A 72,089-nucleotide genomic window follows, 5' to 3' on the forward strand; every position below is an offset into this window, starting at 1 on the left:
TTCTGAGTCATGATTGTGAAAGAGAGATGATTTCGGCAGGTACTGTGGTTGATTCCAAGATCTGCCATCCTGCTGAGTTTGACTTCTACCTATGCAGTCATGCTGGAATACAGGTCAGGCACCTTGAAAGCTTCTACTTCTTCATGCATTTGCATAAAATTGGTGGCACTACAAAAGGATAGCTTTGTTGTTTTTAAACCTGTATTACAATCGAAGGATACGCGAAGCTAGAGTCCCTTATAGTTTTCTTTGCAGAGATAAATTATAGGAGTCAACAAGATGTGGATTTGCTGTGTGCCTTCTTGGTTTTGCATAATCCCTATAACAAGAACTTGTAGTCTATCCATCGATAAGTTTTCAAGTCACATGGTTTGCGAATGCTTATGGAGGAATGATTGATTGACAAGTTTGATGCTGTATTTGGCAGGGTACTAGTCGACCAGCCCATTACCACGTTCTATGGGACGAGAACAATTTCTCAGCAGATGAAATGCAGACTCTTACAAACAATCTCTGCTACACGTATAGTTCTTATAGTGGAAACTCATCTCTCATAATGTGTGATTGATATGCTTAGCTGACAAAAAACTTGTCATTGTAGGTATGCTCGGTGCACCCGGTCTGTATCTATCGGTAAGGATCTTTTATAAGGATAAACAGCTTGGAAAACCTGTTTTTACCAATATCGAGTAATTCTTTAGCAAAGTAGCACTTGTCTGATATTGAGTTCTCCTATTAATAATCCAACAGTGCCGCCTGCCTATTACGCCCACCTAGCTGCTTTTCGAGCTCGGTTTTACATGGATCCAGAGGTAGCTGAAAGTCCACCGCAAAGTATGCACCAGACGAACGGATCCTCTGTGAAACCCCTACCTGCCTTGAAAGACAAGGTGAAGAGGGTAATGTTCTACTGTTAAGAAAACAGCCAAGAATCTATATAAATCAGTGTAGGAGTGTAGAGAGGCAGCTTTCGACAGTTTTCAAGTATTCCGGGTTCTAACTATGCCATGAAGCCGTGGAAGGAGTTGGGGTGGGATGTATATTAATCGACTAGCTCAGGAATGTAACACAAGTATCTTTCTGCTTGCAACAGAAAGTTGTGATCGTGTACCATTCGATAGTGTTGACATAACTGCAAATGCCTGTAGAAAAGATTGCTTTCCTTGCTGCAAAACCGAAGAAGACGATGAGCAAACCGAAAACACAAGACAGTTGCTGTAAGGCAGGCAATGCACAATGATCCCGTCCGGAGACTGAGTCGGACGGAGGCTGGTCCAGGTGTCCCGATGGTTGATGGAAGGTCGTAGAAGATGATTCGGCTCTCACGGGTGGCTGACGCTGCTGCAGGACCCTGCACACACTCAGACAATCTCCCCCTTCACGTTAGAGATCGAAATCCAGGAAAAAAGTCTCCGGATCAGGCCCTCCGACGCTCAAGTCAGGTCTTTTTTCTCCAGAAAGAATAGAGAGAAGAAGAAGGAAAACAGTTGTCGAAAAAAGTGACCAGAGAGTATATGCGCATATCTGCATACGAGGGATTCTTCGCCTTTTATGCCTCCCTTTTTTGGAGTCTGCCATCATGTCAGAAAAAACGTTAGACGCTGGGCTTTGTCGCCTAATTCCGGACACCTGTCGTGCTGCTATTTGTTGTGCGAGCATCTTTACGTTTTGGAACCTCCGCCTTCGTACATGGATTTTGTCTTGTAGTGGGGGACAGCTGGCAGGCTACTACTGGTTATGAGGGCATCTTTTCGTTTTAGGAATCTCCACTTTCGCCCGCAGTGTCGATATGCAATGACTCTCCTCGGCGGACCGTTGAGATTCTCCGCACTCGTATTACTCAGTTCTTCCGATCCATTGTGTCCCTGCACCGGCCTGCACCCGTGGTCCGCATTTCCGGGCCTGCACCCGTGATTCGCATTTCCGGGCCTCACCTCCAGTTCTTTGAATCGCAGGCCTGCAGATCGGATTTCCCCTAAACAGCCTTGCCGATGCCGACCTGTATCCTGCACTTTGTACTTCCCAGCCCCCAATCGCAGGTCTGTAGCTCGGGCTGCTTCTGATCAGCTCTGCCGCTTCCGACCCATTGGCCTATATTTCCAGTTCCTAGAATCACAGGCCTGTAGCTCGGACTTCCCCTAAACAGCCTTGCCGATGGCGACCTGTATCCTGCGCTTTGTACTTCCCGGCCCCTAACCGTAGGTCTGTAGCTCGGCCTGCGCGTCCTGCCCGCCCGCGCGGCGGCCTATGCCCAGCACCTGATCGAGAAGGTCCCGCCCGACCTGTCGAAATTCCTGATCGCGCCGATGCCGGGCCTGCTCGTCCGCCTCGACGTCGCCGAGGGCGACAAGGTAGAGGCAGGCCAGCCGCTGCTTGCCTTTAACCGCCCCGTCAGTCTGTCCATTGACTGCCGCATCACCTTGACTATCGACCACCACGTCCTCTTGACTTTTGACCGCCATATGACTTTGACTCTTCTAACCCTTTCCTCATGGGCCCCTCCATTACCAACCGTATCAAAAGCCTCCCTCACAAGTCTAGTCGAAGGAGGACGACAGTCTGACTGACTAGACCTTCGCACCTCTCTACGACGTCAGCATATCTCTGAGACCTCAGTATATCTCCGTGCTTCTACCTCAGCGCATCTCTGTGACCTCAGCATATCTCTGCGCGCTCTGCTTCCTGCGTCACGCACCAACTTTTGTATCGCATCGCCTGTGCTTTCACATCAACCTTTGTGTCGTGTCGCCTGGGATACCATGCCTCCTTAATTGCATCGGCAGTCGCCTGGGGCACCGTCCCCACTCACTTGCTTTGACTCGGGCACCCACCTTCTTTATAAAGAGCCTCACGGTCACTCTTTTACCCTATCCATCTCCTTTCTGGCTCTCCTACTTGCTTTCTTTCTCCCTTTAATATGCATTCTCCTTCCTCTGACGAAGTTGATCAACCGCACTCCCAAATGCAGATAAATCAGCTCACCTCACTACTTGTCGCGAGAGAACGCGAATTGGAGCGCGTGTCTCAGGATCGGGATCGCCAGAAGGCTGCCCTGCGTTCCATGGAAGATCAGTACCGTCTGGCGAAGCACTGTGTGCATGCGGAAAAAGGGAGGAAAGAGGAATGTCAGGCTAGCCTGCAGCGCCAACTTAGCCTCCAAGAACGCTTGACTCAAGAGCATGAGGCGGAGTCATCCCTTCTTCGTACGTGCCTTGACGTCAAGCAAGACACGATCGCCCAGCAACAGGCGGTCATCGACTCCTTACGTGCAGAGCTGGCACGGGCTCAGAATGCCCCTGAGTCTCCCGACAGGTCTTCACGTGGAAGTGCTCATTCTCCATGGCCAGTCCCTTCCACGAGTTAAGGCTGGTCTTGGGGATAGTTGTCTCAGTGGCTCCTTTGTCATACGGCGTTCCTGCTTGTGGCCTTGGCTATATCATCTTCTTGCTGAACTATGCTGCTACCCTTGTATTTTGTCTTTTTCCAGCCTGATCTCTTCTGCTCAATTTTAATCCAGGCAGCATTCATAAAGAAAAACTGGCTTGTATGTAAGAAACCAAAGTCGCGTCATGCCTCGTTTTTATGTATGGAAACTGATACAAAGCTTTAAGAATTAAAACTGTGATGAACGCGCAGAACCTGATTTCGTAGGTAATACTGACGCTCTAGGAGTAGGGTAGATGACGTTCCGCATCCTTTGCCCTGCGTATTTGCTGCATATTTGAAATTTGCGTAAAGTAAAGCTGACCTGATTATGGAAAACGCTCCGCTCAAGGTGAGGCATATCCCTCAGAAAGGTAGTCAGGCATAGGCACCGAGCTCGCTTATGATTTTCGCAGAGGAGTTGATTTTTGATCCCCGCGTGGGGGCCGACCTGAAAGGTCGTTGGGCGTGAGGACAGAGCTCACTTTCGATTCTCGCATAGGAGCCGACCTGAAAGGTCGTTGGGCGTGAGCACAGGGCTCACTTACGATTCTCGCATGGGAGCCGACCTGAAAGGTCGTTGGGCGTGAGAGCGGAGCTCACTTATAACTCGTGACCGAGGCGAGAGTGGGATTACCGACCGAAGGTCGTTGGGCGTGAGCACTGGCTCACTTATAATTCTCGCATGGGAGCCACCCGAAGGTCGTTGGGCGTGAGCAGAGCTCACTTATAACTCAGACCGAGGCGAGAGTCTGGAATCGACCTGAAAGGTCGTTGGGCGTGAGCACATGGCTCACTTTTAATTCTCGCATGGGAGCCGACCTGAAAGGTTGGGCGTGAGAGCAGAGCTCACTTATAACTCTGACCGAGGCGAGAGTTTGGGATTACCGACCGAAGGTCGTTGGGCGTGAGCACGTGGCTCACTTTTAATTCTCGCATGGGAGCCGAGAAAGGTCGTTGGGCAAGAGGCAGAGCTCACTTATAACTCTCGGAGCGAGAGTCTGGGATTACCGACCTGAAAGGTCGTTGGGCGTGAGCACAGAGCTCACTTATAATTCTCGCATGGGAGCCGACCGAAGGTCATTGGGCGTGAGAGCAGAGCTCACTTATAACCTGACCGAGGCGAGAGTTCTGGGATTACCGACCGAAGAAGTCATGGGCGTGAGCACGGGGCTCACTTTAATTCTCGATGGGAGACGACACGAAGGTCGTTGGGCGGAGAGCGAGCTCACTTATAACCTCGTGACCGAGGCGAGTCCGGGATTACCGACCGAAGACTGGGCGTGAGCACAGGCTCACTTTAATTCTCAGATAGGAGCCGACCGAAGGTCGTTGGGCGTGAGGCAGAGCTCACTTATAACTTCCACTGAGGATTACCGACCTGAAAGGTCGTTGGGCGTGAGCACAGGGCTCACTTTTAATTCTCGCATGGGAGCCGACCTGAAAGGTCGTTGGGCGTGAGAGCAGAGCTCACTTATAACTCGCACTGAGGCAAGAGTCTGGGGTTACCGACCTGAAAGGTCGTTGGGCGTGAGCATAGGGCTCACTTATAATTCTCGCATGGGAGCCGACCTGAAAGGTCGTTGGGCGTGAGAGCAGAGCTTACTTATAACTCGCACTGAGGCGAGAGTCTGGGGCTACCGACCTGAAAGGTCGTTAGGCGTGAGCACAGAGCTCACTTATAATTCTCGCATGGGAACCGACCTGAAAGGTCGTTGGGCGTGAGAGTAGAGCTCACTTATAACTCGCACTGAGGCGAGAGTCTGGGGTTACTCCGGTCCGAGACCGGTGGCGATGGCGCTGGTCCGAGACCAGTAATAATACTCCGGTCCGAGACTGGTGGCGATGGCGCTGGTCCGAGACCGGTGGCGATACTCCGGTCCGAGACCGGTGGCGATGGCGCTGGTCCGAGACCAGTAAGAACTCCAAACAACACAGGCCTAGATGTACTTCCTTCATCCGTCCTGCCTGCGACGCTCCTCTTGCTTTAGTTAATCTGGTAGCTATTGCTAGCTTTGGGCGTACTTATTTGTGTCGCGTTTCCTCCTGCAAGTGCATCACGCACAGTATAGAATTAAGAATGGAAGAGGGAGCGTAAAAATCTTACCCCACCCTTGGGCCACAACGCCCTTGCATTTTATGATGACTCCGCAGTTCTCGTGACGCGCCTGGTCAGTTGATCGGATCAGGGCTACCTATGCAGAGCTGCTTGCTCGGTCGAGGAACATCCCCACAGACCTGCTTGCTATTTTTCTGGTCTGGCAATCGCTTCCAATGCCCTGTCTTACCTGCGACCCTTTTGAATTGCTTGGCTTCTGCAGCTTCATGAGACTTCCCGCCTAGCCTCGAGCTTTTCACGAAGAATACTTCTTTTTTGAGGCCACGCCCCTTCATGATTACCTTGCCTTGTCGATCTTTAATGCGTTTCTTCTTGCGATGACACCTGTCCGGCGCCTTTACTGCGCACGCCTCCTGACGCCAGCATCTGACCCCCTTTTGCACCCTTCGACGCTTGTTTCTCATCCGACGGCGTTGAGGCACGTTACCCCAAAAAGATATTCGGCTCAACTCTCGATGTTTCCTAGGAATGAATGGGATTTATAAACCCTAAAGGCAGTCCGCTTTCCTTACCCCCAATGCTTCGCCTTCCTCCTCCCTTCGTTTGCGGCCGTTTCTAGCAGTGCAGCTCCTCGTCTTCCTGCTTGCGCCTGACCTGTGACCCTTTTTATCTTCATCCCCCTCGCCTGCTTGCTCTCCACAGCCATGGATGATAAGGACCCCCTCTGGTATTCACATTACATCTCTGATTTAGACCATCACGACCTGTTTTCACTGCAATCCAACTTGGGGCTAGACGCCACATATGAGCTTCGCCTTCCCACGACAGACGAACATCCTTCTTCTCCCCCCGAAGGGTTTATCACAATCTTTAAGGATCAGGTCATAGGCGGTCTTCGTTTCTCGTTACATCCTTTTCTCTCTGAGTTGAGTCAGTATTGCAGGATTGGTATCTCTTAATTTGCCCCCAATGTGTTCCGAGCGGTTTGCGGAACCATCATCTTGTGCCGCATTTACCAAATCCCCTTGACCGCAAGACTATTCCATCACTTTTATTCCTTCAAGCGAACCGAAGCGGGGGTATTCAATGTTTAGGCTAAGCCGGGCCATAAGTTTTTTGATAACCTACCTTCTTCCAATAAAGGCTGGAGGTCTCGCTTCTTCTTCCTCAAGCCCCCCGTCCCCTTAGCCGGGCCTTTCCAATGGCGCCCCCTCCTCGCTTCGGACTTCCCTTCGCATGTCCATGAACCTGCCTGCTCCGCTGCTATGGGTAAGCTGAAAGGTGTCGTTGTTCGCCTGTCTGCGCTGATGCTGGAAGGCATCCTGCATGTTTTTGGCCTTAGTCCTGTCCCTACCGAAATTGGAGCTCCTTTCGGTAAGTCATTATCTTTTTGCATACTGCTCTTCGCTAACTAAGGTGCTTTTTCTTCTTATTTTTGCAGCGGCCGCAATCCTCCGTTCCTTCGCCAGTCAAGAGACACCCGCGGTGGTCGTTCTACAAGCTCTGAATGAGGAGCTAACACAGGGTCTACCTTCTGCTCCCGCCGTCGTCGCCGGTCCGCAACTTTCGGAACCCCGACCTTCTGATGCGGAAGAGGCTCCGATGCTTGTTGAGCCACCTGCACTTAATCCAGCGGACTCAGCCCTGCCTTGCACCTCTGGCCAACCTACGGCCGAGCCATCACCTGCATAACAAGTGTCTTCTCTTCCTCCGACTATGAAGCTGCGCCTGACACGCAAAGGCAAACGGACGGCCCCAGTCACCGCAACTTCTCCTCCACCTCCTCGCCGTCAACGCGTATTGAGCATCTCCGCTCCCACCAGGTCATCGGACATGAGCTTGCCCCAGGAGACAAGCTTGGCCCGGGAGAAGGCCTCCGATCCGGAGGTTTCTGACCCGCCTTCGGACCTGCCCGCTCCATTGCCCATTCAAAGTACATTGCCTGCTTCGCCCTTGTCCCCTGACGATCAGCTCCTGGGCTCACCGATGCCCTCCGCGTCTCCTCTCATCGCGCCTCCGAGCTCAGCCGTGCCGCTTGCGAACCTGCCCTCTACAGACCCAACCTTTGAAGCGTCATGGCGGCTCCCCTCGGAGACCGATCCAGCCTACACGCCCGGTGCCGATTCATCGTCCATCTTCGGTCAGGTTGATTTCTATGGGGACCTGGCCATCTCCTGGCAATCAACCAGTGACCAATTCTGGGAGAGTCGTTCCCCCATGGGGGAGTTTGATCAAATTGCTCGTTCTCTGGTGGCGGTAAGCTTCTTCTCTTCTTTTTCTTGGTGTCCGTGTATCTTTGTAACCCCTTTTCTCTTCTTCCGGTTATTTACAGACCTGCTCCGCGAGTCTGAGCGCCGTGCAACGTGCGGCCGAGCTTCAGCGAGAGAACGCGGCACTCGAGGCACGCCTTCAGGAACTGGAGCACCCTGCGGCCTCCTCCACTCCTCCCGAGCCTTCTCTTGGAGGCTTGGATGCTTACCTTCGTGCCGCCGGGGAGTCGGCGGCCTCTGCTCGGGCCATTTCTCATGCTGCCCTCGATAAACTTCAGCAGCTGAAGGCGGCTTTGGAGACAAGTGAGTCTTCCTTAGCTTCTGAAAGGGATTGTCATCAGGCGACAGTTTCTGAGCTGTAGGCCAAAGATGCAGAGCTGCTCTCCCAATCAGAGGAGTTGACGCTTCTACGGCAAGGTCAGGAGCTCTTGCAAATGAGGCTGGCCGACGCCCAGGCCCTGGCTAGCGCTGCCGTTGCCCGAGAAACAACCATGCGGACTCAGTGGGAAGCGTGTCAAGCCACTCTCCAATCCTTGCAAGCGGATCTCTTGAAGGCCCAGGAAACAGCTACTCAGGGCCAGAGCGATTTATCCGTGGCCCGCGCCGAGGCTGTGGCGAATCGGAACAATTTGGAGGTGTACCGGGCTGGCGAATCAGAGCGGCTAAAGGCGTACAGACTGGCCTACGTCCGCTCTTCCTTTTTCCTTCATAAGCTGGGGCGATGGATGGTCCTGTTGCTCTGTCATGGGGCCACTGGTGGGGTCAGACAAGCCTTTGAGCAGGGTTTCCTACGCTCGGCACCTCCCGCCACGTTCTTGGACACAGCTCGCCTGACCAGAGAATTGTCGCAGGACACCTTCCCTTCTTTTGAAGCGGATGAGGGACTTTTCCTCTTGGAGGCTCCTCCACCTGCGGCCGATCCAGCTCTCGGGGATATCTCTGCCCAGGCCCCTCCTGCTGCTGCATCTGATGCGCCCGTTGATCCTGCGTCTTCCGATATAGCGCCAGCCGACCTCGGGCTCCTTCCTCCGGCTTCCGTTGATTCTGCGCATTCTCCCCCGGATGTTGTATGACGAGCGATGTGTTGTAATGTTCACCTCTTGGGTGTTAATGCTGAACCTCCCATGATTGTACTTGATCGTATGGTCGTGTTGAATTTCGGATGATTGTCTCGCTTCCCCTTCATGCATCCTTAACTTGTTTCTTTCCTTAGCAGGTCGTCCGTGGTTTTAGTAGATCTATGCTAATCTGTTTGCCCTTGCTCATTTTGCTCGCTTTGTTCGGCCACGTAGCTCTTCCTCCGATAGCTGCCTTTGTACCTAGCCCGGCCCGGGCCAACTCTTGCCTCGCATGTCCCTGAAGCCTGCTGACCTGCACTACCTGTCTCCCTGCTGGCTCTTCCGTATACTTTTGTCTTGGTTGGAGCGCCTCCTTTAGGGGACGCTTCGTGCTTCGAGCCCTCGCCTTTCCCTTAATGCCCTCTGGTTATATTTCCGAGGCTCATCACAGAGCGCTCCTTGCCTGCCTCCGCCCCCGCGTCCACCGTCCGTTGTTGACTTACGAAAATATCCTTCCTCCACCATACCTATAAGTATCTTCTTCCTCTCTCCCTTTTGTTATGGTTCGCCATCGCCACGAAGTACTCAAACGTCGCCGCCGCGACTGATCGTTTTTGAGACTGCGCCGCGCTTCTTTTTTCTCTAAGCTTCCTCCTTTCGTCTGTTCTTTCTGCCTCCTGAGATAATCTCCCCTGCAATGACCTCTCCTTCTTGGATTTCCTTGCTGGCGGAACACTTCCCAGGCGCTTCAACTTTCGCTGAGTTGGATTGGGATGACCTAAGGTATACTTACGAAATCCCTACCAGCTTTCGCCCCATCATTCCTACTGGTGTGAACTTGTACTTCGACCCTCCGCCCGGTTCATGTACTTTCTTTACGGAACAATTTGTCTGGCCTTCGTTTGCCTCCTCATCCTTTTTTGTCCGGGGTGTGTCGCTATTTTAGGATTCCCTTAGGTCAGCTAACTCCCAATTCCATAAAGGTTCTGTGTGGCTTCGTGATACTCTGCGAAGTTTGTGAAGTGTCCTGGTCAGCCCCCCTTCTTCATTGCTTCTTCACTCTTGCTCGACGCGCCGATGGTCTTTTTGATTTCCAAGCCCGCAGCCAAACCGCTTTCTTTTCTCCTCTTCCTCCTCCCAGTGCTAATTGGAAGAAAAAGTTCTTTTTTCTCCGTTTTCCAGAGGAAACAGATTGGCCCATGCATTGGCAACCTGAGCTGCCTCTGACTCCGACACTGGACGAATTCCACATGGATCTCTCCTATGCCACGGCTGCTACTCGAATGGAGGATTGGCGTTTGAATCTGACGAGATTGCTGTCTGAAGACCTACTTTCTTTTTTCAGGCTGAGCCACTCTACCTCCGACACACCGCTCTCCTTAGGTAAGTTCGTGTTGAGTGCCTTCTTTCCGATTACTTTTCCCTATAAGAATGAACTCTCGTGGCGGCGCTTTCAGCTGAGGTCTTGCGGCGTGCGTCAGAGGTTCTGCCTCTGCCTCTTGACGACCTGGAAATACTGCGGCGCGGTCGGGCAATTTTGGCTAGGAGGCTACTCCCCCATAGCGGATCCGCTTCACTCGGGGCCGCGGCTCAGCCTGCTCCCAGTCCTGCCCCACACGCCGCTTCTCCTTCGCCTGCCGCTCCGAGCCGAGGCCGGGGTAGTACTCCAATCGGCCGTCCGGCCAGGCGCGTCTTCCGAGGAGCCCCCCGGGCCTCCGGACGTGGTCGTGCAGCTCTTCCTCGCGCAGGTCTAAGTTCTTCTGGCCGGGGCGCCACAGACAGGGCTGCGGCAACCTCTTCACAGGGTCGGCCTCACTCTGATGATTCTGACTCTGACAACCAACCCCTGCTTTACAGACGGCGCCGAAGACCAGGTTCGACCTCATCAACGCTTGCTTCCGTTCCTTATACTACCACATTACCCCCTTGCTGCCGTCGTAACTGGCTATGACATCCCTCCCTCTTCATTTTTGCGTCCTTCATCTGGCAGCCTCTCCCAACCCCTACAGGGGACGACCTGCTGCGTTCCGCTCTGCCCCTAGCACTGCAGAGGAATACATCCCAAGCGATCCTCCGAACCTCGCGCCAACAGAGCCCGTTCCCGAACCTCCTTCTGCTCCGCCTGGTGCTGACGCCGGCCCTTCTCAACCTTCCTCTTCTGCTCGCCATCGTTACAGGACCACCATCCCCTCCGAAGCTGCTCTAGCTCGGCGGCCTGACGCCCCCACGAGCCTTTTGATGATGAAAGGCTGCCTCGGCAATTTGTGGGCAGAGAGCATGGAGCAAATGGGTAGTGCACCTATATTAGTCCAGATGGACAGGTTTTCGAAGTCCTGGGCCAAGGTACGTACCCCTCACCCTACTCTTGCTATTGCATTGCCTTAACTGAAGGTTGTATTTTCCGCCCAGACCCACGCAGAATCTTTGGTGCTGAATCAGTCCTTTCACACCCTCCATCATGAGAGTAAAGAACTCCGGGAAAGAGTCTCCGAACTAGAGCTGCAACTGAACGACCCTGCCCAAGCCAGTCATGCTTTGCGAGCGGAGATTCAAGCCCTAACCAATCAAACTGCTCGTCAGAAACGGTCCTTGATACAGGTGAGAGACGAGCTCCGAGTGGTAAAAGAGGAAAGAGCTGCCTCTGAGGCGGGGTTTCAGCAGCAACTAGCCCATCAGGCTCAGGAAATACAGTCCAAGAATACTCTTCTGCAGGACAAGAACAATAAACTGGAGGTCCAGGCGGCACAGTTGGAGACTCAAGCAGCTGAATTGAGGGCGCTGAAAGCAGAGCTAACCCAGTCTCGAGCAGCATTGACGGGAGTATCCACCGCCTTGACCGTCTATCAAGAAGGAGAGGAGGACCGTTGCCTATGAAGTCGAATGTCCTACCTGACCTCCCCCGAATTTTTATCCCAAGCTGGGGCACGCTTCTCTGCGACCATACCATACACGGCAACCGGGGTTATCCGTCAGTTGCACGCGCAGGGCTTCTTGAGCTCCATCCCCCCCGCAGACTTTTTGGATCGCCATCAAATCATTCAAGGCTTTCCAGATGATATTTTTGCTCCTTTCAAATGATCTGTATCAACTTCTTAATCCGATGAAATTTTTACATGTATCTTCGAGTTTTGGCTTGACTACCATGCTCGAGTTTTGGCTTGACTACCATGCTATCTCTAACCCCCTCGGCTGCCCTGGCTTACAGCAACGGGGTCGATATCCCTCACACCCGATAGGGCCGTAGGTAGTTAGCACTCCAAGGTCGCTCTAGCTTTTTCCCCTGAGCGTCTTGCAAATAATAGGCCCCTGATGCCAGCTTCTTGATGACTTTGTATGGTCCGTCCCATTGTGGTGCTAGCTTCGTTACTTCCCCTAAGGGTTTCACCTGCTTCCAGACTAGGTCTCCTTCTCCGAAGAAACGAGGGATCACCCTTCTATTATAGTTTTGCCTCATTCTCAGTCTATAGGCCTCCAACCTGGCCGCCGTTTGTTCACGAATTTTGCTGATGAAATCTAGCTCCGCCAGCCGTCGCTCTGCGTTCCCTTCATCATACATCATTCTTCTCACAGACGGTATCCCGACCTCCAGAGGTACCACTGCTTCATTGTCATATACTAAATGGAAAGATGTCAGACTTGTACTTTCTCGGGGTGTTGTACGATAGGCCCACAAAATGCTTGGCAGCTCGTCCACCCAACTGCCTCCCGTGTGGTCCAGCTTGACTTTGAGCCCCCGCACTATTTTTCGATTGACTACCTCCGTCTGACCATTGCTTTGCGGATGAGCCACCGAAGTGAAGGCCTGAGTTATTCCAAACCCCTTGCACCACTCTTGTATCTTGCGCCCTTGAAATTGTCTGCCATTATCTGACACCAATTTGTGAGGCAAGCCGAACCTGCAAAAGATATTTTTCCATAAGAACTAGATCACCGCATCTTCGGTGATTCTGGCCAGAGCTTCCGCTTCCACCCACTTAGAGAAGTAATCTACTGCCACCAGCAAGAAACGTCTTTGCCCCGTAGCCATTGGGAACGGTCCTACGATGTCCATACCCCACTGGTCAAACGGGCAAGATACTGTAGAAGTTCTCAGCAGCTCGGTAGGTCGGTGTGTCAGGTTCTGGTACCTTTGGCATGACAGACAAGTATTCACTAACTTCTGTGAATCCCTCTGCAAGGTAGGCCAGAAATACCCAGCCAATAGTACTTTCCGAGCTAGCGTTCTCCTACCTGCATGACTGCCACAGCACCCCAAGTGTATCTCCCGCAAGGCCTGGTCGGCGTCTTCCATGTTCAGGCACTTGAGCAGAGGTCTGGAGAAGGATCTTTTGTACAGTTGGTCTCCAATCATAACATAAGAATGAGCCTGTCTCCTGAGCATACGTGCCTCTTCTAGGTCGGCGAGTACAATTCCATGCTGGAGGAAACTTATTATGGGTGCCCTCCAATCAATTACTTCTCCTAGATTATTTTGCAGATCGATTTGAGCTATAAGGAAGGTCTGCGCTATAGGTCGGCCAAGTACCCAAGTAGTCAAAGAGCTGGCCATTTTAGCTAGTTCATCTGCCCTTTCATTTTCAGCCCTGGGAATCTTGGTAACTATGACTTCTTTAAAATCTTTCCTCATCTTCTCATAGGCTTCCTTGTAAACTTGCATCTTTTCGTTGTTTGCTTCGAAGTGTCCGGCCATCTGCTGAGTTACTAGTTGTGAATCTGAGTATATTATGACCTTGCTTGCCCCCACATGCCGAGCTGCTTGCAGACCTGCCAATAGGGCTTCATACTCTACCTCATTGTTAGTAGCTCTAAAATTTAGTCGTACAGCCAGCTGCATAATATCTCCCTGCGGAGATATCAGAAGCGCGCCTACACCACTTCCCCGATGGGTAGCTGATCCATCTACATAAATCTTCCAGACCTCCTCCGAGTCCGCTTGATAAACTTCTGTCAAGAAATCCGCCAGGGCCTGTGCCTTGATAGCGGTTCGGGGCTAATACTGTATGTCATATTCCCCTAGCTCGGTTGCCCATTTGATAAGCCGACCCGCTACTTCCACCTTGGTGAGAGCTCGGCCCATAGTACTGTTTGTCAGGATGATGATGGGATGCGCCAGAAAATACGGTCGGAGGCGCCGAGCCATTAGAACAAGTCCGTAAACCAACTTTTCTAGGGCCGTATACCGAGACTCAGCCCCCTTCAATAGATGACTGAAAAAATACACTGGCCGTTGTACATTGTCCTGCTCCTTAACCAGCACAGCCCCCACGGCCTCAGGGGTAGCTGACAAGTAGACCCAAAGAGGCTCTCCCGCTTCAAGCTTAAACAGCGACGGTAAGGACTCCAAATATTGCTTTAGCTCCTCCAAGGCCTGTGTGCACTCCTCCGTCCACTGAAACTTGGCTGCCTTCCTGAGCACTTTGAAGAAGGGCGCCGCTCGATCTGCAGATCTGGAGATAAATCGGGATAGTGCTGTTATCCGGCCGACCAGCTTCTGCGTTTCCTTCAGATTCTGCGGGACCTGCATGTCACGAAGTGCTTGAACCTTCTCAGGATTAGCCTCTATCCCTCGTTCAGTCACTAAGTAGCCCAGAAACTTCCCTCCTTTGGCCCCGAACAGACATTTCAAGGGATTCAGCTTTACCCCATATTGCCTCAGAGTCCCACAGGTTTCTTCTACATCTTTTATCAGACTGGACGCCAGGGGGGACTTGATCAGGATGTCATCAACATAGACTTCTACGTTCCGCCCGATCTGACTCCGAAAAACCTTATCCATCATCCTTTGGTAGGTAGCTCCAGCGTTCCTGAGCCCAAATGGCATGACAGTATAGCAGAAAGTACCATCAGCTGTTATGAAACTAACCTTCTCCTGATCCTCCTTAGCTAGGGGTATCTGATGGTATCCCTGATAAGCGTCCATCATGCATATCCTTTCACAGCCAGCAGTTGAATCCACCACCTGATCGATCCGCGACAGTGGGTAACAATCTTTGGGGGTGACTTTGTTGAGGTCGCGAAAGTCTATGCACACCCTCCACTTGTTGTTGGGCTTCTTCACCAATACGACGTTGGAAAGCCAGGACGGGAATTGCACCTCTCGAATATGTCCTGCCTTCCTGAGCTGATCCACCTCAGCCTGGATAATCTTATTTTGGTCGGCGGAGAAGTTTCTCTTCTTCTGCTTGACTGGCTTGGCCTCGGGTATAGTATACAGCTTGTGCTCGGCTACTTCTGGTTTGACCCCGGGCAATTCTTCTGGGGACCAAGCAAAGACGTCTCTGTTGCGGATCAGGCATTGTATCAGCTCCGACTTCAGCTCCGGCGACAGGTCACTAGCAATGCGAGTGATGCTCTCAGCTCTGTCAGGATGCAACTGGATATCTTCGCAGGAGATAGGCTCCTCAGCAACAGGTAGAGGCTCCTCCTGGATGGCATGTACACCGCCATCCTGAATCCGCCGGCTCTTGCGCGCCTCCACCCAGACCATATTGATGTAGCAGCTTCGAGACACCTTCTGCTCCCCCTTTACCTCTCCGACCTGCTCGCCAACCGGGAACTTGATCTTTTGATGATAGGTGGAGACAGCAGCTCGGAACTCATGCAGGGCTGGCCTTCCCAGGATGACATTATAGGAGGAAGGTGAACCAACCACGATGAAGGTGCTCCTCCGGGTGCGCACCAATGGCTCCGTGCCCATGGAGATGGTCAACTTGATCTGGCCCATGGGTTTAACTTCGTTACCTGTGAACCCATACAAGGAAGTGATTACAGGTTGGAGCTCAGCGGCGTCGATCTGCATCTCCTTAAACGCAGCTTTGAATAAAATGTTGACCGAGCTCCCGGTATCCACAAAGACCCGAGCCACTCGGCTATTAGCAATAACGGCCTTGATTATGAGGGCATCGTCGTGGGGCAGTTCCAGACCCTCCAGGTCTTGGGGCCCAAAGCTAATAACAGGGCCAGAGGTCTGCTCGTATCTGCATCCCACGACCCCCACATACAGCCGCCGAACGTGTGATTTACGGGCTCGGCCTGAGTCTCCGCCAGTGGGTCCTCCTGAGATCATACCGATCTCTCGCACGGCAGCGTTGCCCCGGTTCTCCAGTTCTCCGGCATCTCCTCGGTCTTCCCCGAGGCCAGCTTGGTTAGATGGGTCGGCTAGGTCGGGCCGGGTCTGCCGAGCGCGCCTAGCTGCAGCCCGTTCTTCATCCATCCTCTGTATCTGGGGCGCCAACGCCGGGGGAGGCAAACCCTGCTCTGCAGCTCGCCTGGCGTCACGGGCGAATTGGAAGCAGTTACTGAGATCATGCGTCCTGGATCGATGATATGTGCAATATGGCGCTCCCCTTGGTCCAGGCCTGGGCACGTGTACGGCGGCAACTCGCGGCGCTGGTCTAATTCCCTGAGCAGGCTGAGGGGCAGGCGTGGGTTGACCTCGCTGGAAGGGCTGAGCTGGCTGTGGTGCTCTCCTTTCAGGTCGGTTGCCTGGGGCCATCGTCTTTTCAGCTTTCCTCCTAGCGGCCTGCGCTTCTTCCACCTTGATGTAGCAAGAAGCTTTTTCCACCATGTCATCAAAACTCCGGGCGGGGTTTTTGATAAGGTCTCTGAAGAATTCCCCTTCTCGCAATCCGTGGGAGAAGACACTCATCAATATTTCTGAGGTGGCGGAGGGAACGTCATTGGCCACCTGACTAAACCGATTGATGTAGCTCCGCAAGGGTTCGGTCGAATCCTGCTTGAGAGCAAACAGGCAGTGGTCGGTTTTTTGATACTTACGACTACTGGCGAAACGGCGTAGGAAGGCCGTTTTGAAATCCATGAAGCAATTGATGGACTCTGGGGGCAATCCGTCGAACCACTTCTGCGCCGACCCAGACAGGGTGTGTAGGAATACTCGGCATTTGACAGCATCACTGTAATGGTACAAGATGGCCGCGTTTTTGAACTTCCTCAGGTGCTCTTCCGGGTCCTTGCTCCTATCGTATTCTCCAATGTTCGGGGCTCAATATCCCTTGGGCAGGCTTTCCCTCAGGATCTGATCCGAGAAGGGTACTTTGTCATCCGGATCTTCAGGCAGATCTCTGGCAGGGATTATAGCTTTTCCCTTTCCTGAATCCCGCGGTGGATGTAGAGACCTCTCCGCTACCGACGCCGGCGGCTCCTCTTTCTTTGGACTGTGCTCACGGGCTTCGGCTCGACGATAATTGCGGCGAGGTTCCTGAAATGAAGCACGAGGGAGCTCTTCCTGCTGCTTCCTCTTTGAGCCCCTGTCGGAGGCAGGAGTTGGCTCTCTAGATGCTTCGGGTGCCAAGCGAGGTCGTGAAACCGTTCCTTGTTTTTCAGAGGCGGCCTGCTTCCTTACCTCCTTAAAGAGCTCGTACTCCCCGGCAGTCATGGTGACGTTAATCCTCCTGCTGGAACTTCGACCAGAGTCCTCCATCTTCACGCTCCGGATCAGGCTGTTGTGCTTCCCACAGACGGCGCCAAATTTGATCCCGTCCGGAGGCTGAGTCTGACGGATGCTGGTCCAGGTGTCCCGATGGTTGACGGAAGGTCGTAGAAGATGATTCGGCTCCCACGGGTGGCTGACGCTGCTGCAGGACCCTGCACACACTCAGACAATCTCCCCCTTCACGTTAGAGACCGAAACTCAGGGAAAAAGTCCCCGGATCAGGCTCTCCGACACTCAAGTCAGGTCCTTTTTCCCCAGAAAGAACAGAGAGAAGAAGAAGGAAAACAGTTGTCGAAAAAAGTGATCAGAGAGTATGTGCGCATACCTGCATACGAGGGATTCTTCGCCTTTTATGCCTCCCCTTTTTGGAGCCTGCCATCCTGTCAGAAAAAACGTTAGACGCTGGGCTTTGTCGCCTAATTCCGGACACCTGTCGTGCTGCTATTTGTTGTGCGAGCATCTTTCCGTTTTGGAACCTCCGCCTTCGTACATGGATTTTGTCTTGTAGTGGGGGACAGCTGGCAGGCTACTACTGGTTATGAGGGCATCTTTTCGTTTTAGGAATCTCCGCTTTCGCCCGCAGTGTCGATATGCAATGACTCTCCTCGGCGGACCGTTGGGATTCTCCGCACCCGTATTACTCAGCTCTTCCGATCCATTGTATCCCTGCACCGGCCTGCACCCGTGGTCCGCATTTCCGGGCCTGCACCCGTGGTCCGCATTTCCGGGCCTGCACCCGTGGTTCGCATTTCCGGGCCTCACCTCCAGTTCTTTGAATCGCAGGCCTGAAGATCGGACTTCCCCTAAACAGCCTTGCCGATGCCGACCTGTATCCTGCGCTTTGTACTTCCCGGCCCCCAACCGCAGGTCTGTAGCTCGGGCTGCTTCTGATCAGCTCTGCCGCTTCCGACCCATTGGCTTATATTTTCAGTTCCTAGAATCACAGGCCTGTAGCTCGGACTTCCCCTAAACAGCCTTGCCGATGCCGACCTGTATCCTGCGCTTTGTACTTCCCGGCCCCCAACCGCAGGTCTGTAGCTCGGGCTGCTTCTGATCAGCTCTGCCGTTTCTAACCCATTGGCCTATATTTCCAGTTCCTTGAATCACAGGCCTATAGCTCGGACTTCCTTTGGACAACCCTGCTGATGCCGACCCGTGACTTGTGTTCCGCCTGACGTCTTCCCTCGTCTTCCGACTGCTTTGCCCCCTTGATTGACCAGCCTGCCTGCCCTTTGACTATCACCCCTGCTTGCCTTTAATCACCCCGTCAGCCTATCCATTGACTGCCGCATCACCTTGACTATCGACCACCACGTCCTCTTGACTTTTGACCGCCATATGACCTTGACTCTTCTAACCCTTTCCTCATGGGCCCCTCCATTACCAACCGTATCACACAATGAGTGATCAAATCCTCTGTTCCTAAAATCCCTTGCTCCGTGTCCCACTTGTCGTTCCAGCTTATCGCCAGCGACCTCTGGCCATTGGCCTGATCAAAATTATTTCTTGGGGGGAAGATGAACTTAGAGCGGTCACTGTCGGCGTGATCAGCATTAGAATTCGATTGGATCTGAGTAGATTTTTCTTTACTGTCGGTCTTAACTTTTATTTAGATCTGGTTAGATTTCAGCATTAATTGTGCCAGCAACGATCCCTCCTCAGTGAGATACGGGGATAGAGAAAAAGTACGAGAGAGTGGGACTGAGGATCCGAGTTCTGCACAATGAACCAGTCCTGAGCTTGATGGATAAGACAGAAAACATCTGTGGGGTTTTACAAACTTTTATTTGTTTTTTCATAATGTCAATTTAATTTTTTTTTAGAACTTTTGGTCAGGTGTTCCCATTTTTTTTTAAAATAAAAAATAAAAATTTCTTAAAATATTTTATATATATATATATATATATATATTATATTTTGTGAGCATTTAAATTTATTATTAGTTTAAATTTTATTAGTTTAAGTATGAATCTAGAGAAAAATTTTATTAATTAAATTTTTTTAAATCTAATCCTTAAATTTTAAAAATTTAAATTCTAAATATATATAATTAGCTATTATAGCATTTAAAATTTTTAATTTTGGATAATATAATTCAAGAAAAAATTTGAATTTGAGAAGAAAAATTTTATTGGTTTAAATTTATTATAACCTTAGTTTTAAATCTTAAAATTTTAAACCTTAAATACATATAATATATCCTAATATAAAATAAAAAAATGATATAAAAAATCTTGAGATAAATACATGTGCCTGGAATGATTTCTGATGCCTGTACAAATTTACTCACGAGCAATTGAATCAATTTCAAACATCCTGAGTCAAGTTTCAACGAGTCCGTAGCCAAAGATCCGTAGCATATCAAAAGCAAAACTTTATGCATTTTTCCTTTCTTATTTTTTATAATCAATCAAATGGATTGTATACAAATGCAGGAGATTATTCAATCTATTTTAATTTGAATAAAAAAATAAAAAAAGGGCATAATCCAATATTTTTCTTATTTAAGTCTTTTAACACTAACTAAAATTCATATAATTTATAAGTTGAAATACCCCATGAACATAAGCCACCTAAGCAATTTAGGTGGGATGACATCATGCTTTAGTTCAAACTATAAATTTCAGTCGACTCTCAGCGACGAATTAAGGAATGATTTTTTTTCTTTAATTTTAATTTTTTAATAAATTATTGTCATAAGAATGTTGAACTGATAAATTTTTTCTTATACGTACGTTTCGATTTCGATTTATCCTAATGAAAAATTTTAGTAGAATTGAACTAGTTACTTTCAAAATTAATTAAGTTGAATAAAATTTTCATTAGACTAAACCGATAACTCCTAAAATTAATTAAGTTGGATAAAATATTTTGGGATAAAATTGATCACTCCTAAAATTAGTTAAGTTGTATTCCTAATATCTTGCACACCTCTTTCGTAGGCGATCATGGATGACTCTCACTGAGTCTGGACATTTGGAACCGTCAAGACACACTGAGTGGTCAAATATAAGGATTTGTTACCCTGCACACTCCATTCATGGGCGACTAGATGACTCTCACCGAGTCCAGACGACCAAAACCCGATCGAACTATATATATATATATTTGAGCCTCCACATAATGTGTGATTGGATTTCAGTTTCATATAAAGGAGGGACTTCGGCCGTCGTTTATATCTGTCTATGAAAAGGAATGACCAATTGCGAGGGAAACAGCTTCCACAGCTCGGCCTCGGTAGGGCGAAAGGAAGCAGCAGGGCAATGGCCAGATCACCGATGATGCGCTAGCTATAGCGGGACATCTCACAAGAAGGGGGAGCTAGATCGGAAGATGAAGAACAGCAAAGTCATCCCTGCCGCCGCCGGAGTGGAAATTCTCGCAGGACAACGATGAAGGTAAGGCCCTTTTCATCCCCATTTTAGATCGGTTCTTGGTGGTGCTAAGTGAGTTTAGGGATTCGCTAGCTCTTTTGCATTCCTGGAGTATGATCGTCCAATACAGCACTTGTTTCCATACCCTTTTTTTGTGATCGTTAGCTGTCTTATCAATGATGTTACTTCTAGTTCTTATGTTTGACAACGATTAGTTGGAGCTTGCTGATTAATAATTTCGATTGTTCATATGACATTCTTTAACATATAAGGAAATGATCCTGTCCGAGAGTCAAGACGATGGATGTTAGGAACATGGTGCTCCTATTGACTGTGTGTGGACTCCGTGCTAGAGGAACCTGCAATCACAGTAGCGTCAGTGCCGAACCAAGGAGGGGTTCCTCGACGATGACCCTCCGACGTTCAAGTCAGTCTCCGATGATGTACAAGCAAGGAAGCAAAGTAACAGAGAAATAGCGTGACTACAGTAAAGATTAGCATACCTCCGTTGAAACTTGGGATCCTTTATATAGGGCTCCAGGGGCGCGCGTGCACGCTCCTTGAGACGTGCACGTTTCTCAAAGCTTCCCCTGAAAAGACAAGTCGAGAAAGTATTCCTGACACCATACCTTAACGACCCGGGCATATCTCTGACGTGACAGTAGAAACTTCCGTTGTACAATCCACTGCCTGACCATGCCGTCGACCATGTCGTCTGTCGGTGGCACGGGCGCTTAGAATGATATCCTAGATCCTCCTTTTGTCCGTTACTGGGCCGAGCGGGTGAGCCATTCAACCAACCATCAGTCGTTCGGACGCTATCGTTCTTGGGTCGAGCGGGATGATCGCTCGGCCAACCACCCACTGCCCGAGCTCCGCTTCGAATGTAATCTGCTCGGTCGTGGCTCCGCTGGGCTTGTGCCGAGATTTGATGTAACTCCGAGTGGAGCCGGCCGCTTAGCGTGTGCCCCACTGATCCACTTCTCTGAACGTCAGAAGCTTATGTGGTCGAGCTATGATGATGTTGGGTCGGACCTTCTCTATCCCGATCAGGTAGGTGGGTCATCTGACCAGCTGATGGTAGAGGGGCGTTGACCACCCCGACTCTGACCTTTGACCTCCACAATGACAATGCCCTTCCACTGGATGGGTCCCTCATTACCGCATCAGGAAATATTTGGATTTTATTTAGGAAGAATCATACTTATATAGGGAGACACTAATGGATGTTAGTTGTACTTTATCTCATATATACTTCTTTGGGATGCATGTGGTGTTAATGTAAATGAAATGTATCGCAGATCACTTAATCCCTTCATGCAAAGGCCACTGCTAAATGAAGCCCCGTAATTTACCTCTTCCAAATCACATGGAACAATTCTAAAGGTCTTGGAGTGATAATTATCACCATTTACTATAACAATGGCTCAAGACTTAAATATTTTATTTACATGAATTATTTCACACTTCATATATCAACATTAGCAAACCTCAGTCACTACCATTTGAGCTTAAAAAGTAACCCAATAGAACTCAAAATTGCACTTCTCACCAATTACTATGACAAATTATTTGTTTTAATGACCTTTTACATTACATAAATTCACTTTCGGAAATGTTTTAATGACCAGCTCTATTTGTTACTGCAATATCCCATTACCATTAGTTTATATCAGAAATACATAATCAAGGTTTATTGTTTGCAAATTAGAATCTAAACATTTGAGCTCATAGTGACCTTTATGCCAACTTTTTTGAAAGTTTCAAGCAAAATTATAACAGGAACAGCTACCATATTATCACACCAATTATCTAAATGAATGTCTATTAAGGGAAGATTTTAATGCAAACAGATTGTAGAGCTTGTACAATTTTAATAGAACACTCACAAAATAAATGTTGAAACTAGAAAGTTCACAGAATAATAATACCATAGGAGATAAACTGTTAAACTTAAGCTGAAAAAGTCTTCATATTGAGCAAAAACTCCAGATGTAGATCAAGAAAAATTAAACCAACAAGATTACACCTTAGCAACTATCCAAAAGTAACAACAAGAATTACCGAGGAAGATGTTGATAGCTCATTTCTTCTTCCCATCCTTAGCAGCATCTCCTGCCTTTGTCTGAAAATTGAACGATAAAAAACAGTAAGCATCTCTAGTGAGTTTTATTAGAAAATATTCAAGCACATTTTACTTGGTGTGCTTTAATGAAAAGAACTATGAGCATTTGTTCAGTACTAGAGAAGTAAAATTTAAAACATTGTAAATATCAGATGGGGAATTACCTTCTTAACGCTGCGGTGAGAAGTAAAATTTTACTTTGTCCTTTTTCCTTTCCTTCATCTGCTTCCTGGATTTCTCTACCTTAGTTGCAAGGCCATTCTGTATAAACACAATTTCCACAACAGGATCATTTTCCATGGCGAAAGAAATCTCAAAAGTAGAAACAAAACAACAAACATTAATGAATTCTAGAGAATTAAAAGTACAAAAAAAGGTCTTCGCTAACACAATATTAACAGTGTTCACAGTCTCCTTTATTATTCTAAATTGTAGATTGTGGAAAGTTGAGAATTCTGAGACATGTTTTAACTTTTAAGGTTATGTAAGGATCTTCCTTGGACTTCTGCAACAACTATGTTTAGCTTCGCAATAACATTCCTCTCTTACCAAGCATCAAGAAATATAGTAAAACCTAGGCAAGATCTCCAATGATCCATATTTCAACCAATCCCTACGGTTAACTGTGGCCAATAAACTTAATGGAGAATCACTAAAAATCAGATTTTTGTGAACGAGATTGAAAACCTATCAGCTTTCTTCAGTCATTCTAAGATGTAGATTGTGAAAATTATGAGAATTTTCTAAGATATGTTCTATATAAAGCATATCCATAAACTTCTGAAACAAGCAATAGTTACTTTCTTATGGTAAAGACTAAATTCAATCTCCAATTATCCACACAAGAACTAGACTTCCAATTAATTATGTGGCCCACCATAGTCAATAATCTTAGCAGAGAATCAGTAAGAATCAGGTGTTACAAGCATATAAGAGCAGAACGTATGATGCCAGGATCATAAGTATCACGATCAAGATAACAAGCAACAATTGCAACCTTCTTGTGGCATGGGGATTGTTGAGGGGTAGCTCATATTTGGATAAAGGTTAATATGAGGGATGTTATGAAAGAAAAATCTGTTAAGATTTTTCTTAATAAAATTCTGGTAAGATTTTATATAACAGAATTTTGTTGTGATTTTTCATAATAAAATTCTGTTACGATTTTATCGGATTTGGGGTTTAGCATTATTTATGGGGATTATTATAAGTCTATTGTACAACAACAAACACAAGAATTATTAGATGTGATTCTCTTGTGTAGAGAGAATTCTAATAAAGCTTCGACCGTTTTGTGGAGTAGGCAAGTCGTTGAATCACGGTAACTCTTCTTCTTTCTCTTCTTCTTCTCCTTCCTCGTGTTTGCTCTCCTTTTGTGCGTCTTTGTCTTATTGCTCCGCGCGATCTCTTTTTTCTCTCTTCCTCTTCTTCCGCGGTTTAGAGGTTGAGAGGTGTTGCCCTCTCTTTGTGCAACAATTGGTATCAGAGCTACAGGTTTTTGGCGGATTTCTTCAACATGTCGGGGCAACTTCTGCGAAGTTTGATATGGTGAAGTTTGACGGAATTGGAAACTTTGGATTATGACAGAGAACGGTCAAGGATTTATTGGTGCAACAAGGAATGGTGAAGCCGCTAGGAGAAAGAAAATCGAAAAGAATGGAAAGATCAGATTGGGAAGAACTTCAGGCGAAAGCAGTAGAAACAATCAGACTTTGTCTTACGGATGACGTGATGTATCATGTCATGGGCGACGAGTCACCGGTGGCAGTTTGGCAAAAATTGGAAAGTCGGTACATGTCAAAGTCATTGACAAACAAGCTGTATCTCAAGCAGAAATTATTCGGGCTGAAGATGACAGAAGGAACTAATTTGAGCCAACACATCAATATATTCAACCAGATTGTAAGTGATCTGAAGCGGGTTGATGTGAAGATCGAAGACGAAGATAAGGCGTTGATGTTGTTGAATTCTCTACCTTCATCTCCTACGTACGAGAATTTGGTGACTACTTTGATGTGGGGAAAGGAAACTCTCAAATTGGAGGAGATCATAGGTGCGTTGCTAGGTTTTCACCAAAGGAAGAAAACAAGCGTTGAAGTTTCTCAGGGAGAAGGACTTGTGATAAATAGCAACTAAGACCGTGGTAGGAGCAAATCTCGACATGGATTGGGTAACAACAACAAGGTTCGTTCTAAATCGAGAAGGAAGAAGGTGATCAAGTGCTACAAATATGGAGGCAAAGGTCATATCAAGAGAGATTGTCCAGAGATAAAGAAATATGTTGCAGAGAACAAAGGTAGTTCGGCAAAGTCTGCAAACATAGTTGAAGAAGAAAATTCAGAAAGCGGTGATGGAGATATGCTATTAGTTATGTCAAGTTTGGAGCAGCTGACGAATGCATGGATTTTAGACTCTGCATGTTCATATCACATGACTCCAAACAAAGATTGCTTTGACACCTATAGGGCAGTGAATTCTGGTTCAGTGTTCATGGGAAACGATGCGTCATACAAAGTTATCGACATAGGAAACATCAGAATCAAGATGTTTGATGGTGTGATCAGAACTTTATGTGATGTCAGATATATACCAGAGCTAAGAAAGAACTTGATCTCACTAGACACACTGGATAATATTGGTTGTAATTATAAATCAGTGAGTGGGGCGATGAAGGTCAGCAAGGGAGCTCTAACGGTAATGAAAGGACAAAAGGTAGCAGGAAATATCTACAAGTTGATAGGGACTACAATTGTAGATGGAGCCACCTTAGTGGAGTTTGAATCAGACAGTACTGCCTTGTGGCATATACGGCTAGGGTATATGGGTGAACGTGGGATGCTAGAACTTCACAAGAGAGATTTGTTGAAGGGTGGCAAGACGTATAAGCTTGAATTATGCAAATTCTATGTTCTTGAGAAACAGATCAAAGTGCAATTTAAGATGACAGCAAACAAGAGGGAGGAGATTCTGGACTAAGTGCATACAAATCTCTGGGGACCAGCCAGTGTAGCATCACGTGGAGGGCACTTGTATTTTGTGAGTTTTACTGATGATTTCTCACGAAAGGTCTGGGTATACTTTATGCGTCACAAGTCGAAAACTTTTGCAAAGTTTAAATTCTGAAAAATTGAAGTGGAGAACCATACCGGAAGGAAGATCAAATGCCTTAGGTCAGATAATGGGATTGAGTACACAGATTCAAAGTTTCAGGAATTTTGTGAGCAGTATGGGATAATGAGGCATTTCTTGGTTCACAAGACACATCAGCAAAACGGGGTCACGGAAAGGTTGAACAAAACAATCATTGAGAAGGCAAAATATCTCAGGTTGAATGTAGAGCTTACAAAGAATTTCTGGGCGGAAGCAGTTAACATGACATGTTATATTATTAATAGATCACCAAGGGCAGCACTAGGAGACAAAGTATAAGAGGAAGTATGGACAGGAAATCAAGTAGATTACTCTCATCTTCGAGTTTTTGGATGTCCAGCCTATATGCACATATCTAGTGAGGAAAGATCAAAGCTGGATTCGAAGTCAAAGCAATGTATTTTTCTGGGGTATCGGAAAGGAGTTAAAGGCTTCAAGCTTTGGGATCCTAAGGCAAACAAGGTGGTGATCAACAGAGATGTAGTGTTTGACGAGAAAGCTATGTTACAGCGTACTCAGGAAGAAGAAAAGGAAACACCAAAGAGCAACATGGAGAAAGATATTGTGCAGGTAGAGCTAGAGACTCATGACTCTGATGATTCTAGCTCAGAGCACACGGAGCATCGCACTATAGCTAGTGGTAGAACGAGACGAGTCGTAAAACCACTCACTAGATACGGATTCGAAGACTTGGTATCTTATGCGCTTATCACTAGTAGCGAAGACCCTACATCTTTTTATGAGGCGATACACAGTTATGAGAAGGACGGGTGGGCGGATGCTATGGCAGAGGAGATGGAGTCGTTGCATAAGAACCAAACGTGGGATCTAGTGGAACTTCCTGAAGGAGAGAAAGCTATAGGGTGCAACTGAATATTCAAGAAGAAAGAAGCAATGTCAGAGGGAGAAAAAATGAAGTTTAAGGCTTGGTTGGTAGCAAAGGGGTATTCACAGAGAAAGGGGATTGACTATGAAGAAATTTTCTCTTTGGTGGTAAGACATACGTCAATTAGAGCGGTATTTGCTTTAGTGACACATCACGATTTGCATCTTGAGCAAATGGATGTGAAGATGACATTTCTTCATGGATATTTGGAGGAGCAGATTTTTACGTCACAACCCGATGGATTTACTCAGCCCGGACAAGAGCGGTTGGTTTGCAAGTTGAAGAAATCGCTCTATGGATTCAAACAATCTTCTAGGCAATGGTACAAACGTTTTGATTCATATATGATTCAAAACGGATATAGGAGATGTGAGTATGACTGCTGCATATATGTGAAGAGTCTTGAAAATGAATTACTGGTTTTCTTACTACTATACGTAGATGACATGCTTATTGTTGCGAAGAAGATGAAAGAGGTTGACAAATTGAAGAGACTACTAAGCAAGGAATTTGACATGAAAGGTTTGGGAAAGGCTAAGAAGATTCTTGGGATGGAGATTCACAGGGATAGAGCTGCAGGGAGATTATGGTTGTCTCAACGTAACTATGTGGAGAAGGTGCTAGATAGGTTCAACATGAAGAATGCAAAGTCGGTGAGCACACCCCTGGCGCATCACTTCAAGTTATCCAGTACACAGTGTCCAAAGACGGATGACGAGATCCAAGAGATGTCAAAGGTTCCTTATGCCAGGCAGTTGGTTGTCTGATAACTGATGTATGTCATAGTTTGCACGAGACCAGATTTAGCGCAAGCAGTTAGTATGGTAAGCAAGTTTCTCTCAAATCCTAGTTGACCACATTGGGTGTAACGCCCGAAAATTCTCAAATAAATTTTAGAAATATTCTATTATTTTTTTTGGAATTTTAGGATATTTTTATGGAATTTTTAAAGTAGCAGAAATAGTAAAATTAAATAAAAACGTAAAATAGCCTAAGCGAGAATTGAACCCGCGACCTATTAGACCCTATAACTTATAGCATGACTTTAGTAACCAGGTGGCCCCAGCAAGGGTGTGCTGAAAAAAGAGGAGAGAAATTATATTTATGATTTATTTGGGTCGTATTAATCACTTAATATAAATAGGAAATTTAAGTGGGGATTTATTATTTTGATCGACAACTTCTCTTCTCCCTCACCCTCACCCGCCGCCCCTCCCTCTTCCTCACCCTCTCGGCACACCAAGCCCCAAGAGACCTAGGGTTCCATCCCTAGGGTCGTAGGAGCACCTTCCGGCGACGACTTCGATACGAGGACGCTCCTCTCCGCGAGAAGAACGCGTAGACGCAAGAAGATCGCCGAAGATATCTCCTTCTCCGGAAATCTAGTGATCAGAATTGTAAGAAATCTAGCGCAGGAAGTAAGTAACCCCTCACCTGTAGTATAAGTAGTTAATCATACATCTTTATTCTTTTAGTTCAGCCATATGCATGATTACTAAGTTGAGGAGAGTTAGAGCACATCAAGTGTTCGATAAAATGACTAGTACAGTTAAATGCTACCGTAGGCATTTTAATAGCTCAGTTAAATGTCATAGAAGCATTTTAAATAGCATGTTTAGTCTTGCTTCAGTTTATATGGGACTACGGTCCAATGGGTGAGCTCCCATAGTCGCCTCTAGGTTCAGATAACCTAACTCTAGGTTCAGATAACCTATTATGAGCAAGATAAGAAATGTCAGCTTATGAATCAGTATTTTACTTTTATCAGAGGCACTGTGCTGGACTTTAGTTGTCCTTGGATTGGACTCTCATAGTCTTCCCTAGGTTTAGATAACCTAGTAAACCCTACTAGATTCGGGACTAGCTACCTCGGGTTTAGTTAGGGATGTGCGCATAGCAAGTATAGTTGCCGGGCCCATCAGCAGCATGATTATTATTTTTATCTATTATGAAATTAGTTTTCAAACTTCACAAATTAGCTATGTGAATGTAGTTCAGATTCAACATTAGTCTAGCATCAGTTTAACTCAGCTTATATATCAGTTCAGTTCTTCTTATTGATATAACAAGATAGTTCTATGATTAGTATTTGATTGCCATGATTCATATTTCAGTATGCCATGTTTTAGCAGTTCTCAGTATGAATACAAGCATGTGTTTCAAAGAGCATCATTTAAAAGCATGATTTCATTGAATGCATGTTTTGTGAGGTAGATGGTTCTTACTAAGCTCCTAAGATTATAGTTTCCTTTCTTTATACTGCAGATAAAGGTAAAGGGAAGATGGACTAGCGGAGGCTGGAGGGCAATGCGTCAAGATGTGTGTGAGAAGGAACTTGGAATAAAGACCCTTGGGAACTAGCAAGTTTAAAGGATTAGAACTCCTTATATTTTATTTTTCCGCACCTTTTGAATGTTTAAAATTTATGAATTATGAAAGTATGCACTATGTTATGCCTAGACTTCTAGTTACCTCGATGTTAGTCGGTAAACTATGAATAATGACATGCTTAGTATTATTCCAATGTTTATTGGTTGATACATTCGTGTTGTACACGAAATTACTGAAATGCATCAGAAATCAGAGCTCCAATCGATCAGCCGATCGATCGGAGGGTCCCCAATCGATCAGCCGATCGATCGGAGGGTCCCCAATCGATCAGCCGATCGATCGGAGGGTCCCCAATCGATCAGCTGATCGATTGGGGAAGTGATTTGCCGCGTACAGAGAGTTGATGAATCGATCAGCTGATCGATTGGCCATGGATCGATCAGCCGATCGATCAGGAAATAAATTCCGCGAACAGAGAGCTACTGAATTGATCAGCTGATCGATTGGCCTGGGCTGGATTGATCGGCCGATAGATTCAGAAATGACCTCCATGCACAGAAGCACGTTGGATCGATCAGTGGATCGATTGAACCCTTTCAATCGATTGAGTCTCAGCTTCGATCGATTGGGAAGTCTGATTTCAGCTCCTTGATCAAATGGAAAGCTTAGATTCCCTCCTTTAGCATATGTACAACAATGAAATGATATTTTAAACATGAATTCTAGATTTTATAGCAATTAGTAGAGATTTTAATTAGTTCAGCTTTCCGCATGAAATAGTTTAGCAAATGTAAGTAACCCTCGGCCTTACAGTTTAGCCAGTAGAAGGCGGGTCGTTATAGAGTGGTATCAGAGCAAGTTCCATACTTCCTCCACACACACATCAGCATTGAACCTGCAGCTTCCAAGTAAGAATACCTCAACTTATTTATGTTCCTGCCTCCATGTTTATAGATAACTAAAGCATGTTTATATATGATAGCATCTAACATAATAGTAGTAATTATGTGAATATAATTGTAACAACCCAAATTTTCTCATTTTGAGTCCCAAAAATAATTCAAAAATATTTAAAAATATTATAGAAAAATTCTAGAGATTTTTAGAGTATTTTTATGTAATTTTTGGAGGTCGTTTGATATTTTTACTAAACGAAAGAAGTTTTGATAAAAAAGTTATCAAAGTCAAAATTTGAACCGTGAACGTCGGGTTAAGTAGCGATTCGCTTAACCAGCAGACCAGTCGAACTTTTCTTAGTTAAATTTACATCGAAATATAGTTAAGTTATAAAAAGAACCCAAAGTTAGACCTAGTTAAAAGGATTAGTTTTTCTCCCGAAACCTAAACTTTTCTTCTCACCCGAACCTCTCTTCTCCTCTCACGCTCGCGACGGCGCGCGATGGTTCTCTCTCGGGCGAAGACAAAGCCGAGCTAGGGTTTTCCTCCCTCCGGCGGTCGGCGAAGGCTTCCTTCCGGCGAACCTTAGTGATTTCGGTCCTCTTGTCGAGGAGAGTTCGTAGAGACGAGGAAGAGGCCGGGAAGATCAAGCTCCTCCGAACCCTAGAACCTCCTCTTCGGCTGTAAGTCCAAGAACAAGAGGTAAGTTGCTACTCACCTGCGGTAAGAGTAGTTCCGAGTCGATTCAGTGTTTTCTTTGAAGTTTCGGAATTTGATTTCATTCCTTACCATCCACAGCATGTTTCTTGATTTCGGATTGTGTTTGAGCCGAATTTTTGCTGCTAGGGATTTATTTTTTTTGTGTTCCTGGATTCTGTACAGATAGGGGTGGTTTGATTTGTTTGCTGCCTGTTTGGTTCATGAAGTTTTCGGACACGTTGTAGTAGAGATTGAGCCTTGATCTATGATGTTTTTGTTGGTCTTAACACTTAGAAGTGTTGAACAGATTGGGATGGTGTAGAATCAATCCATTGATGCTCTGTGTCTTGGTGGATTAAATTTGAATTGGTTTGTTCCTGGCATAACTGTGGTTTTGAGAACTTATCTGTTGACCACGGGATTCACTTGAGAATGTTGTGTCTTGTGGATGGGTTTGATGTGTGATGACGCCACTTCAATGGAAGTTTTGCTCCTTAGGTTGTTTGGATTCTGTTATGAGGACTATCAAGGCAGTAGGATGGGTTGTGGTCTTCTAAATTCTTTTAATAACTGAGTTCGTGGATTGGTCATAAAGTTTAATGCAGTGTTGTTTTTTTTTGTGTGGCTTCGGTTCTGTTGGGTTTTTGTTGGATAGGTAGAATGAGTGGGTGTTCGGTTTGGTACTCCTATGCTTCATTGAAGGTAAGCAAGTGCTGGTTTTAGAATTTAATTCCAAATAATTACAATTCCTGAATTCTGATTTGATCGAAGCTACTCTAGTTCCCTCTACTATTACCTGGATTCTAGACAGATAAGTGTAGTTTTGATTTCCTTGCGTGGCACTGATCAGTTAAGGGAGGAAGAGTAGAGGTTCAGTTTGTTTGGAGTTTGTTGCCATGAAAACCTAATCCAGATTAGTAGGTTTGGGATTTTAACATGGAAGGGTATAGTTGTTTGAGTATGTAGCCTCCTCGGTTCCTTTTTGTTTCCTTACAATGGCACTGAACAGGAGTTTTGAGCTTTGAGTCATGTTATGCAAAGGGGCATGAATAGCTTTACCTTTGGGTGTGCTCTGTTGGTTCCCTGTGGCTTAATTAGACCCTTTTTGTTATCAATTGTTTAACATGCTATTAGATTCTTTATTAGTGATCCTTTAACCTGTAGTTATAGTTTTAAGGTTAGCATGTTAGTTTCAGATTTCATGAAAACATTTCAGATGTAGATTTTCAGTTTTAGTTTATATATATATCTATGCAACGAACTGCATTTTATTCCAAGTATATAGTTAGATTTTTCTTTAAGATTTTAGTTTCCCTTTATTCTGTTATAAGGAAATGAACATAGAATGGTTTGGATTAAATATTGGTTTATTAGGCTAATTGGAGGTTGATCCGGCAGTGATTTTGGTTTATTTTATGATGAAGTAGGTAGTGTAATCTCTTTTGTGCAGAAATGTGGATGAAAGAGTGAAGATGAGCATATGTAATATGTTGTGTTGGTGAGTATCATGTATTAAGACTAAAGATGATTTGAATTGATGTAAATGAATTTAACAGGTGAGAAGTATGTGAGTAAATTAGATATGCAAGTAGTAAGTTCAGGGTAGAAGTTTAGTTTAGAAGATGGGGAAAGAGATTTATATGTTGATCAATATAGATTTTATACTGAGAATTCCTTTCTGACCATAAGTTTAATGACATAATTGATGTTCAGAATTAAAGTACTTGGATGTGTCGATGTCAAGGATTCCATTTGGTCTCAGTCGGTTACTAGAATATGAAATTCTAAGTTTATAATTGCCATGTGAGAATTTTAGTGCAGATTTTTATTAAGCACTAGTACGCAGATTTTTGATAAGTATAACATTGCAGATTTTGCTTAAGGAATTTTATAGTTTTATGAAACCCGAACAGTCCTATTATCTAATGGTGGCTACAGCATGCTTACTTTAGATAACTTCCTATTGTAGATGGAATTGTTTTTACATTCATAGCATGCTTACGTAGTGATAATGGTCTTCTTGTACAACATGTTTAAAAAAGACTGTATTTCCTTTTTATTTTCACAGCAAGTATTAATAATTGTGTTTATTCTGTGAAACTCTAGAATTTTCATGCATATAGTGTTCTATTAAACTCTGATTATAAGTAAGAAAAGACCAAGGTCTTAAATTGATCCTAAATTCTAGAAGTTTAGGATTAAAAGCACACTAAGTGTTTGAATAAATGCCAAGACATTTTGTTATAAGAGAATTAAAGAATAACAAGTATAAGGAAGTTATAGTTAAAAAGAAAATAAGTATTTTACTTTTTAATGGCATGTACCGGACACAGGGTCCATCGGGTGGGCTCCTAGATCACCCCTAGGCACAAGTTCGCCTAGAAGTACCTTAATAGTTTCGGGATTAGCTACCTCGACTCATATTAAGGATGCGCGCAAATTGGTACAATGCCGGACCCAAGAGAAGTTGATTATTATTTTAAAGTAATAAAGTATAAGTTTTGAAACAAATGAAACAAGCACCATTTATGCTTAGAGTCAGTAAGATTAGTTCTTTTGAATTCTAGCATGTAGTATTAGTTTTGTTTATTTCCTGATTAGATATTTAGCATGATTAGCTTTATCTACCAGCATGCGGTTTTATCCTTGTATAGCATGATTAGCTATTAGAATTACATGAGTAGATTCCTTAGTTTTTCTTTGCTATTAGTTTGACATGAGCAGATATATTTATGCTTTACTTTCTTTTAGAGCATATAGTTTCTAGTTCTTTCGGTATACATGCATATTCGTGTTTTTGTGAGTTAGATAGCGCTTACTAAGCAAATTTTGCTTATAGACTGCACTTCCTCTTACTGCAGATAAAGGAAAGGAAAATATTTAGGAAGGAAGGCGACAAGGTGGTGCGGATGGTGTGTGATGCGTGGACTGTGGGAGAGATCAGGGGAATTGAGTCACACTTTATGTTTTATGTCAATAGAGATTGATAAAGAGTTGTTTCTATTTTTCTGATGTTGCTATTGAGTCTATTCCACATTGTTTGTTTGGTTGTTTCCATTGTTGGAGCTTTATTCATTTACCATTGCTAGATTAGTTTTCTTTGAGTTGTTGTGTCTTATTACTGCGTTGTTGTGATTAGTTTTTGTCACTTATTAAACTGCGTGGGTGTTTGATATATTTCCAGCCGCCTGTGGCTGTGTATACTGTGAATGTATTGATGAATTTGGTCACCGGTACAGGAGAGATTCTGTCGAAATTTTTCGGTAGGGATTCTTCGTGGTTTCGATCACACCGGTTAAGTAGAGTTAGTAGTTAAGTAACGGTCATCCTTAGAGAGTAGTAGTAGTAGTAAGAAGGGTGGTCGTTACAATAATTGTAGTAGTTATGTATGCCCTATACTTTTCTAGGAAATGGTACGAGGACGCCAGCTAGAAGGGCACCAGCTACTGAGCCTCATCATGAGGCAAACAACTCAGTGCCTCCCCCAGACCTTACAGAGGTAGTGACTCAGTTATAGAAGCAACTAGCTGAACAACAACAGGAGATAGCCACCCTAAGGGCTAATCAGCAGAACACTCCCACTGCCACTCCGGAACCTAATAAGGCAACCCCAGTAGTTATAGAGGTTCCACCAGTCCAACCTACAGCACATGTAGCCCCAACAGCAGGGGCAAGGAGAGAAGCCTATCTGATCCAGTGGCAGAAAATCAAGCCAGAGAACTTCTCAGGCACCAGTCAACCATGGGATGTCCAAGCCTGGTTCAAAACACTGGAGAGTACGATGGAGCTCCTGGATTGGCCAGACCATGAAAAGATGAAATGCACCTCCTTCTGCCTGGCAGGAGACTTACGTATGTGGTGGGAGAGGATTAAAGCGAAGCACCCAGTGAACCACATGACATGGGCCAACTTCGAAAGAGAATTCTTTGAGGAGTTCTTTCACATGCAGGTCACAAACTGCCACTACGACGAGTTCACTGAATTTCGTCAGGGCAACTTTTCAGTTGAGGAGGCCGGAAAGAAATTCAACAGGTTGGCTCGTCTGTGCCCCGAACTAGTCAACACCGAAGGAGAACGAGTCCGGCTGATGCTCAAAATGCTAAGGCCGAAAATAGCACTGAATGTGGCCAGCAGCGTCCGTAGGCCGCAAGCCACTGAAGAACTGGTAAGTAGTGCTCTAATCACCGAGCATTACCAGAACAACATCAAGCAGCAGAAGCAAGCCTTCTCAGAGTCCAAAGGCCAAGAAGGCTCAAGTACTCAGAAACACCAGGGCCACAGCTCTAACCGGAAAGGGAACTCCAGTAACAAACGTAAACCAGGGAGTTACCCAAAAGGAGGACCAGCTAGTAAACAACCTAGCTATCCCAAGTGTTCCACTTGTGGGAAATTCCACCCAGGAGTTTGTCACAAGGGCACACGAGGATGCTTCAAATGTGGCCAGGAAGGGCATATGGCTAAACAATGCCCGAACAAGACCAACTTTCCCCCACCACAGTCGATTCAGTACGGAGGTAACCCAGCACAGTTACACCAGATGCAGGCTACTTTAGATGGTCCACACATCAGCCAGGGTAGACTAGAAGCCCCCTTAGACACGACGAACGCGAGAATCTACTCACTCACCAGAGAGGACGTAGCGAATGCCTCGATAATTGTTACAGATCAGATCAGTATTTTACAGCAAAGTGCAATTGTCTTATTCGATACTGGGGTAACCCATTCTTATATATCCAGGACATTTGTCGAAAAGTTAGCAATATCTCCAGATGTACTCAGTGACCAGTTTTTGATAACACTACCTTCCGGAGAAATCATGGCATCCACGTACTGGCTCCGGGCAGTGCTAGTCATTATAGCAGACAGAGAACTCTTTGGTGATCTGGTCGTGCTAGATATGGCTGATTATGATGTCATCTTGGGAATGGACTTCCTGATCAAGTACGATGCCTCCATAGAGTGCCGTAAATAGACAGTTGTATTCCAACCTGAAGTAGGAGTGCAGTTTGGGTACATCGGAGAACCAAAGAGAAAGGCTAAGAAGTTTCTCTCAGCTTTGAAAGCACGGAAGTTACCGGATTCAGGATGTACAGGGTTCCTAGCACATGTAGTTAGTACCAGTCAGGACAAGGACCAAAGGTCAGAAGAGGTCCGAGTTGTATGTGACTACCCAGCAGTCTTCCCTGAGGAGTTACCAGGCCTAGCACCAGATAGGGAGATTGAATTTGAGATAGAACTTATCCCCGGTACAAATCCCATCTCCAAAGCACCCTACCGTATGACTCCAGCAGAACTGAAGGAACTTCAGGAGAAACTACAGGAGCTGCTCGACAAGGGCTTTATACGCCCTAGTCACTCACCATGGGGAGCGCCTGTATTGTTCGTGAAGAAGAAGGACAGGAGCATGCGCCTGTGTATAGACTACAGGGCACTAAACCAAGTCACGATTAAGAACAGGTATCCCCTTCCCAGGATAGATTACCTGTTTGATCAGCTAAAGGGAGCAACATTGTTCTCTAAAATAGACCTCAGGTCGGGATATCACCAGGTGAGAGTTAAAGAAGGCGATATACCCAAGACAGCTTTCAGGACCAGATACGGACAATATGAGTTCGTAGTCATGCTCTTTGGCGTGACAAATGCTCCAGCTACTTTCATGGACCTCATGAACAGAGTATTTAGAGAATACTTAGATAAGTTTGTTATCGTGTTCATCGACGACATTCTTATCTATTCCGAAACTCAGGAAGAACACGCAGGGAAGATAGTGTTGCAGACCCTTCAACAGAACCAGCTGTATACCAAGTTCACGAAATGTGAATTCTAGCTCGATCAGGTATCCTTCCTGGGTCACATCATCTCTAAGGATGGTATCATGGTAGACCCTAGTAAGATAGAGGCGGTGAATAACTGGAAAAGACCAAAGAACGCCAGTGAAATCAGAAGCTTTCTGGGACAAGCAGGCTATTACAGAAAATTTGTAGAGGATTTCTCCAGGATAGCCTCTCCACTGACAGCTCTCACCAGGAAGAACAGAAAATTTCAGTGGACAGAGGACTGTGAGCCGGTGCTTCCATTCTGACTCTGCCAGAAAACACAGACAGCTTTGATATTTACAGTGATGCCTCTAAATTGGGACTAGGAGCAGTACTGATGCAAAATGGCAAGGTGATCGCTTATGCCTCCAGACAACTCAAGGACTATGAGAGGAACTACCCTACTCATGACCTTGAGCTTGCAGCAGTCGTCTTCGCCCTCAAAATTTGGAGACACTACTTGTATGGAGCTCAGTGTAGAGTGTATACAGATCATCAGAGCCTGAAGTACTTCTTCACTCAGAAGGATCTGAATATGCGACAGTGCAGATGACTTGAGTTGGTCAAAGACTATTACATAGACATCCTCTACCACCCAGAAAAAACCAATAAAGTGGTAGACACACTTAGTAGGAAGTCCAGTGCCACCTTACTATCCCTTGCAGCCATGTCACCGCCCCTACAAAAGGAAATTATAGATTTCAGTCTCGAACTTATAGTGGGACAGCTCTCTACTATGACCTTAGCATCTACCCTGCTTGGTGACATCCAGACAGCTCAGGGTCATGACCCTGAAATTCAGAGAATCAAGCAAGGGTTAGCAGAATCAGAAAGTGGAGAGTTCAGAGTATCTGACAGTGGGGTATTGTATTTTGGTGACAGACTATGTGTTCCGGATAAGGAGGAACTACGGAGGAAGATCCTAGATGAGGCTCACAGAACTCCTTATGCGATGCATCCTGGTTCCACCAAGATATACCAAGACCTAAAGAGATATTTTTGGTGGTCTGGGATGAAAAGAGACATCGCTAGATATGTTAGTACCTGTCTGACCTGTCAGAGGGTCAAGGCAGAACACCAGAGACCAGGAGGAGTTCTGCAGCCTATCAGATTTCAGAATGGAAGTGGGAGGATATTTCCATGGATTTCATAGTGGGACTACCCAGAACCACGAATGGTTTTAATGCCATATGGGTAATAGTCGACAGATTGACTAAATCATCCCACTTCATAGCTATCAGGATATCCTACTTCCTGGAGCAGCTAGCTCAGTTGTATCTCAAGGAGATTGTCAGATTGCATGGAGTTCCACGGACCATCATTTCAGACAGAGACAGTAGATTCACGTCACACTTCTGGGAGTGTGTACAGTCAGCATTGGGCACCAGGTTAAAGTTTAGCACAGCTTTTCATCCTCAGACAGATGGTCAGACGGAGCGAGTAAATCAGGTACTCGAAGATATGCTCCGAGTGTGTGCCCTAGACTTCAAGGAAAGTTGGTGCAAATATCTGTGTTTAGCAGAATTTGCATACGACAATAGCTATCAGGCCACTATCGGTATGACACCCTACGAGGCTCTCTACGGGCGGAGGTGTAGATCTCTAATCTGCTGGTATGAAAGTGGTGAACAGAAAGAACTAGAACTTCAGATAGATCTAGTAGCAGATACCACAGACTATACACAGCAGAGGATAGAGGCGACTTAGAGCCTTAAAAGCTATCCGATACACGCCGACCCTTAGAGTTTTAGTGGGGATACAGGTATTCCTCAGTGGCTCCCATGAAGGAGTAATGCGTTTTGGGAAGAAGGGCAAATTAAGTCCCGGATATGTGGGACCGTACCTTATCACTAGAAGAGTTGGCAAGGTAGCATATGAGCTAGAGCTACCCGAGGAGATGCCATCCATAATGTTTTCATGTCTCTATCTGAAGAAGCATTGAGCCCCAGTTGGTACAAGTCCGCGAAGACCTCAGCTATGACAGTCGACCTATTCAGATAATAGACCGAGCAGTTAAGAAATTATGAAACAAGGAGGTACCATTAGTAAAAGTCATTTGGCAAAATCACACCGCAGAAGAGGCAACTTGGGAGACAGAAGCTAGTATGAGACAGAAGTATCCAGAGTTATTTTAAGTTCGAGGACGAACTTTTTATAAGGTATGGGAATTGTAACGCCCGAAAATTCTCAAATAAATTTTAGAAATATTCTATTATTTTTCTGGAATTTTAGGATATTTTTATGGAATTTTTGAAGTAGCAGAAGTAGCAAAATTAAATAAAAACGTAAAATAGCCTAAGCGGGAATTGAACCCGCGACCTATTAGACCCTATAACTTATAGCATGACTTTAGTAACCAGGTGGCCCCAACAGGGCGTGCTGAAAGAAGAGGAGAGAAATTATATTTATGATTTAGTTGGGTCGTATTAATCACTTAATATAAATAGGAAATTTAAGTGGGGATTTATTATTTGTTCGGCAACTTCTCTTCTCCCTCACCCTCACCCGCCGCCCCTCCCTCTTCCTCACCCTCTCGGCACACCAAGCCCCAAGAGACCTAGGGTTCCATCCCTAGGGTCGTAGGAGCACCTTCCGGCGATGACTCCGATACGAGGACGCTCCTCTCCACGAGAAGAACGCGTAGACGCAAGAAGATCGTCGAAGAGATCTCCTTCTCCGGAAATCTAGCGATCAGAATTGTAAGAAACCTAGCGCAGGAAGTAAGGAACCCCTCACCTGTAGTATAAGTAGTTAATCATACGTTTATATGCTTTTAGTTCAGCCATATGCATGATTACTAAGTTGAGGAGAGTTAGAGCACATCAAGTGTTCGATAAAATGACTAGTACAGTTAAATGCTATTGTAGGCATTTTAATAGCTCAGTTAAATGCCATAGAAGCATTTTAAATAGCATGTTTAGTCTTGCTTCAGTTTATATGGGACTACGGTCCAATGGGTGGGCTCCCATAGTCGCCTCTAGGTTCAGATAACCTAACTCTAGGTTCAGATAATCTAGTATGAGCAAGATAAGATACGTCAGCTTATGAATCAGTATTTTACTTTTATCAGAGGCACTGTGCTGGACTCTTAGTTGTCCTTGGGTTGGACTCCCATAGTCGTCCCTATGTTTAGATAAACTAGTAAACCCTACTAGATTCGGGACTAGCTACCTCGGGTTTAGTTAGGGATGCGCGCATAGCAAGTACAGTTGCTGGGCCCATCAACAGCATGATTATTATTTTTATCTATTATGAAATTAGTTTTCAAACTTCACAAATTAGCTATGTGAATGTAGTTCAGATTCAGCATTAGTCTAGCATCAGTTTAACTCAGCTTATATATCAGTTCAGTTCTTCTTATTGATATACCAAGATAGTTCTATGATTAGTATTTGATTGCCATGATTCATATTTCAGTATGTCATGTTTTAGCAGTTCTCAGCATGAATACAAGCATGTGTTTCAAAGAGCATCATTTAAAAGCATGATTTCATCGAATGCATGTTTTGTGAGGTAGATGGTTCTTACTAAGCTCCCAAGCTTATAGTTTCCTTTCCTTGTACTGCAGATAAAGGTAAAGGGAAGATGGACTAGCGGAGGCTGGCGGGCAATGCGTCAAGATGTGTGTGAGAAGGAACTTGGAATAAAGACCCTTGGGAACTAGCAAGTTTAAAGGATTAGAACTCCTTATATTTTATTTTTCCGCACCTTTTGAATGTTTAAATTTTATGAATTGTGAAAGTATGCACTATGCTATGCCTAGACTTTTAGTTACCTTGATGTTAGTCGGTAAACTATGAATAATGACATGCTTAGTATTATTCCAATGTTTATTGGTTGATATATTCGTGTTGTACACGAAATTACTGAAATGCAGCAGAAATTAGAGCTCCAATCGATCAGCCGATCGATTGGGGAAGTGATTTGCTGCGTACAGAGAGTTGATGAATCAATCAGCTGATCGATTGGCCATGGATCGATCAGCCGATCGATCAGGAAATAAATTCCGCGAACAGAGAGCCGCTGAATCGATCAACTGATCGATTGGCCCGGGCTGGATCGATCGGTTGATCGGTTCAGAAATGACCTCCGTGCACATAAGCACGTTGGATCGATCAGTGGATCGATTGAACCCCTTTCAATCGATTGAGTCTCAGCTTCGATCGATTGGGAAGTCTGATTTTAGCTGGAAATGTCTGATTTCAGCTCCTTGATCAAATGGAAAGCTTAGATTCCCTCCTTTAGCATTTGTACAACAATGAAATGGTATTTTGAACATGAATTCTAGATTTTATAGCAATTAGTAGAGATTTCAATTAGTTCAGCTTTCCGCACGAAATAGTTTAGCAAATGTAAGTAACCCCCATCTTTATAGTTTAGCTAGTAGAAGGCGGGTCGTTATATTGGGATGCAGTGATATGGATTTTCAGATACTTGAAAAATACAACTGATTATGACATCATGTTCAGTAGACAACTGGAATAACCTTCAGTTGCTGGATACGTAGATGCAGACTATGCAGGAGATCTAGATAATGTTAATACAGTCTGACCTGGCTGTTGTTTTGATGTTGACACTGATTTAAGTTTGTATCAGATATTAATTAAACTCAGACTGATTAATGATCAAGGTTGATCATGTGGAGAGGAAAAGTCCAAGTACGGATACTTGGCACGCGAAGTCGGAGAGGACTCGATAGCTCGTTCTCCGGACTAGGTCAGATAGGGCTCGGTAGCTCGTTCTCTGGACCGGATGAAGTCGGAGAGGGCTCGGTAGCTCGTTCTCCGGACTAGGTCAGAGAGGGCTCGGTAGCTCGTTCTCTGGACCGGACGAAGTCGGAGAGGGCTCGGCAGCTCATTCTCCGGACTAGGTCAGAGAGGGCTCGGTAGCTCGTTCTCTGGACCGGATGTGGAAGTCAGAGAGGGCTCGATAGCTCGTTCTCTGGACCAGGAAGACGTTAGGATTTAGGGCTGGGAAGCTCTAAAACCAACAGAAGCATTGGATCGGTCTATTGACCGATCGGATATTTGTTGTCCGGATCGGTGTGTAGACCGATCCGGATATAGTCATCGATCGGTCTCGTGGCCGATCAGTAACCACAAGCAATACGTGAGTTATTTGATCGATCCGGTGACCGATCGCAGAAGAGATGGGATGCGATGGGATTCGAGGCGATAGGGGATCGAGACCGATCCATTTATATAGGCTGATCGGTCCACAGACCGATCAGAATCATCCCAGACCGATCAGGATGTGTCTTGATCGGTCCGGAAGGCTATGGATCAGTCTGTTGACCGATCCACAACGATGTAGTTTGTCTTCTGCTGTTTCTCTGCGATTTCTAATTCACCTGATCTAACCATCTGCTGCAAGTTTTTTGAGTTACAGGTTGCAGGTGTTGTGCCAATGCTTAATTTCAAATTAAGCTCCATCAGAAGAATAAGGCCAAGTGCTCTTTCTGCTGTGTTTGGCTGCAAATGGTGCAATTGGAGCATCGACGTTCACTAACAGCTTGACCCTTGCTTATTGGTTCGAGCTCAGATACACCAGTGAAGACCATGGATGGTATTGGTGTGAGTTCAGAGAACCAGATGAGGAGGAAGAGTGATTGGCGACGCCTGAGTTGGTCGCAGTGATTCGATACAGGTGACAGTGATTCGGCTCTGGCTGAAGACAGTGAGAAAGAAGTAGAATAAGAAGAAGGCAAAAGAGAGGTTTGGTAAGATTTTTGAAACTCTCTGTCGACCGAAGCAAGGGTGCTGTGTTGTTGAGCTCTTGGCTGAGGAATCCCTTCTGTCTTTGCGTTCTGCTCCGTGGCTGTAAGTTTCATTGTTCATTTCTTTTGGCCACTGAATTCTGTAAGTCCTGTGCTTCATTTCAAATCTTTTCTGTGACTTTGTGGAGAGGTTACTCCACCGAGAAGGAGAAATACTTAGCCGGAATTTGTCCGGGGTGTGATCTTCAGAAAGATCAAGGGATCGTCCACCTTACGGACACGCCGAGGAGTAGGGGCAAGTTATCCCCGAACCTCGTACATACTTGTGTAAGCTGTGGGTTGTGTTTCTTTCCTTGCATCAGTTTTCTTTTTGTTTATTTTCGCTGTGCTAACAAGCTTTTGTGAGGAATTGATTGAGTTTTTAGTGGAGGCTATTCACATCCCCCCTCTCTAGCCATCCGAAGGTCCTAACAAGTGGTATCAGAGCGAGGCGCTCTTCATCCAGATTAACACCCTAGAGAGCAAGAAGATGGCTATGAAGGAAGGTTTTAGCACCAATCGTCCACCCTACTTCGACGGAGCGGAATTCTAATATTGGAAGAGCCGTATGGAGTATTATCTCAAGACCGACATCTCCATGTGGTTCCCGGTCAAGGAAGGGTTCACACCTCCGAAGGACGAAGAAGGTAAGGAACTAGAGTCGTCAAGGTGGTCCGCCGAGCAAACTCTCAAAGGACAAGCCGATGCCAAGGCGGTGGTCACTCTACAATGTGGGATAGCCAAAGATCAACTTGTCAAGGTAGGTCCTTTTGTGAGTGCAAAAGATTTGTGGAACAAGCTCATCGAGCTCCAAGAAGGATCCCGAGACTCTCGGATCGCCAAGAGAGACTTGTTCCTAAACCAACTACAAAATCTCACCATGAAGGAAAACGAAACGGTAAGTGAACTACACGAAAGGTTCAAAGAGATCATCAATGGTCTTCATTCCGTAGATGAACGCGTAGAGAATCGCGATCTTGTAAGGTATGCTCTCAAAGCCTTTCCGAGGAATGCCTTGTGGTCATCTATGGTAGATGCCTACAAGGTCTCCAAGGACCTTTCAATTGTTAAATTAGATGAATTCTTTTGTGAAATGGAACTTCATGAACTTTCTAACAAGGGTCAAAAAGAGAAAGGTATTGCCTTAGTTGCAGGAGAAAAGAGCAAGGATGGAAGAAGGAAGAAAGAAAAGAAGAAGGAGAAAGAGATTCCTACATCCTCATCCTCCTCCGAGTCCAATGATGAAGGTGGATCATCATCGAGCGAGATGACCAATTTGGTAAGGAGAATCATGAGAAGGAGCCGGAGATACAAAGGGAAAGGTAAGTCTATTGATCAAAATGTTGATAAGACTAACGTTACGTGTTATGAGTGTAGCAAGAAAGGACACTATCGGAGCGAGTGTCCGAAACTCAAGAAGAAGGAGGAAAGGGCCAAGAAGAAGAAAGCTCTCAAAGCTACTTGGGATGAATCCTCCTCAAGCTCATCGTTGGAAGAGAAGAAGGAGAAAATCACTCGTCAATTAGCACTCATGGCAAGGGAGGAATCGGATTCCGGAAGTGATACATCAGCCGCGGCTTCATCATCTTCGGATGATGAAGAGGTAACTTCTCCTCACTTAGAAAAATGCTATAAAACTATTGCATATTTATCTACTTTGCTTAAGAAATCAAAAACTGAAATCAAATCACTAAAAGATGAAGTAGAACACTTGAAGACTCTTAGGGAAGATGAGGTTGATGACCTACATCAAGAGCTTCTTGAGGATGAAAACAAAGCCCTAAAGAGTGAAGTTGAGAAACTCAAGAAAATGCTTGAGAAATTCTCAACTAGCTCTAAGACCTTAGATATGATTCTAAATGCCCAAAGGGCGGTCTACAACAAGGCTGGGTTAGGATATCAACCTAAGGAGTCTAGTTTCATTTCCTTAGTGTCTAGAACCCAATTTCATAGATCACATGCTTCTAGGGTTCATGAGACTAGGAAGGGTGTGACCAAGGCATGAGTTCCTAGGTCTTTCATTGTAGATGCATTAGGTCCCAAGATTTGGGTACCTAAAACATCGATCTTTCGTGTCTTTTAGGCATTTGTCAAGGGGGAGCATCTATCAACTTGGTTTGTTGATAGTGGATGCTCCAAGCACATGATCGGGGACAAGTCACTCTTTACTACCCTTCAAAACAAAAATAGAGGTAATGTGTCCTTTGGTAATAATGGTAGCCTTAAGGTTATAGGAGTTGGAGATATTCATATATCCGAATGTCTCCAAATCAAAAATGTCCTTCTAGTTAAGGGGGTGACCTTTAATCTCCTAAGTGTCAGCCAATTGTGTGATACGGGTTACACAATTGAGTTTCATTCAAGTCAATGTATGGTCAAACACATTGACATACTTGACATGGTACTAGTAGGCACAAGGGTAGACAACATTTACCAAGTATCTTTTAAAAGTGCTACTAATGCCTCTACTAAGTGTTTCATGTCAAAAGAAGAAGAATCATGGCTGTGGCATAGAAGGTTGGCCCACGTAAACATGAAGAATATTCGAAAGCTGGCCAACAAAGGATTAGTGCGAGACTTACCAAGCATCAAGTACCAAAAGACAAAATTATGTGATGCATGTCAAAAGGGTAAGCAAACAAAAGCGTCTCATAAAGGTAAAAGCGTTGTAAGTACATCTACTGCTTTAGATTTATTGCATATGAATTTGTTTGATTGTAGTAATGTTATTTCATTGAATGGAAGTAGATACTGCTTAGTGATCATTGATGATTTTACTAGATATACATGGACTTTCTTTTTGAAAAATAAGGATCAAACCATAGATGTTTTTGTTTCTTTTTGTAGAAGAACTGAAAATGAAAAATCAACAACAATTAAAACAATTAGAAGTGATCATATCATGGTGGAGAATTTCAAAACCATAGATTTTTAGAATTTTGTCAAGAAAAAGGATATAGGCATGAGTTATCTACTCTAAGGAGCCCACAACAAAATGGGGTTGTGGAGAGAAAGAACCGAGTTTTGCAAGAGGCTGCACGAAGCATGCTCAATGAGTACTCACTACCGAGCTACTTATGGGCTGAAGCTGTGAATACCGCTTGCTATGTGCAAAACCGAGTCTTGATACATAGGTTTTTAGGAAAGACTCCCTATGAACTTTGGTTTGGGAAACCCCCTACAATTAAACATCTTAGGGTGTTTGGTTGTAAGGTGTTTATCTTGAACACCAAGGATCATCTTGGAAAGTTCACGGCTAAGGCTGACTAAGGGATACTAGTCGGGTACTCTCTCATCAGCAAAGCCTATCGAGTCTATAACAATAGGACTAAATTGATTGAAGAGTCCTCGGATGTAGCATTTGAAGAACTTCCTAAATCAAATGATCAATCAAGGGATGTAGGAGAAATTCAATTTGAACTTAGAAATCTAAGTTTAAATGATCAAAACATAGAAAGAGTCGAAATTGATTCTGATGATGATGAGCAAGGGCAAGAGAGGGCTCAGTCTGATCCTTTGCCTGATACTGAGCCCTTGCCTGTGTCTAGTGAGACCACTCATGAGGCACCGCCAACACCAAGGCAATCTAAGATAGCCTCTAGTCATCCCCAAGATCAGATTGTGGGAGACATTCAACAAGGGGTTATGACTAGATCATTCTTTAGAAATGAGTCTAATGAGGTCGCCTTGATCTCAGAAATCGAACCAAAATTAGTTGATGCGGCATTGCACGATCCTGATTGGATCATAGCTATGCAAGATGAGTTAGGTCAATTTGAAAGGAGCCAAGTGTGGGACTTAGTTCCTAGACCTAAGAAGACCACCATTATTGGAACCAAATGGGTCTTCAAAAATAAGTTAAACCAAAAGGGAGAAGTCGTAAGAAACAAGGCAAGACTTGTAGCCAAGGGCTATAGTCAAGTCGAAGGCCTAGATTATGATGAGACTTATGCTCCCGTGGCCCGATTAGAGTCCATTCGTTTGATGCTAGCTTTTGCTGCACATAGAGGCTTCAAGCTCTATCAAATGGACGTTAAATCGGCCTTCTTAAACGGTTTCATTAAAGAAGAGGTCTATGTTGAACAACCACCGGGGTTTGTGAATACCGAAGTTCCAAACCACGTGTACAAGCTCAAGAAAGCTCTTTATGAGCTTAAACAAGCACCTCGAGCTTGGTACGAAAGGTTGTCAACTTACTTACTAGAAAAGGGTTTTGTAAGAGGTCAAATAGACCCAACACTATTTCTGCGTAGAGATGGTGAAAACATATTTGTAGTCCAGGTGTATGTCGATGACATAATTTGTGACTCAAATAACAAGGCTATTTGAATGAATTTATCACTCACATGGAAAGTGAGTTTGAGATGAGTCTGGTGGGAGAATTGACATTCTTCCTTGGACTTGAAATCAAACAAACTCGAGATGGCATCTATGTCCATAAGACGAAATACACTCAAGAGATGCTCAAGAAATTCAAAATGAGTGACTCTAAGGAAGTATCCACTCCAATGGCGACGAACACTCGCCTTGACAATGATGAGAATGGAAAACCAGTTGATCTAACACAATATAGAAGCATGATCAGTAGTCTTCTATATCTCACAGCTAGTAAGCCGGACATACTTTTTGCTGTGAGCATGTGCGCTAGATACCAAGTATATGCCAAGGAATCTCATTTAATTGCAGTTAAGAGAATTCTGAGATACCTTAAGGGCACAATTAGAGTAGGCCTCTGGTACCCTCGTACTGAGTCTTTTGATTTGATAGGTTATACCGACTCTGATTATGCTGGGTGTAAATTGGATCGGAAAAGCACTAGTGGGGGTTGCCAATTTTTAGGTTCATCATTGGTTAGTTGGTCAAGTCGGAAGCAACATTGCGTTGCTCTCTCCACAACCGAGGCTGAATACATTGCCATGGGAGAGAGTGTATCACAATTGTTGTGGATGATCCACACCCTAGAAGATTATGGGTTTTCGTATAAGGGAGTGCAAGTGCTGTGTGACAACATCAGCACAATAAACCTAACGAAAAATCCAGTCCATCATTCAAGGACCAAACACATTGAAGTGCGTCATCACTTCATTAGAGATCACGTAGCTAGGGGAGACATTGCGCTCACATATGTTGAGTCAAAATTGAACCTAGCCGATATTTTCACCAAACTTCTTTCGGAAAATAAATTTAGTCATTTGAGGAGAGAATTGGGAATGTGTTTGGCTCAATAAGCCATTAGGACCCCATCATGATCGATAAGGACATTAAAACGACAAGAGGAATTGGGAAATTAATTTGGGCAACTTGGGAACATCTCACACAAACTATAAGGTTTAACAAATTATTTTTGTTTGCTAGAAATGGGGTGAGATGCTAGGATCAGCTGAATTATTCAAATGTATCATGCATCCCTTGAATAATTAGGTTGACGAGACATAAATTGAGTATGGGGAAGACCATTACATAATTCATGTGTATTTGGTTCCTAGATCTTGCTCATATATTCCAACCAAGGAAACTTGGTTAGACCTTTGCCTAGAATTATGTAACTCTGGTTGATGGACTGTCTGATACCTTTGACCGATACTTTTCATGATTTTGATTGAAACTAGGACAAGTACTTGAAATAATGATAGCAATTTGGTTATATTTTGACAAACTTGAAACTGAACATAACAAGGTCGGAAATTTCAGTGTTTCAAGCCTTGAGTTGTCTGTTTTTCTAAATGTCTGAAACCTTCGAGCTATAATCAATTTCAGACCATGATCTTTAGGAAATAGTTATGCTTGTAGATTCTTCAAAGTCTAGGTACTAGATTTGGAAGTTTCACTGGAGAAACTTATACGAATTATCGAACACCTCTACGAATTTCAGTTACTGAAATTACTGGAGAAATTTCAGTATCAGACACTGATCGGTCTACAGACCGATCAGGAGATTCCTGGATCTGTCCAGGGACCGATCAGGTTCATCCATGAAGCCTACTGATCGCTTTCTGATCGGTCTACAGACCGATCAGGAGTTCCCTGATCGGGCCGGGGACCGATCGGTCAGTCTGGTACGCAGAGGGCTACTGATCGCCTTCTGATCGGTCTACAGACCGATCAGAAGGTTCCCTGATCGGTCCAAGGACCGATCAGCAGTCTACTGATCATTTTCTGATCGGTCTACAGACCGATCAGGAGGTTCCTGATGTCTCCTGATCGGACAGCCGTCCGATCATTTCAACACCTGGACACCCATCTCCCTTAAATCTTCCCGATCCTTTCTTTTCCCCTTTCACGCGGAAGCCCTAGCCGACTCTTCCCTAAACCTCAACTCTTCTCTTCTCTTTGGATGCCGAAGCCCTAGCCAAAGCCCTAGCCAAAAGATACTTCAATGGCACCAAGGTAACTCCATACTTCTCTAGAACTACTCACCTTGGCATTTCAGTTTCGTTTCTCACCGTATCTGTGCATTTTGTTTTGGCTTTCGGGTGTTGGTGGCTTCGGTGCTCACTTATTTGCCCCATTGTATCACATTGTTAAACCTTAGGAAGAAACAAGTGGGTGAAGGGACCTCTAAGTCGCCTGAGAAGTCTAAGTCTAAGGTTCCCTCACGCCCCCAACCATTTGTCTCCGGGAGATTCCCAAATCACCATTTTGAACCAGCCTTTAAACAACGGACCTTCAAATTGCTCCCTTGTAGGTCTGTGGATCGAAAATTCATGGACGAATTTTGTCCATCTGTATCTGAGATCATTGCCTATTACAAACTTGATTCACTTGTCTATTTAGAGCGAGATATCAATTATGACTTAGTATCTGAGTTTTATAACAATCTTCATCAAACTAATGATGTAAGTTATAAAACAAAAGATGCTAAGCAGACTCTTGATTTCAGTTTCTCAGCCTTTTTTGATTACCTTGCTTGCCGTAGGTGTTCAGGAAATGTCTTTTCTATATATCCTGACTTACCAGACCCCTTACCTTCTCCTTTTGATATTTCATCTGACTCCATTTATGAGTATTTCTTTGGGCATCCTAGACCGGGTGGACTAGATGAATTAGATGTTGATTTTCCTACTTTTGCAGCCTTGAGATTATCTGCCCCAGATTACATTCTCTTTAAAATTGTAACAAACTGCCTTCTGCCAATCACATCTAAACCCTTATATGAGATCCGACCATATCATTGCCTGATGCTTTATGGACTGCGTCGGCGTCTTAACTTTGACATCATGTCTAGTATCTATTCTTCGATCATCTCCTATAGCGAGCCAAACAGCTTTACTGTTTATATGCCTTATGGGCATATAATTACAGATTGGCTCGAGACCCTTCAGATTGATGTCTCCAAGGGTAGAATAGTCAAGATGGTCAGACAGGACTGCAGACTTGGGAAACGGCATTTTCCAAGTCTGGCATCATAGGACAAAATGGGGAGGTTCGGTGGAAGGATGGGAGAGCTCTAGGTGAGTTACCATGGGGACCTCCACGACAGGTTGCGGCTGCTCCTGTTGCTGCTCCTCCTGCTGCTGCTGACGATGGAGAGGCAGATCCTGATCTGCGCTGGCAGATCGCCGAGCTGGAGAGTCGCATTGATCGGCACGATGAGCTGCTGGTTGCTGAGCTCCACGGGCTGCGCGTTCGGATTGACCAGCGCTACGATGATCTACGCAGTCAGCAGTTGGCGACACATCAGGCGATTATGGGATGGATGGCTAGATACCCACCTCCGCAGGATTTCCCGGGCTATCCATCCTCGAGCAGCGGCATGCCACCTCAGGGACCCACTCCTCCCGTTGATGATGCTGATGCTCCTCATGATGAGGAGGCTGAGTGATACACATTGTTCTATGATGTCATTTTGATTATCTATGTTTTGGATATTGTTTGTTAGATACTTATGTCTGACCTGGATACTTGCTGTTTTCATGTTGCTCATTTTCTTATTTTTCTTTATGTTTCACTTCCTATTGTCTATTAATTTGCTGTTCATATGTCATGTCTTGTATGTCTCTTATTTTTTTATTACTGTCTTATAATACACTTAGAGGGCATTCTAGGAGGATTGAGAAAAAGACAGTATGGGTTAAGGGGGAGTCCTTTATGGTTTTCTTACCTATTTTGCACCTTTTCGGTGTTTGACAAAGGGGGAGAAGATAACTAAGTTTAGAACTAAGTTTAGAGATAAACTAAGTTTAGAGATAAATGAAAGTTTGACTTTAGGGAGAGAATATTGATTTCCACATCCTTACATGGTGTTGTATCTGTCTTAGGGGGAGAATCTTGATTCCCCTAAAATTAGGGAAATATGAACATTTCTGATCTAAACTTAAATCGTGTTGTCAAACAACAAAAAGGGGGAGATTGTTAATACAGTCTGACCTGGCTGTTGTTTTGATGTTGACACTGATTTAAGTTTGTATCAGATATTAATTAAACTCAGACTGATTAATAATCAAGGTTGATCATGTGGAGAGGAAAAGTCCAAGTACGGATACTTGGCACGTAAAGTCGGAGAGGGCTCGATAGCTCGTTCTCCGGACTAGGTCAGAGAGGGCTCGGTAGCTCGTTCTCTAGACCGGACGAAGTCGGAGAGGGCTCGGTAGCTCGTTCTCCGAACTAGGTCAGAGAGGGCTCGGTAGCTCGTTCTCTGGACCGGACGAAGTCGGAGAGGGCTCGGCAGCTCGTTCTCCGGACTAGGTCAGAGAGGGCTCGGTAGCTCGTTCTCTGGACCGGAAGGCGTTAGGGTTTAGGGTGGAAGCTCTAAAACCAAAGCATTGGATCGGTCTATTGGCCGATCGGTACTGGTTATCCGGATCGGTGTGGGCCGATCCGGTGATACGATAGTCATCGACGGTCTCGTGATCGATCGGTAACTCTGAAGCAATGCAGGGGTTATCGATCGATCGGTGACCGTCGATGAAAGATGGGATGCGATGGGATTCGAGCGATAGGGGATCGGTCGTGGACGATCCACCTTATAGGCTGATCGGTCCACGCCGATCGAATCATAATAGACCGATCGGGATGTGTCGATCGGTCCGGAAAAACTATGGATCGGTGCTGACGATCCACAACGATGTCGTTATCTTCTGCTGTTTCTCTGCGATTTCTGATTCACCTGATCTAACCATCTGCTGCAAGCTTTTTGAGTTACAGGTTGCAGGTGTCGTGCCAATGCTTAATTTCAAATTAAGCTCCATCAGAAGAATAAGGCCAAGTGCTCTTTCTGCTGTGTTTCGCTGCAAATGGTGCAATTGGAGCGTCAACGTTCACTGGCTGCGATCAGTTGGCAACAGCTTGCCTCTTGCTTATTAGTTCGAGCTCAGAGACACCAGTGAAGACCATGGATGGTATTGGTGTGAGTTCAGAGAACCAGATGAGGAGGAAGGGTGATTGGCGATGCCTGAGTTGGTCGCAGTGATTCGATACAGGTGACAGTGATTCGACTCTGAAGATAGTGAGAAAGAAGCAGAATAAGAAGAAGGCAGAAGAGAGGTTTGGTAAGATTTTTTGAAACTCTCTGTCGACCGAAGCAAGGGTGCTGTGTTGTTGAGCTCTTGGCTGAGGAATCCCTTCTGTCTTTGCGTTTTGCTTCGTGGCTGTAAGTTTCATTGTTCATTTCTTTTGGCCACTGAATTCTGTAAGTCCTGTGGTTCATTTTAAATCTTTTCTGTGACTTTGTGGAGAGGTTACTCCACCGAGAAGGAGAAATACTTAGCCGAAATTTATCCGGGGTGTGATCTACCGAAAGATCAAGGGATCGTCCACCTTACGGACACGCCGAGGAGTAGGGGCAAGTTATCCCCGAACCTCGTACATACTTGTGTAAGCTGTGGGTTGTGTTTCTTTCCTTGCATCAGTTTTCTTTTTGTTTATTTTCGCTGTGCTAACAAGCTTTTGTGAGGAATTGATTAAGTTTTTAGTGGAGGCTATTCACACCCTCCTTCTCTAGCCATCCGAAGGTCCTAACAGATAATAGGAGATCTACTACAGGATACGTGTTCACTATGACAGGAGGACCTATTTGTTGAAAATCTATTATACAATCTATTGTTGCATTGTCTAATACGGAGTCTGAGTACATGGCAGTAGCTGAAGCAGCGAAAGAAGCTTTATAGCTTACAGGGTTGGTCAGAGAACTGGGTGTTTAGCAAGGTGGAGTCAAGTTGTTAGGCGATAGTCAGAGTGCTATCTATTTAGCGAAGAATCAAGTATATCATGCGAGAACCAAGCACCTTGATGTGAAGTTTCACAAGATCAGAGAGTTGATTTCTTCCGGGGAAATTCAACTTGAGAAAGTTCACACTGCAGATAATGCTGCAGATATGTTGACAAAGCCAGCGACCACAGAGAAGTTTAGGCATTGCTTGAACTTGATCCATATCTCTAGATGCTAGAGGAAGGAAGCCCAGACCCAGAGATCCAGATGGAGTTTTGTTCAGATACTCATGTTCTTCGAAGGGGTGAATATTCGTCAAGATGGAGATTGTTGAGGGGTAGCTCATATTTGGATAAATGTTAATATAAGGGATGTTATGAAAGAAAAATCTGTTAAGATTTTTTTTAATAAAATTCTGTTAAGATTTTATATAACAGAATTTTGTTGTGATTTTTCATAACAAAATTCTGTTACGATTTTATCGGGTCTGAGGTTTGGCATTATTTATAGGGATTATTGTAAGCCTATTGTACAACAACAAACACAAGAATCATTAGATGTGATTTTCTTATGTAGAGAGAATTCTAATAAAACTTCGACCATTTTGTGGAGTAGGCAAGCCACCAAACCACAGTAAGTCTTCTTCTTTCTCTTCTTCTTTTCCTTTCTCGTGTTTGCTCTCCTTTTGTGAATCTTTGTCTTGTTGCTCCACGTGATCTCTTTTCTCTCTTCCTCTTCTTCCACGATTTAGAGGTTGAGAGGTGTTGTCCTCTCTTTACGCAACAGGGATGACGAGAGAGAGAGAGAGAGAGAGGGGGGGGGTATATCCTACCCTAATAAGCCGATACTTGGGCTCGTACTTCTTTGCATTCTCAACATTGTCATCGATCAAACCGAAGCCGGTGGATTTGCCCCCACCAAAGTGTGTCCGAAATTTGAACACGAAGATTGCGTTCGAGTCCTTCACTTCGTAGAGGCTCGCCAGCTTTTCTTTCAATTCCGCCTAAACCACACGAACCAGAGGGAGGGCATACACGCTCAACTCCATCAACAAGAACAGATCCACTACAAAATCGAGGTGAAGATAAAGTAAAGAATGTACCTTAGACACATTAGCTCTCCCAGGGTGAAGAACATCGATGACCTGAAACCAACCGAGATATATCACAAAATTGGTCCTTCAATAATAGATGAATAGGGAGAAGCGGGTACTAAGAAACCAACGAATTGCTTCCTGGAGGAGGCGATTGGTCATAAATTCGAGTGTGAAGGGTGGCCGCCTTCGAATATGTCATTTCCTCCTCTGCAGCAACAAGCGCCGGCGATGTTATACCGATTGCATTTAATGAGCCAAAAGATTGACGAAGTCCAATTGCAAGCCGTCAGGTCCAATGAGGCCGATGATCACAACTCAATTCAAGCTTCGCACTATTCAGGCTAGGAGGGCCGGTGAAAAACTTACATAGAATCAAGTGAGCTTTAGTCACATCGTAAAAATTAAATATTTAGATTATCAAAAAAACATAATGAGACCCACAATCTCATGAGCAACTCCATTTATATTCCATGCCATCTAATTCAATAGGCTCCATGAGTTCCACAATTTCTATGATGATCACACCTCAATTCGAACTGAGTCAAGTGAGCTTCTCGAGTTTCATGTACCTATATATTGTTTTTATAATTCAGATGTTTAAATTTTTAAATCGATTAAATTCTAGTCACTAAGTGACTGGTCTTGATCTTGTAAAAAAATGAGCAATTAAGATCAATTTGCAATCACGCACAGTTCCTCTTTCAACCACCAACGTCTCAAATTTTCATCCCACGCAATAAAGATGTCCTACAATTGGGAATTGAACCATAAGGGTTGTCAAACAGTTGCACCCTTGCCTTAGATTGTCATCCAGATATTTACGATTCAAACCCCAGTTACGATCTATTTGTAAAAATTTTTCCTCCAAATGAAAGGCGTAATCAAAGGATGTTAGACTTCTGTGTTGGCTGTCATGTGCGTTTCTCGATTTATCGTGATAACTAATAGGAAATTTCCATGAAACTGGACCGGTCACTCAAGAAATAATCAATGAGAGTAATTGAGATTATGATTTTATTTTTTTTTCATGTACACTTGATGCATATATTACGCCTAATATTAATTATATTATCACTCCATCCGAAAGAAAACTTAGTCGTGACCGACTATATGACAAATCATATTTCCAATGCCATTATCCTTGATCTATGTTTAGTTGGCCTATGGCTGAACTAGTACTGACAACTCCCTGATCTCCATTGTTGATCAGATTGTCAGTCCGACAACTCTCCTGATGCAAATGCTAATAACGCTAACATCGACTTCCTTCGTTGTCCGTCCCAAAGGTAAATACATCATTTTAACAATTCTTTTATAACGGCTCCATCTATCTAAGAGAGATAAATATAAATATAAATATAAGCGTTACAAAAGATAAATTTTAAATCGACAATTTTTAAGAATCAACTATTGATTATTATGTCAGAAAAATATATATTCACCGTTTATACTACACCTTGGACCCCAAAATCTTATGGAATGGAGACAAATCAAGATACTAAACTGTAAGGGCGGATTCAAAATTTTAAATTTAGAAAAGTTATGACTATATATATATAAATAATTTTTAATAATAAAAATATAATAATAAAAAAAATAAATAGAATATTTAAAATTAATATTAATATATTATAAAAAATTAAAAGTTCCTTAAGATACATCCCATTAATTATCAAAAATAATTCTCTATTTAGTGTTGTGATCTGAGTTTAATTTGCTTTTTTTATTGATATAATGTACTTTGAGTGAGCTGATGGTAAGAGTCCATGATTTCAATGGAAAAAGGTCGGTCATGCACCAAAAGGTAGGCTAGGAATATTTCTGCATGGCTGCTTAAGGAGGAATTTTGTTTTCCTTTAAGCCAATGCCAGAATAACATTGATTTGAAATGTATCGGATGGAAATCCTATCCATAATTCGCCAAAGAGATCAACACAACCCACAAGACTAGTATAACTAGTGATACGGAGAATAAGATGAACCTCTGAAATTAGATTATGCAGTAAAAAAAAAAAAATCAATTGATATAGTGGTTAAAGTTGAGACGGGTTAATTCTTGAGTTATATCGATGTTATATCAAAATAGGTTCAGTATCACTGTCGAGTGCTTTGGTCGATTAGACAAAAAGGCTAAACATATCGCTCGGTTGGATCAAACTCTATAATCAAATATAGTAGTTGAGTGCAAATGAACTCCCGACATAAAATCCAATCGGACATATTGTCCGAGCAGATTTCGAATCCCCAACATAAACTCGGTTGACCCAAAGACCCGTAGAACCTTAGGAGCTCAGCTCCCCACTTCTTCAAATACAAAGCTCTCAATTTACATCCGCTTGGCCCCAACGCCAATCAAACTTACGGGGCTCAGTTCTTCACATGAACATAGCTCCTAGTCTATAGTCGACTGGCCTAGAGCCGGTCGGACTCTCCCTAAGAGAAAACATTGTCAGAGAATCGTAACAACCTGTTAGGAATTATGTCATTACTTTGACATATGTATACAATGGAGTCTTCCTCCGCCTATAGGAAAGTTGTCGTACATACTCCACTACCCAACATACTCCGACATCATATATTTATTGATACAGTTGGCACTAATGGTCAAATCTGAATTTTGATGAATGACAAGTGGATTAAAGTTAGATGTGTTTTTGATCTAACCTTGTTACCGAGTGTACAGGGTTGACTAAATTGACGGGTCAAAAGGACTAGACACTAAGTAGGAAGTCTAGTCGGGATGTGAGATTCCTAATTGGTGAAGTCCATATGTGGGATTTTAGCAGGAGGTCGGGATATTCTATTCCCGATGGGTTGAATTCTTGATGTGTGATTCCAGCAGGAGATCGGGATGTTCGATTCCCGATAGGTAAAGTTCGGATGATGTGCGATTCCGGCAGGAAGACATGGTGGGTCAGATTGGACATCGAGGAGGTAACTTGACACTTGATAAGTGAAGGTAAGTCACTGGATAAGAATGACTCAGTGAGGACACGTCCTGTTTGACGGGACAATAGGCGTCAGTCCAATTTAGATACATTTCGGAAACTTAAATTGAGACCTTGACTAGTTCCTAATTTTGAAAGGACAAGAACTAATTATTACTGTCTATTTTTATTGTGTTAACTTTATCTTGCAGGGTATATTTTGTTTGTATTGGACTAATGCATTTTGTAGGGAAAAAGTATTGGATCGTAAAGTTTGCTAGAAGCCGGGGGTGGGGGGCGGGGAGGGGGTGAATAGTGATCGTTAAAACTTAATCGAGTAAGCGTGGAAACAAAAAAATTGACAAACCAATTTTACTTGGTTCAAAGCATTCGTCAACTCTTACTTCAAGGCTCGCACGTGAGAGTACTTTCGTTGGCCAATCACTAATAATTCGTAAAAGTATTACACAATTTTAGTACAAGAATTATAAAAAAATACCGACAACAAGGAAAATGAAACTGAGTCGCAGGTTGTCGGAGGAGCTTCGTAGTGTCGCAGGAGCGTCTTTGGAGCAGCACGCAAGAGAGCAAAAGAAGTTGTGTTTGGCTCTTGGTGGAGGACTTCTTATATAAGTAGTTTCGGGCGTCCGGATCCCTTTTAGGCGCTTGGACCGTGACGTCCGCCCAACCAATCAACGCGCTTCACGTTTGCGACGAGATAGAGTTTTGCATTCCGAGCGCTCAGACCAATTCCGGGCGCCCGACCCCCTTTTTCTAGCAAAGCTTTTTCCTGCAAGAAAAAGATTAGTCCGAGACAATAAACATTATACTACCCTACAAAATAAAAGTTAGCACAATTTATAAAAAATAGAGTAGTAATTAGATTCTGTCTCCTAGAGACCAGAATCTAGTTAAGATCTCAACTTAGATTTTCGAAATGGATCTAAGTTGGATTGATGCCTACTGTTCCCTCAAACGGAGAATGCGTCCTCACCAAGTCACTTCTCTCCAGTAACTTACCTTAATTTACCGTTTTACCAGACATCCGGTCAACCCGTCGACCTGTCTGGCTTCTTGCCAGCTATTAGGTCGGGTCGTTGACCTAGCTGGACTTCGTGCCAGATATCCGGTTAGCCCGTCGATCAATCTGGACTTCATACTAGCTATCCGGTCAGTCCGTCGGCCTAGCTGGATTTCTTGTCAAATATCTGGTTAACCCATTGACCTATCTGAACTTCTCCTGTACACTTAGTTACATCGTTAGATCATAATAAACCTAACTTAACTTTGTCATTTATCAAAACCTGAATTCGACCGTTAGTGCAACTTGCACCAATAATCTCCCTCTTTTTGATGCAATGACAACCTGGGTTATGTTAGGGGAAAAAATAATATAAAAAAAATGATATGGGTTTTAAGTTAGTCTTGTTTTAATATTATATCTTTGGTATTTTGTTTTAATATTATATCTTTGGTATTTTACTAACTTAAACCACGTAACCCTCTCCCTTGACATTCATAAAAAAATAAAAAATAGACAAGTCATGAAAAATTTGCTAAGTAAAAAAAATTGATAATAGAAAAATTTTCAAGATTACTTGGGGAATTTAACTTAGAAAATAAGTCAATTAACTTTAAGAAAATCTTCAAAGACATCCTGGAACATAATTTTCACAATATAAGATTTTTAAAAGATACAAGAATTTGATAAGTCTAAATTTTTGCAAAAGTAACTTAAAAGATTTGAAATTGTCTTTAAGAGCTACTAATTTTTTATAAGGGTCGCAAAAGAAAATTTTTTGCAAAAGAACTTTAAGGTTAGAAAATTCAAAATTAATTTTCAAGAAAAATTGTTTTGAAAATAGCTAGGTTTTTAAGATACCTTTTGAAAACTTTTGAAAACTTTTTCAAGAGATAGAATTTTGAAGAACATATAAGAGATAAATAAAATGGTAAAACTGAAGTAAGTGTTAGAATGTATACTAAAAGCCTAGCTTTTGGTATAAACATTTATCTAGAAATAAGAATCACATTGGTCAAATGTCTACATTTATGATAAATGTAATTGTTCAATTAATTTATATTGTAGATAACATGGTGTGTGGTGTCACACACAGAAGATCATGTTATCAGTACCTTATAAATTATAAACAGTAGCTCACGACTAAAATGGAAAGGAACAAACCATTAGAAGGTCATAGTGTAATTAGGTATCAGTTTATCTTGACTGTATAATTACACTAGTACACTTAGAGTGTATTGAGTAGGACCATTTGAGGTCGTTTCTTTTATACTGACTTTATAAAGAAACAAAGACCTCGGTTATTATGGAAGTGTGTGCTCTTAATCCTAATATAATAACAAACACATATATTTGATATTTATTTCTTTAATTTATCAATGGGTGAGATTTAGTTCGATGAATCAATAAGCCCGATAAGTTGGGAAATGGTATCACTTATAGTGTGTGTCGTTGATTATAGAAGGAAACTGTGTCCTAGAGATATTAGGTTGATAATGTCCTCAAGAGGAGCTCATAGGGATTGTCATGTTAAACCCTGCAGGTGGACCTAGTTCGACATGATGATAAGGTTGAGTGGTACTACTCTTGGACTAAGATATTAATTAAATGAGTTGTCAGTAACTCACTTAATTAGTGGACATTCGATATCTTAAACACAGGGAGACTAACACACTCATAATAAGAAGGAGCCCAAAAATGTAATTTGGGATTGGTGCGGTAGTTCAATAATAGTTCTTTAGTGGAATGAATTATTATTGATGAAATTAAGTTGTGTGTTCGGGGCGAACACGGGATGCTTAATTTCATCGGGAGACCAAAACCAATTCCTCCTCTCGGTCCCTATCGTAGCCTCTAGTATATAGAGATTTATACCCACCGCATACCCACCTTCTTACCCATCCAATGGGGCCGGCCAAGCTAGCTTGGAACCCAAGCTAGGGCTGACCAAGACCAAGTGGATGAGCCATGTAGGTGGCCGGCCAAAGCTTGAGTCCCAAGCTTAGGTGGCCGGCCACTAGAATATTAAAAAGGATTTTTATTAAAATTATTTCTTATGTGAATATCATGATTTTAAAAGAGAGTTTAAAAATTAAAAATTTCCTTTTATAGTTTTCTACTAAAGATTAAGAGAAGAGATTAATCTTTTTCCTTATTTGTAGTTTAAAAGGATGGTTTTAATTTTTGATAAAAACTTTCCTTATTTGTAAATCATCTACATATTTAAAAGAGAGTTTAAAATTTGAAATATTTCCTTATTTGTTGATTAAAGGAGGATTTTAAATTTTAAGAAAACTTTCCTTTTTAACCATGTTCATGATTTAAAAGAAAGTTTAAAAATTAATAATTCTCTTTTATTAGTTTCTACAAAAGATTGAGAAAAGATTTGATATCTTTCCTTATTTGTAGATTAAAAGAGATTTTAATTTTTAGAGGTAACTTTCTTTTTATCCACATGTTTAAAAGAAAGATTTTAATTTATTAAATTTCCTTTTTATAAACCAATCATGAAGGGATTAAATTATTGGAGAAATTTTATAAATTTCTGGAGACAAATTAGGAAGTTTTAATTAATTAAAACTCTCCTTGTTTGTAGCTTTTATGTGGCCGGCCAAAGAAAATTGAGAAAGAAAATTATTTTAATTAAATAATTTTTCCTTTTCAATGGAAAAAGAATTAAGGAAATTTTTATTAAATTTTCCTTATTTGCCAGGATCAAGGATTATAAAAGAGGGGGTAGAGGAGGCTTCAAGGCTAACGACTCTATTCTATTTTTCTCCCTCTTTTCCTTGGTGGTGTGGCCGGCCCTATTTCTCTCCTCTCCTCTTGTTGGCCGAAACTTATCTCTTGGTGGAGCTTTTGTTAGTGGCCGGATCAAGGAAGGAGAAGAAGGAGAGAAAGCAAGCCTCGTTTCTAGCATCCCTTGGAGCATGGTGGTGGTGGCCGAACCTCTTTATCCTAGAAGATGTTTTGATGGCCGAAACTTGCAAGGAAGAAGAAGGTGATTGGTGGTTTCTCTTCTCGGAAGAACGTTGCCCACACAACGTCCGAGGTTAGAAGAGGAATACGGTAGAAGATCAAGAGGTCTTTCTAAAAGGTATAACTAATAATTTTTCTTTCCGCATCATACTAGTTATTTTTGGAAATAATACTAAATACAAGAGGCATACGATTCTAGAGTTTCGAATTTGTTTTCGATATAGTGTTCTTTTGTTTTTCTTTTCCTTGTGATTTGATTGTTCTTTTCGGTTAACCTAAAGTTATTTTAAGAAATTAAATATTAGCTTTCCATAAAAGGTTTTGTCTAGTCGGTGGTGGTTGCTCCCATATCCAAGAAGGCCATGTGCCTCGCCACGTCAGTACTGGGAACCAATTATGAAAATTAATATTTAATGGAATTAATAACTTACGGTGACTTGGGTCGAACGTGTTAAGTTCCGCAGGAGATCCAAGTCAAAACCTAAAAGAACGAATAGATTAAGTTTTGGATCAAACGTGTTAAGTTCCGCAGGCGATCAAAAATTTAATCTAAAAGAACACATGGTAGCTAGGAAAAGGTTCAGACCTTTGTACCAAATTTTTGTACAGTGGAACCTCTAGGTTTTCCGAGTAGCAACCAACAATTGGTATCATAGCTAGGGTTTTGCCTCTATGTATTTGGTATTAGTTTAATTATGCACATGTCATACATAATTTAGGCAGGATAATAGTAGGATGTGCTAACTTTGTGGATGCATGATCCAACTATTATGGCTTATAGTTATTATGTGTGTGATTGGACCCTTGGACATGTCAAGGGCATTTTATTGTGTGTGCATGATTGTATTATAAAATACAGCAGGAGATGTATTTAGTTTTATTAGGATTTTATTTTTGATCTAGATACATGTACATTCCTTTTATGGAATATATGATCAAAATGTAAAATTCTATTTATGTCGCGGATCGAATCTTGCAAAGCGTGGAACCTTCTAAGGACCAGAGGCGCAGCGGAACTAGGAGCAAGATGGATGCGACAGCTAGACCCGGTGGCAGTGGCCAAATATGGCAGCAGCTTGGGATGACAACACGGAGGACAACTAGAGATAAAAGCCATAATAGTTGAAAATTAGATTTTCTATTTATTGCTTTTATATTGTGCTGTGTGTGCATGTTAGTTTACATATTTAGTAGGCTAGCATAGTTAAAATTCCTCATTTATAAATAACTAAGTGGGAGAGGGATTTTTAAGTAAATCTCATGGTTTCCATTACTGGTTTGTAAGTGATGCAAACAAGCTTGCGCGTTGGCTCTGAGTGCCTTCCTCCATAACGGATGAGCTTGTTTGTGGATCACTAGAACAGACTTCCATTTTTGGATGACTATAGGAAGTTAATTAAGAGCGTGTGATCTTCCCCAACGGAAGGGGCATAATCTTATTAATGGACTTAGTGTCAAGTAATGGTATACACTTAGACACATCTAATAGTATCCTCCCCATCGGAGTCACTGCTATTATTTGTGTGACCAAATGATACCAACTATTAATTTTATTTGTCAAAAAGTTAGGTTGACAAGATAATAAAATTAATGGGTTAAAACCCTCCTTTTACAAATGTTGAATTTGTATACGTCCACACTAACGTGACATGTAAAATTCACGGTGTTTGAGGTGTTGGTGAATTTAAATAATATTGTTGGAGGAATCAATATTTTTTTTTAAATTCAAAAGTTTTTGACCAAATATTTGATCAAAGACAGATCAACTATTAATTTTATTCGTCATAAAGTAAAGTTGACGAGATAATAAAATTAATGAATAAAATCTCCTCTTCGATTTTATATACGTCCACACTATCGTGGCATACAAAATTCATGGGGATTTTTAAGGAGTTGATCTTGACCAAATATTTTTGTGATTCTTAGGATTTAAATATTTGTCAATCCCCTAGTAGTCATACTATAGAAAAGGCTTAGTAGTCCCAATTGTAATGATTGGAAATAGGACTTGGACATTAAGGTAGACTGTCTTCTTAAAACTAAGAACAACATTGGTGTATTTAATTCATTAGTTGAAACATGTTTAGTGGTGTTATCTACCAGAACCTGGAGTGTAGATACAGATGCCATTAATCATGTCCGCAATTCATTGCAGGGTTCCAGGAAACCCGGCAACTAAATGAAAATTAAAACACCGTCCACATGGGCACTACTGTAAAAATGGTAGCTGTTGCAGTGGGAGATGTTTATCTTTTGATAATAATAAAACATGAATTTTTGAGTAATTGTCTTTACGCACCAAGTTTAGAAAGAACTAGTTTTCAGTTTCTAAACTATTCAAAGAACTTGATATTCTGCCTCTTTTAATAACAAAGTTGTTATTAAGAAAAAGAGGGAAGTTATCTGTTCTGGTACGTTGGTTGGCAATTTATAAATCCAATAACTCTCACGATGCAACAAATGGAAATTAGTAACACATCTTCTAACTTTAAGAGAAAGTAACCTTCGGAAATGAACCAATTATATCTTTGGCATCTAGGCTAGGTTATATTAACTTGAGTATGATTCATTGGTAGCTGATGAACTTTTGGGTTCATTAGTAGTGGAAATCTTTCCAACCTGCGAGTCTTACTTGGAAGGAAAAATAACCAAGAAGCTTTCAAGTCTAAGGGGTATGGAGTCAAAGATATGTTGAAATTGGTTCATTCTGATTTGTGTGATCCTATGACTATCCAGACAAGAGGTAGTATTAAATATTTCGTCTATTTTATAGACAACTATTCAAGATACAAATAAATTTACTTAATGTACCGCAAGACTAAGTACTTTGATTAGTTCAAAGAGTACTAGGCTGATGTGGAGAAACGACAAAGTAAAAAGACACTATGGTGAAATCATAGTGGCAAGTACTTCTTGGGAGAATTTAGGAGTCACTTATCAGAAGTAGGGATTCAATCCAAACTAACTACACCTGGTACACCTCTACAGAATGGTGTAGTAGAAAGAAGGTATAGGACTCTTATGGAAATAAGTAGATTGATGATGAGTTATTTTACCAAATTCATTTTAAGGATATACTCGGAAACGAGTGAACATAGTACCTTCCAAAGTCGAACTCTCTACTCATATAGAATTCTTTGAATAGGCGTAAGCTTATTTTAAAGCATATTTGGATTCAGGTAGTCCAACACATATGCTGAAGAGACAATGATAAGTTGGACAGAATTCACTTGTTTGTGGGTTATCCTAGAAATGAAAGTAGGTTTATAGTCTTAAATCAGAAGGTCATTGTTAGCATCAATGACCAATTTTAGAAAAAGGACTATGTAATAAACCATGTGCCCATAAGAAAACTTGTTCTTAAGGAAATAATAAAAGACATGTCTAATCTAGTACCAATTGTACAAGATGAGATACCACAAGGAAACTGCAACACGTATCACAAATGATACACAATTGCAGAAAGTGTCTTGTCATAGTGGGAGGGTTGTTAGGCAACCTAAAAAGATTCATGTTTTGGGAGAGTTTTTGGACTCGATCCCTGGAGGACATGAACCTGATCTCCGGACATATGACGAAACACTCCAAGATAAAGATGCAATATCTTGGCAAAGAGTAATGAATAACAGAATTAGAATATATGTATTCTAATAAAATCTGGAAGCTTGTAGAACCACCAAATGGTGTAAAAGCCTTTGGGTATAAAAAGGTCTATAATAGGAAAAGAGGGATAGACAGGAAGGTAGAAACTTTCAAAGCAAGGCTAGATGAAAAAGGAAACTTTTTCACTGGTAGCCATGCTTAAGTCTATCCGGATTCTTTTATCTATTTGGTAAGTGGATGTCAAGACAGCATTCCTTATGGAAGTCTTGAAGAAAGCATCCATATAAAGCAACCAAAAGAGTTCATTGCAAAGGGCTAAGAGCATCTTGTGTGCAAGCTCAATCAGTCTATGGACTGATACAAAGCTTCAAGGTCTTGGAACATCCAGTTTATCAAAGTAATCCAGACCTTTGGATTCATTTAGTAATTGGATAAGTCTTGTGTATACAAAAGGTGTGATGGAAGCGTGGTGGTATTTCTTGTACTATACGTAGATAACATTTTTGGTAGTTGGAAACAATATCAAAATGTTGTCAGAAGTAAGGGTATGGCTGTCCAAACAATTCGATATAAAGGACTTGGGAGAATGTATATATTCTTGAGATCAAAGTAATAAGGGATCGCAAAAAAAAAAAAGAATTTTTTACTTATTCCAAGCTTCATACATCGGAAAAATCCTTGCTCGTTTTAAGCATGCAAAACTCCAAGAAATGTTTCTTACTTTTTTAGGATGGAGTAACTTTATCTAAAGATATGTCTTTGTAGACATCAAAGGAGATAAAGGAAATAAAGACAGTTCTTTATGCTTCGGCTATCAGAAGCCTAATATATGCTATGCACGAGATCAGAAATCTGTCTTGCCAAGGGCATAGTTAACAGATATCAAAGTAACCCTGGACAAGGACAGTGGACTGCAGTAAAGCATATATTGAAGTACCTTAGAGGCACTAGAGATTATATGCTAGCTTACAAGGCAGTTAATTTGGTCCTAGTGGGTTGCATGGATTTTGGCTTCCAATCGGATAGGGATAATAATAAGTCAACCTCGGGGTTTTGTGTTTACTTTAGGAGGTAAAGTCATAACTATGGAAGAGTGATAAGCATAGGTGTTTTTCTGGACTCCACCATAGAAGCTTAGTATATGGCAAGCCTCTGAGGTAGCCATAAAAGCTGAATGACTCAATAACCTCAAGATAGACTTAGATATGATTTCTGGTTTGTCCAAAGATTGTTACAATTTATTGTAATAATGTTGGTGTAGTAGCAAACTCGAAGAAACCATAAGTCTATAAGGCAAGTAAACACAATAGAGCGCAAGTACCACCCAATACGAGAAATCGTATAAACGAGGAGAAATTGTTGTTGCCTAGATTACATCAGGTGATGACCTATAGATCCTTTCACTAAGGTCCTTAAGGCAAGAGCTTTTGATGGGCATGTTGAAGGGTTGAGAATCAGATGTATGACAGCAGATATGGCAGCTTAGTCTTTTAGTATAAGTGGGAGATTGTTAGAATGTATACTAAAAGCCAAGCTTTTGGTATAAACATTTATCTAGAAATAAGAATCACATTGGTCAAATGTCTACATTTATGATAAATGTAATTGTTCAATTAATTTATATTGTAGATAACATGGTGTGTGGTGTCACACACAGAAGATCATGTTATCAGTACCTTATAAATTATAAACAGTAGCTCACGACCAAAATGGAAAGGAACAAACCATTAGAAGGTCATAGTGTAATTAGGTATCAGTTTATCTTGACTGTATAATTACACTAGTACACTTAGAGTGTATTGAGTAGGACCATTTGAGGTCGTTTCTTTTATACTGACTTTATAAAGAAACAAAGACCTCGGTTATTATGGAAGTGTGTGCTCTTAATCCTAATATAATAACAAGCACATATATTTGATATTTATTTCTTTAATTTATCAATGGGTGAGATTTAGTTCGATGAATCAATAAGCCCGATAAGTTGGGAAATGGTATCACTTATAGTGTGTGTCGTTGATTATAGAAGGAAACTGTGTCCTAGAGATACTAGGTTGATAATGTCCTCAAGAGGAGCTCATAAGGATTGTCATGTTAAACCCTGCAGGTGGACCTAGTCCGACATGATGATAAGGTTGAGTGGTACTACTCTTGGACTAAGATATTAATTAAATGAGTTGTCAGTAACTCACTTAATTAGTGGACATTCGATATCTTAAACACAGGGAGACTAACACACTCATAATAAGGAGCCCAAAAATGTATTTGGGATTGGTGCGGTAGTTCAATAATAGTTCTTTAGTGGAATGAATTATTATTGATGAAATTAAGTTGTGTGTTCGGGGCGAACACGGGATGCTTAATTTCATCGGGAGACCAAAACCAATTCCTCCTCTCGGTCCCTATCGTAGCCTCTTGTATATAGAGATTTATACCCACCTTCTTACCCAGCCAATGGGGCCGGCCAAGCTAGCTTGGAACCCAAGCTAGGGCCGACCAAGACCAAGTGGATGAGCCAAGTTGGTGGCCGGCCAAAGCTTGGGTCCCAAGCTTAGAATATTAAAAAGGATTTTTATTAAAATTATTTCTTATGTGGATATCATAAAAGAGAGTTTAAAAATTAAAAATTTCCTTTTATAGCTTTCTACAAAAGATTAAGAGAAGAGATTAATCTCTTTCCTTATTTGTAGATTAAAAGGATGGTTTTAATTTTTGATAAAAACTTTCCTTATTTGTAAATCATCCACATGTTTAAAAGAGAGTTTAAAATTTGAAATCTTTCCTTATTTGTTGATTAAAAGGTGGATTTTAAATTTTTAAGAAAACTTTCCTTTTTAACCATGTTCATGATTTAAAGAAAGTTTAAAAATTAAATATTCTCTTTTATTAGTTTCTACAAAAGATTGAGAAAAGATTTGATATCTTTCCTTATTTGTAGATTAAAAGAGATTTTAATTTTTAGAGATAACTTTCTTTTTATCCACATGTTTAAAAGAAAGATTTTAATTTATTAAATTTCCTTTTTATAAACCAATCATGAAGGGATTAAATTATTGGAGAAATTTTATAAATTTCTGGAGACAAATTATGAAGTTTTAATTAATTAAAACTCTCCTTGTTTGTAGCTTTTATGTGGCCGGCCAAATAAAATTGAGAAAGAAAATTATTTTAATTAAATAATTTTTCCTTTTCAATGGAAAAAGAATTAAGGAAATTTTTATTAAATTTTCCTTATTTGCCAGGATCAAGGATTATAAAAGAGGGGGTAGAGGAGGCTTCAAGGCTAACGACTCTATTCTATTTTTCTCTCTCTTTTCCTTGGTGGTGTGGCCGACCCTATTTCTCTCCTTGTAACGCCCCGGCCCGGGCGGGCCCCACCCGAACCGAACCAGGAACGTCACCTGAATTGCCCATCGGGTTGATGACTAGCTCCACAGACCACCGAATGTCTTTTCAGCGTGCTTTGTCCTCACTCGCACGCACCCTGGAAAACTTCCCAGGAGGTCACCCATCCTCAGATTTCTCCAAGCCAAGCACGCTTAACTTTGGAGTTGAGTTTGGGCTTCCGAAAAGGAAGGTGCACCTTGGTGATATGGATAGTACCATCTAACCTTTAAGCCATACTTAACCAGAATCTTTAGAACCGGGGTATTACAATCACCCCCACTTAAAGACACAACGTCCTCGTTGTGTAACCACGAATCACACCACAAACAAATCCCAGAATCTCCCTCGCTAGGTGGTGCCCTGGGTGCTCCTGCCACAGGCGCACTCACGGTCGCAAGGTTGCTCTGATACCATCTGTAACGCCCCGGCCCGGGCGGGACCCCCCCGGACCGAACCAGGAACGACACCAGAATTACCTATCGGTTTGATGACTAGCTCCACAGACCACCAGAGGTCCTTTCAGCATGCTTTGTCCTCACTCGCACGCACCCTGGAAAACTTCCCAGGAGGTCACCCATCCTCAGATTTCTCCAAGCCAAGCACGCTTAACTTTGGAGTTCTTAAGTTTGGGCTTCCGAAAAGGAAGGTGCACCTTGGTGATATGGATAGTACCATCTAACCTTTTAAGTCATACTTAACCAGAATCTCAGAACCGGGGTATTACAATCACCCCCACTTAAAGACACAACGTCCTCGTTGTGTAACCATAAATCACACCACAAACAAATCCAAGGATCTCCCTCGCTAGGTGGTGCCCTGGGTGCTCCCACCACAGGCGCACTCACGGTCGCAAGGTCGCTCTGATACCATCTGTAACGTCCCGGCCCGGGCGGGCCCCACCCGGACCGAACCAGGAACGACACCAGAATTACCTATCGGTTTGATGACTAGCTCCACAGACCACCGGAGATCCTTTCAGCGTGCTTTGTCCTCACTCGCAGGCACCCTGGAAAACTTCCCAGGAGGTCACCCATCCTCAGATTTCTCCAAGCCAAGCACGCTTAACTTTGGAGTTCTTAAGTTTGGGCTTCCGAAAAGGAAGGTGCACCTTGGTGATATGGATAGTACCATCTAACCTTTTTAAGTCATACTTAACCAGAATCTCAGAATCGGGGTATTACAATCACCCCCACTTAAAGACACAACGTCCTCGTCCATGGGTGCTCCTACCACAGGCGCACTCACGGTCACAAGGTCGCTCTGATACCATCTGTAACGCCCCGGCCCAGGCGGGCCCCACCCGGACCGAACCAGGAACGACACCAGAATTACCTATCGGTTTGATGACTAGCTCCACAGACCACCGAAGGTCCTTTCAGCGTGCTTTGTCCTTACTCGCACGCACCCTGGAAAACTTCCCAGGAGGTCACCCATCCTTAGATTTCTCCAAGCCAAGCACGCTTAACTTTGGAGTTCTTAAGTTTGAGCTTCCGAAAAGGAAGGTGCACCTTGGTGATATGGATAGTACCATCTAACCTTTTAAGTCATACTTAATCAGAATCTTAGAATCGGGGTATTACAATCACCCCCACTTAAAGACACAACGTCCTCGTTGTGTAACCACGAATCACACCACAGACAAATCCCAGAATCTCCCTTGCTAGGTGGTGCCCTGGGTGCTCCTGCCACAGGCGCACTCACGATCGCAAGGTTGCTCTGATACCATCTGTAATGCCCCGGCCCGGACGGGCCCCACCTAGCAATACAAAGAGTAGAAATGGTATCAATTTAAGTATAAGGATGCTCTGATACCACCTGTACCGCCCGCCCTTCTTACCCAACCAAAGGCGGCGCTACGTTCTTATACTACTTACGTACATGTTTTACCCTAAACCCTAAACCCTAAAAACTTTAAAGAATTTATTTTATTAAGCATGATATCACAGATGAAATATGCATATATTGATTCTATAACTAATCATATTAATCTGTCCGAATCGTTCTTTGCCGAGCCACCACCACACACATCCTTATCCGCTCCTCCTGTTGCTCCTCTAGTTCATCCAGTTCTTTGATCTGCGGTACAAGGAAAGTAAGCTGTGAGCACTCATGGCTCAGTAAGTTCCTTTCCTACTCACTAAAACCGAAAGTCATCGTATATTAATATCATGCGTAATATCATAAGCATATAACATACAAAGGTATCATATTCATATCATCATGGCATCATATCAAATCATTAGCTAATTCAAGCACATATGCAGGCAATGCATCATGAATTTGAAAACTTATACTTGTAAGTACTTGAAATTAATATCATCATCATTGGGGATCCCGGTTTGTACCACATACATCATACGTAGGTTCAAGGTAGCAAGTCTTGAACCCTACCATACATACATACTAGGCCCGAGTCTTACTCCATCGACCTAGGGCATCAGAAGCTCATTACTGACGAGGCCCGAGTCTTATTCCATCGACCCCGGGGCGTTTACGGAGCCCACCCTTGGTACAAACCATACAAAGTAATTTATCATGCATAACTATCATATCATATCCTTAACAATCTTTCATGCATTTCATTTTTCATTCTTCTCATTATGTATAGCATTTCATATGCTATTACATATTATGGCATTCACATAATTTCATTCTTCTCATTATGTATAGCATTTCATATGCTATCACATATCATGGCATTTACATATATTTCATTCTTCTCATTATGTATAGCATTTCATATGCTATCACATATCATGGCATTTACATAAATCTCATTCTTCTTATTATGTATAGCATTTCATATGCTATCACATATCATGGCATTTACATAATATAATTTTATTCCTTCATTATGTATAGCCTTTCATATGCTATCACATATCATAACATAAATTTCATTGCATAACATTTCCTAGGTTTCTTTCTTTCCCTTTTTTTTTTTTTTTTTTGGCCGAAATTCTAGAGTTAAGTGCTCCTCTTATCAAGCATCATATAGGTATAAAAACATGAAGAAGAATCCTTTTCCATGGCATAGAAAATCTATCATTTAGTGAAGACTAGTTAAACATCACTAGATTTCGAAAGTTCTTCTTAACCGAATTTTCTCATACTTGTTTCTAGGTTTTAAAATTCTCAAAAAATCATAAAAACATATAAAAAGCCTTGTACCACAGGTGAGGGGAAGCTTACCTTCTTCGCTTAAGTTTCCTAGAATTGAGAACTTGCTTGGACCTTTCTTCTTGCTTGCTAGGTTCGGCACCAATGGAGGGAAAAGAGTGGTTAGGTCTTTTGGTGGAGAGGGGAGGAAGAAGAAGCTTCTCCCTCTTGTGTTGCTCGGCAACAACAAGGAAGAAAGAAGAGGGAGGGAGTGAGGAGGAAGAGGAGCTTCCTTCCTCTTGTGTTGCTTGGCAACAAGAAGAAGAAGAGAGGGGGGTCTCGGCACAAGAGGGAGGAGGAGAGGGAGAGGAGTGGAGGATGAATTTGAAGTCACCCTCCATGCCTATTTATACTAAAATGAGGGAGGAAATTTGACTTGATTCATCCTCCCATTTATTCCTCTTCTTTATGATAGGAATATTCTAGAGATATGCCTTGTGAGTTCTCTCTTAATCTCTCTTTTCTCTCCTTTAATAAAATTTTCTATCTCTCCTCTTACAATATCCTCTCTTATCCCAATTGGTTAACACATGCATGCATCCACAAGAGAACCAAGGTTCAAAACTTGGTTATGCATATTTTTACTTCTTTTTCTTTTTAAGTAGAAAGAATCCTTTCTTATTCTTAACTACTTAATCCTTCCTCTCTTTACTAATAATTCTCCTATCCCCTTTGGTATCCTATACATGTTCCCTACAAGAGATCCAAGGTTCAATCTCTCTTCTAACATTTTATTTTCTTTTACACATAATAATTCATATATATTATGCATTATGCATAAATATTTCATACATGTACATATTATCTCTTATTTCTTTCTTTTGTCCACATTAATTCCATACATTTTAAATCATGTATAGATGATTATATTCTCAACTTTATTTTTCTTTCATAAAGTTTTAATCATCTAAATCCATCTTAATATTTAACATAGAGTATTTACATCCTCTTTTCATTCGTACTCCCATTACCCTTCTAGGCTTTCTAGGGGTGTTACAATCTCCCCTACTTATTGAAAGTTCGTCCCCGAACTTAGAATGACAATTTCTGCTCAGATTCCCTTAGACGTTGGGTGGAGCTTCTAATCTCCCTTGACTTATTGAGGGTCCCTCAATAGAGCTCTGCAGTTGGTGTAACCTTGCGGGACCGCCTTGATTCGGAACATACTGTGGTGCTTTAGTTTTGGTAGGGCAGTCTCTAGATAGATGTCCTTCCAGTCCACAGTCGTAGCATTTAATTTTGCCCTTACGACAGTCTTTTGCTTTATGACCCTCTATCCCACAGTTGTAGCACCTATTAGTGCCCGTACGACATGTCCCTGGATGTTTCTTCCCACATGTATTGCACAGAGAAAACTTGAGCTGCTTGTTGGACGGACCAATCGCAGTGTCATTCCGTCGTTTTCCCTTTCCGCCGTTGTTCCCTTTCCAGTTGGCTTTAACATTTTCCAGTTCTTCCTTCTGAGCTTGCTTCTTGTC

At 43.0% G+C, this 72,089-nt stretch overlaps 1 protein-coding gene, 1 long non-coding RNA gene and 1 pseudogene across 2 annotated transcripts in view; 2 read left to right on the forward strand and 1 right to left on the reverse strand.

Moving 5' to 3' along the window:
• Window positions 1-1,460, forward strand: part of LOC121970170 (protein argonaute PNH1-like) — a 9,948-nt gene extending 8,488 nt beyond the window's left edge. The window contains exons 20-23 of the mRNA XM_042520686.1: window positions 40-113; window positions 428-522; window positions 602-633; window positions 751-1,460. Coding sequence (XP_042376620.1) covers window positions 40-113; window positions 428-522; window positions 602-633; window positions 751-917 — 368 coding nt within the window. The 3' untranslated portion in view covers window positions 918-1,460. The remainder of the gene's footprint in view (window positions 1-39; window positions 114-427; window positions 523-601; window positions 634-750) is intronic.
• A 21,259-nt stretch (window positions 1,461-22,719) lies between these two features.
• On the reverse strand, window positions 22,720-53,697 carry LOC121972500 (annotated as a pseudogene).
• Window positions 30,450-33,828, forward strand: LOC121970171. Its single transcript, XR_006108863.1, has 2 exons — window positions 30,450-30,727; window positions 33,586-33,828. It is a non-coding gene; the product is annotated as an uncharacterized LOC121970171 (long non-coding RNA).
• Window positions 53,698-72,089: the final 18,392 nt, after the last annotated feature.

Source organism: Zingiber officinale, chromosome 4A, assembly GCF_018446385.1.
Source record: "Zingiber officinale cultivar Zhangliang chromosome 4A, Zo_v1.1, whole genome shotgun sequence".
Lineage (NCBI taxonomy): Eukaryota > Viridiplantae > Streptophyta > Magnoliopsida > Zingiberales > Zingiberaceae > Zingiber > Zingiber officinale.